Here is a 72,089-nt window from a genome sequence, read left to right as displayed (position 1 = left end):
TGCTATTCAAGCTGTAATGGGAGTTTTTATTAGTAAGGGATTATTCAGGACCATTATAATCCATGGTAATATACAATGCAACACAGCACAGGTAAAAACATCGTAATAGGGGCTTATGCGCGCGACTGTATGTATTTTGCGGTCCACAAAAACGGATCCGCAAAAAATAAGGATGACATCTGTGTGCGTTCCGTATTTTGTGGAACGGAACAGCTGGCCCCTAATAGAACAATCCAATCCGTGTCCGTAGTGCGGACAATAATAGGACATTTTCTATTTTTTGGGCGGAACAGACATACGGAAACAGAATTCGCACAGAGTAACTTCCTTTTTTTTTGCGAGCCCATTGAAATGAATGGTTCCACCTATGGTCCGCAAAAAAAATGGAACGGACATGTAATGAAAATACATTCATGTGCATGAGCCCTAAATACAATCACAAATGAGTTCTAATCTAGATATTGTGATGCCAGCAGTCCGTGCCCACTGCCATCTCCCCTCTCCCGGCCTCCAGACTACTCAAAGTTCACACTACTCTAGACTGCGTTCTGTTGCAGGCCGTCCCTCTGCTAGTTCCCATAGGACATGCACATGTGATGCACACTTGCACACGCATAGGCTAATCGCTCCCAAGTCAATGAAAGCATTCCCTGGGGTAGGTAGGATGCCTTTTCCTATGGGAAGGTACCTGGGTTTTAGCTTTCTAGCTTATCTAGCCCTTCAAGGGTGCACTATAATATTGTACTGACCCGACCTCGGCTTGTTTATCAGAGTGACCCACAATCACCAGGCCTTTTGTGGACACATCACCACTGAGGTCATTCATTGGCTGCAGCAGCGCACATGACCCTGTCTGGAATTATACATGCCATGGACCAGAAGATTCTGAAACTAATCCAGGGACCTCGAATGGAGCAGCAGGGAACAAGTGAATATGATTTTTTTACTAGGTATAACACGCAGCTGGGGACAAAACAAGCATAAGACTGGATAAAGCAATAATAATGGAGCGTCACAAATTGAAGCAATCTTCATTAATGTCTTACACAGAATGGATGAAGAAGTGACAGCATCCAATAGGTGAAATGAAACAACCTTTATTTCTCCGACACATAGGGGGTCCTTTACTAACCAGAAATATGCCTATATTAGGCGTATTTCTGGGGCAGATTGCGGCACAAAGGTCCTTTGCACCGCAATTTGCAACTATTTCCAGCTCATACCAGGTCTAAAAAAGTGGGCGTGATGTGGGAGGGGAAGGGTACGGGCCGGCAGATGTTTTATTTCACCCAATGGGTGCTGGCACTCCTACCACATTCTATGATAAAATAATGATGTGCAGAGAGCCCCTGAGGAGCCGGTGCAGAGGATGGAAGTGGCGCTGATGAGATGTTGTTTCACTAGGCACTCCCTCAGGCCATCGCTCCCTGGGGTTCAGTGCAGTGAAAAGGTGGATGGAAAGGATCAGGAAGACATTGAAGAGCAACAAACATTTTTCTATATTGTGTGCAAAGAATGATACAGTACATCCAGTTGTCGTTTATACGTAGTCCTACACTGTCTCCTGATTTCCTTTCACTAACAGCAATAAGCTGGCACATACAGTACAGACCAAAAGTTTGGACACACCTTCTCATTCAAAGAGTTTTCTTTATTTTCATGACTATGAAGGGCTCAAAACTATGAATTAACACATGTGGAATTATATACATAACAAACAAGTGTGAAACAACTGAAAATATGTCATATTATAGGTTCTTCAAAGTAGCCACCTTTTGCTTTGATTACTGCTTTGCACACTCTTGGCATTCTTTGAAAACTCTTTGAATGAGAAGGTGTGTCCAAAATTTTGGTCTGTACTGTATGTCTACTTGTAAAATGCAGGCTTTTGAGTGTGCCTGTCTTGAATTGTGGTGGTAGGTGTCTTAACTTGTTATCCCCTCCCCCGCAGTGGAATTTTTATAGTTGCAATCCTGATCACTTTGCTGACTTTGTACTTTGTAGCAAGTTCCATTCCTAATGCCAACCATACTTTATCATTGCTGAAGCATGCAGAAGATACATAAAACATTATATTAATGCAAAATATAACAAGCAATTGCAGTTACCCCCAGGTCTGGGCTACTGCAGATGTGGGCCAATTTTATCAATATGATCTTATTATAATAATTCAGATTGAGCCAGTTAGAATTTAAAAATAATGATGTTATGTGTTTTATTATAGAATTTTTATTAACACAAGAAAAAAAACTAAAGGAATCAGAATTAAATATGTATGTCATGTTCATCATTATTATACTGGATTTCATGCAGCGTGGCACTGTAGTCATTTGCATAGGTGAACATAGCGCACCCCAGCAGTGCAATAGTACAGAAAAAACCCTGTCACTACAATAAATGTTCATTTTCTCACTCCATATTAATCAAAACATGCAATGAATTGCTTTAATGGGAGGTTTCGGCCTGATTTATAGCTTTTAGCACTGCACATGTTTACCTCTCAGGATGCTGTCACTACATACAGTAAACCAGCAAGAGTCGGAAGGTCCCCTTACATCTTTGACATTCTCTTTCCAAAGGCTTTTATTTTAATACTATTCCTAATTGCCCTTCAGTATCAAAATTAATTGTATTTTCTGCTAAAAGGCCAAGGCGTTTTAAGGTTACTCCTGGGTCTGAGCAGCCTATGTATCTTCAATAAAAGGCTTGATTGCATTCAATGGAAAGGAGTGCTGGGAGAGATTTGCTTGACCGAGGCTATACATTACAGTCCAATTAGTGTGGAGATCACTGCAGAGTCTTTAACTTTATCTAGTAACTGTCCAGACCGTTAATGGAGACTCCAGAGAATCTGCTGGAAGGGAATTTCTGATCTCCTGGAGTGGCATTGAAGGATACCCCATTATAAACTCGCCTTTCTCAGAAAAGAGTCATGTAAAGAGAAAATTGCTAATGGAATTAAGTTATAATAATAGACTTTTTGACTGTCGGGCTAAATGTGTCCTTCAGTATCACTGTAGACGTTGTCTCCCTGTGCACTCTCTTTTATCATTCATTTCATGCTTTACTAGACACAGGCAATACATTCATATACCTGTCCTGACTGCATCACTGGGTAATATTGCAATCTTTTTGGTATAACATTTTATAAGGGTGCATTCACATCACCGTTTAGCTTTCTTTTCTTCTGATCCGTCAGAAGAAGAGAGAGAGAAAAAAAACAGGATCCAGTAAAAAAAAAAAACGGATCCTGTTGCATCAGTTGTCATCCGTTTAAGCCATTTCCGTCTGAGATCCGTTTTTTACACAGGAAAAAACTGCATGCAGTACTTTCGTTTCCATAAAAAAAAAAAACGGATCTCAGACAGGAATGGCTCAAACGGACGACAACTGATGAAACAGGATCCTTTTTTTACCGGATACTGTAAAAAAACGAATCCTATGCAGTCCTATGCATAACTGATGCAACAGGATAATTTTTTTTACAGGATCCATTTTTTTTTCTCTCTCTCTTCTATTGACAGATCAGAAGAACGGAAAGCTAAACAGTGATGTGAATGCACCCTAAGGGTCCATTCACACTTCTGTAACGTGTTTTGTGGATCCACGGATCCACAAAACATGGACATGGCAATGTGTGTTCCGCATTTTGCGGACCGCACATCGCCGGCACTAATAGAATATGCCTAATCTTGTCCGCAATTGCGGATAAGAATAGGAAATGTTCTATTTTTTTCAGGAACAGAATTGCGGACCCGGAAGTGCGGAACGAAATTGCGGACGTGTGAATGGACCCTAAGGGTCCAATTCACACGTCCGCATCTAATTTTGTGGAACGGGCGCAGATCCGCATTTGCAGATCCGCACTTCCGCATCCGTGCTTCCGTTTCCGTGAAAAAATAGAACATGTCCTATTCTAGTCCGCAAGATTAGGCATTTTCTATTATAATGCCGGCGTTGTGCGGTCCGCAAATTGCGGAAGGCACATTGCCAGTGTCCGTGTTTTGCGGATCCGCAATTTGCGGATCTGCAGAACACTTACAGACGTGTGAATGGACCCTAAGGCCTCCTGCACACGACTGTATGGCTTTTTCTGTGTTTTGCGGTCCGTTTTTTTCACGGATCCATTGTTCCATTTTTTATTTCTGTTGTGTTTCTGTTCCGTTTTTCCGGTCCATTTTTCCGTATGGCATATACAGTAAAAAATTTGGGCTGGGCATAACAATTTTAATAGATGGTTCCGCAAAAAACGGAACAGATACGGAAGACATTCGGATGCATTTCCGTATGTGTTCCGTTTTTTTTGCAGACCCATTGACTTGAATGGAGCGACGGAACGTGATTTGCGGGCAATAATAGGACATGTTCTATCTTTAAAACGGAATGGAAATACGGAAACGGAATTTATACGGAGTACATTCAGTTATTTTTTTTGCGGAACCATTGAAATGAATAGTTCCGTATACGGACTGTGGTGAAACCAACCTCGCCACTGGGTTTTGGAGGGGCCTGGTTGCCAGCCTGTTGCCCCAGGATTATGGCCCATACTAACTTTGAAGGCAAAGACAGGCCGGCCGCACAGCTTAAATCTGTGGAACTGTTTTGGGCAGGAAAGCCATGCTTGCGGTCGGCCAAATGTGACTTCCATGGAATTCGGGAACCCCTGCTCGGATCTGGTTGATTTTTGGATATGTTGTTCACCCAGATCAGAGCTATCCATGGATGTATACATTATGGGGATATGTGGGGTTTTGAGGTGTGTGACAGACATATCTGTCTTTGGAATTGTAGTGTATGTTATGTGAGGGTACCCAGATAGCCAATTTTATTGTATTCGTGTAGTCTGAGTGCCATTCACCTAATAATATGCACTCAGACTTGAGCTATCTGGGTTAAATGTCTGTGTTTACTGTAAGGGTTGTGACATTGTATGTTTAAACGGTGATTTTTGTCCTGTTGTCCCCACATGTGTATTGGCGATTTCCCTTTGTCCTGAGAGATAATTGAATTACTCCTCGGGTGTCTCCAGGGCAGAGAGGAGGAAACCATGATGCACTGCGGGGACGTATTGTGTCTGTGTATCCTGAATTACTGCATATCTGTCCTGTGTCACAGTCTCCCATCTGGTCCCCTAGGGGAGTGTCCACCAGATGGGGACCTGCATAAATACGGGCGGGTAGCCCTCAATAAAGAGCTCCTGTTTTACCCTTTATCATGTTGAGGCTGATGTTTGGGTAACTGATCGACGCTGGGGAGTGCTATACGCTGAAGATTTGCTATACTCCCCTGGCTATAACTACTAGCTCTTGTAAGAGCTTTTCCTGCTCTCTGGACTTAGGAGAGGTTGACCCCCTGGAGCCTGGAGCCTTGTCGTAGGTCCAGGGTGGGTAGGAGACGGCGGGACCTCAACCAAGCTTCGGCGGTTCGTGGGGTCTGCAGTGCTTACGATGTCAAGTGGAGTGCTTGGAGTCCTCGGGAAGCACTAGGAGCATCTATCGACGGAGCTACCCGGTCGGGGTGCTAGGAGATGCGTTACATTCGGACCGTATACGGGAACGCGCAAAACGGCCCGTAAAATGGAAAAAAAAAGAGGCCTAAGAAAGATTTTATTGGAATCACAACAGTAAATAAGTGCTGCAGTTTTTTTGACTGCAACTAAAGTAGTTCTCTCTAGGGAGGTAACTTTAAAGAATTGTTTGGTACTTTTGTATTGATGAGTCATCCTCAAGACAGGCCTTCAAAATCTGATTGGAGGGATACAACACCCAGCACGCCCACCTTTCAGCTGTTTGGGAGTAGCTCCTGTGCTGAAAGTAGGGAGCAGCCCTGCGGTGACCAGCTCCATTAACTACACAATGGACAGTGTGTAGCTCTGCTGCCTACTTCCAGCACTGCAGCTACCCCCAAACAGCTGATCAGCAGGGTGTTGGACCTCCACCAATCTGATATTGATGGTCAGTCCTGAAAATAGCCCATCAATATAAAAAGAATCCCCTGGACCTCAATGTAAAATCTGTATTATGAATTATGTACAATTTATAATACTAGTGTCAGTGGAGGGGTCAATGGGCACCAGAGCCTTTGTGCAACTGCTACCTCTACATCCACTATTGATATGCCTTTGGTTCCCATTCAGTATCACTTGCTACAGAAGATGAGAAGCAGTTATTCGTAAATGTCAAAACTCCCAATTATGCAAAATGCACACAATGTTTGCCGTCGAGTCGTGGTAACTAGTGTTGAGCGAATTGAAGTTGACGAAGTGGAATTCGAATTTCAGTAAAAAATTTATTTGTCACGACTCTGAATTTCATGGTAACAAATCAGATTTTTTTCTTAAATGGCTGCTGCACATCTTACAAAATAAAAGTAAGAAGCCCGGGAATGAGGGATCACCCATAATGCTGTGCAGCGAGCCAATTAGCAGAAAGCCAGCCCCTGTGATGTCACAGCCCTATAAAAAGCCTCATCCTGCCCGATCTCCACCATTTTCCAGTGAACTGAGCATAGGGAAAGAAGTGACAAGTACTAGGAAAAGTGATTAGGAAAGACTTTATTTAAAAAATATTAGTTTTCAACAGTTCGGGGACAGCACTGAGATAGTGTAGGGATATAATAGGGTGACTTTATCCACACTATAGTGAGAATGTAGGGGCCAATAGAACAGTGTAAAGCTTGGCTAATAGAGAAGCTATTCTATTACACCTTGCTGCACTAATTGATGTTATAAAGTGTTATAATAATACTGATTTCAGGTTGTTCACATTCTTTTATACATAAATAATTCTTTTAATCCCTCATTCTGTCATTTGTGTGAAATAGATATCTGATATTACAGATGTTTTTTGGGGGGATTCACCTTCTTTCATACATAAGTAATCCTTGATTAATACTTGATTCTGGGGTGAAATCATGGCCTGATAATACTCATTTTGGGGTGTTCACGTTCTTTTATACATAAGTAAATCTGTTAATTCTTGATTCTGTAATTAGGGTGAAATAGCGGTCTGATCCTACTGATTTTAGGGGTGAACAGGTTCTGTAGCAATCTACTTGGAATCAGCTGACAACGGTGTAAAAGGAGTGCGCTCTTTCACTCTATAGTAGAATCTTAGGCCTCTGCATGGTTCTTCATACCTGGCGCTAACATTGACCTGTAAGGCTGAGTTCACACTTCTTTTTTTTGGTCAGTTTTGGCCCTGTAACTTACCAAATAAGTGAAGTATGAACTGATTCTAAGAGTGACGCCTGTCACCTGCCTGTCATACTGACACACAGTAACAGTTTCACTTCCACAGCAGACTACCTATGCATGTTTCTGCGATGCACACAGATATTGAATTTTTGACAACTTTGCTACTCTCTAGAGGTGACTGCACCACAGTCACTGGTAATTGCCAAGCCACACCTGTACTTCTTTTCATTTTCAGTTGCAGAGTACAGATGTGGCCTGGCAATTAGTGGTAACCAGTACCGTTACCTGCAGCTCAACCTGCATCTGCTATAGTACCCAAATAAAAATACTGTAAGGCAATAAATTGTGGCATTATTCAAAAAATATATATGCATGTAAATGTATAACACCTATTCAATGCACCTGATTAGGGCAGTTTCTATTCATATTTCAAAGGCCTTATGTGCTTGATTCATTTTTAATGGAGACAGAATATGGCATCTATTCAAGTGTATGAGTCTTCAACTAAACAAGTTTCCTCCTTTAATACAAAGGCATACATAGATTGTTCTGTTGGTTTCCATACATATTCAGCTGAACAAATTATTTTGGCTTGCTCCATCAGAGTTGTGTGCTGAGGTATTCTCCTACAGAAGCATTCCTTCTACAAAAGCCTGTACAGCAGAAGAGAGGTTGACAGGAGATGTGCATCTCTGTATTAAGGCTCTGCCATGTTAGGCTACTTTCACACTACCGTTCAGAGCGGGTCCGTCTGATGTCTGCTCAGACGGATCCGCTTCTATAATGCAGACGTTTGTATCCGTTCAGAATGGATCCGTCTGCATTATACCTTAGAAAGATTTCTAAGTGTGAAAGTAGCCTGAACGGATCCGTCCAGACTTTACATTGAAAGTCAATGGGGGACGGATCCGTTTGAAAATTGAGCCATATTGTGTCAACTTCAAACGGATCCGTCCCCATTGACTTACATTGTAAGTCTGGACGGATCCGCTTGCCTCCGCACAGCCAGGCGGACACCCGAACGCTGCAAGCAGTGTTCAGGTGTCCGCCTGCTGAGCGGAGGCTGAACGCCGCCAGACTGATGCATTCTGAGCGGATCCGCCTCCACTCAGAATGCATTAGGGCTGGACGGTTGCGTTTGGGGCCGCTTGTGAGCCCCTTCAAATGGAGCTCACAAGCAGAGCCCCGAACGCTAGTGTGAAAGTAGCCTAAATGGGTCCTAAAAGTCAACATATTGGCTGATACTGAAGAATGTCATACCAGACAAAAAACTATGCGAAAGCAAGTTTGCAATTTAAAAATTTAGCAATTTTTGTATACTATTCATTCTATTTCAATTTATATTGATTTGCAATAAACACAGGCTTGTTTTATCCAAATATACATTGATTTTGCATGTCCAGGACTTTGTCTAATATTATGTGATCTGTTCAGCCTTTGGGGATTGAAGATGAATAATTATATTTTTGCTTTTTCTTTAACAACTTCATTACTAGAGATGACAGATATAATATTTAAAAAAACATATTGAAGTAGAAACTGTGAAATTTATGAAAGCTTGAATATTTTTCCAATCTTCCGAGTTTTTTTTTCTAAGGCAAAACATTTCTAAAGTCATTACTGTATGTTTGTACTGTGAAAAAGGATTAGACTGAAGCGCATTTTGAATGTTGGACCCCGGACCCGAACCAGAACTTTTCAGCAAAAGTTCGGGTTCAGTGTTCGGCGAGTTAATGGCTCTTTTTGAAACAAGCGTTTAACTCGTGTGCCCTTAGAAGCCATCACAGCCATGACTACTAATGGCATGGCTGTGATTGGCCAGTGCAGCATGTGACCCAGCCTCTATATAAGCTGGAGTCACGTAGCGCTGCACGTCACTCTGCTGTGCTTAGTGTAGGGATAGGATGCTGCTGCTGTGAGGGGGAGAATAAGAAAGAATCTTTTATCAGAAGTGCTTGTTTAACTCAACGATCTACAGCAATTTTGTTTTGTGGGTGCAGTGCACAATTTTTTTACCCTGTCCTGAGCCCAGTGACACAGAAAAATAACTTTTATCCGTCTGTTAGTTATGTGGGCGTCGGTGGCCATTTTATGCAAGTTCAGGGTACCAGCACAGCATATGTGCTTTTGTGACAGTCAAATACAAGCTTGAAATACTGCAATTATATTCTGGGTTTTAAAAAATCACCAATTTTTGGCAATACCCTACATCTGGGGCCTTTGCTGCATTTGTCAGTGTGAAATACAAGCTTGAAATACTGCCATAAATAATATTCTGTTATTAAAAAAAACACAATTTTGGGCAAAATACAAAATTTGCGGTCTTTGCTGCATCTGTCAGTGTGAAATACAAGCTTGAAATACTGCAATAATATCCTGGGTTTAAAAAAACACAAATTTTTGGCAATACCCTACATCTGGGGCCTTTGCTGCATTTGTCAGTGTGAAATACAAGAGTTAGATACTGCTGTTATATTCTATTACTAAAAAAACACCCATTTTGGGCAAGACCTAAATTTGCGGAGAATGAGGAGAGCATCAAATAAGGGACGTGGCCCCGTTCGTGGTGCTGCTGGTGGAGCTCCTGTTGCAGGGAGAGGACGTGGTCGATCTGTGCCAGCTACACGCACAAGTGAAACACCTTCCTCAGGTGTGAGTAGGCGACAGAACCTTCAGCGTTATTTGATCGGGCCTAATGCGGCTCTACGAATAGTGAGGCCAGAACAAGTACAGGCAGATATCCAATTGGATCGTGGACATGATGGGGACGTGCGACATGGTGGAGCAGTATGTGTGCACACGCCTACACGTACTGACTGATGGGTCAGCCCCCTTCAACTTCTGGGTCTCAAAATTGGGCACATGGCCTGAGCTTGCCCTTTACGCCTTGGAGGTGCTAGACTGCCCTGCAGCCAGTGTATTGTCTGAACGTTTGTTTAGCACGGCTGGAGGGGGTTATCACAGGTTATATTTCCCAATATTTTGGGGTGTACCCTAATTTAAACAAAAAAAATACAAATTAAAAATTAAAACCAAAAACCAGTGTTGGCTACCTCCTCCTCCTCCACCGCCGCTTCCACCTACACTGCCACATCCACCGCCTCCTCAACCACCTACTCCATATGGACCTCGTCCTCCTAGATCAAGATTCTTATTTTTTATTTTTGCGTATTTTATGTTATTTAAAGTCATTTCCCTATCCACATTTGTTTGCAGAGCACTTGCCATGCTCTTTACCACATTTTGATGCCATGTGCAGCCCTCTAGCGCTTTCCATGACATTTTCAGAGCCATTTTAGTACTCCAAAGTTCAGGTCTCCATTGACTTCAATAGGGTTTGGGGTCAAGTTCGGTTCAAGTTCGGGTCCCGAACTCAAACTTTTTTGTGAAGTTTGGCCGAACCCGAACACCTAGGTGTCCGCTCAACTATATATATATATATATATATATATATATATATATATGTATATATATAAAAAAAATATGTGTGCATGTTTGTATATTTTACACACACAAAGTCTGCTTTACTATTGCTAAAACGAATACATATATTTGTATTTAAGTTGTAAGGTTGTGTGTATGCGTGTGTACGTAGTTTTCTATACTATTACTAAAACTAATAAATATAGCTATAACCTTTTAAATTTTTTTATTTAACTTTTTATTTATTTTTTTACTTATTTTTTTATGGAAAAAACACAATTAATCCCTTCCTGTGACATTCATGACTTGGCTGGTCTCCGGGATCTTCACTGTGACCGCAGCTGTCTAATGATAGAGTGGTCACAGCTATCTGTAGCGCCACAGGACTTGGGCACAGGACTTGGGCAGATCATAATCTAACTCGCCGATTTATACAGTGGGTTACAGTTAACAGCTGTCAAGAATAAGAGAATTAAGAACAGGATCATTGACACAACTACAAAAAACTGTTAAATACAGTTGGTTGCCAGATTTTGTTACCTTACAACTGTTCAACAATGTAATAACATCAGAATCTTTTCTGTATGATGCAATAATTGCAATAATTGTGACACAGGCATATGACATTGGTGGCCATTACACAGGGACCGCATTGTTTTAAGCAATGCCAATATAGACTAATCTAAAGCAGAAATGAAAATACTAAAATTTTCCTCCTTCAGTCCCCACGATCTTGTATTAAACAGCTCCAGTGGACGCTAATGAGTCCTGAATATTCATGAGATTCTGATTTTCTCCGCCCTCTGCTGCTAATTCAGTTGGAAACAACACTGTCGATCAGTGGCAGAGGGGCAGAGAAAGCCAGAAATTCATGAATATCAGAATGAACCCTGGGAGTCAGTGTGCCTGATTTAGGATCCAGCTGATAGGTGCTCTTTAAATCCTATATACTGGTTCTACTGGCATCTTAATTAAACGAGGTATCCCATCAATTTAAAACTCTTTTTAAAGCAGTTTTACTCACTTATCTGGAGGACTTGCTTGCCTTTATGTGGCTGGGCAGCAGCTGATCAAGCACCTGAATCTCCCAGGATACATTACAATTATCTTTCCTAACTGCAGAGAGAATAATCCCTCACATATAGCCCCAGCAATACATGTCTAGTCTACAGAGAGATAAAGCTTTATATATCTATGAATTTAGAAGTAGATAACAGTACACTACTTCATCATCAGCACTGCGAGGAAGAAGGCAGTGGTGAAGCTACTGAGCATATTAGTCCACCTTTTAATCAAGGCGATGGACTGGAAAGATAAACAGCAGGGGGCGCTAACAGAGAGGAAAATGTAATGTACATAAAACACATAATATTTCATTAGAAATGTCCTATTTATTACATAGTTTCCTTGTGATAACCCCTTTAAGCCCTGTTCCAGCTAAATATTTGCAGTTTGCTATACAATTGATGGCCAGCCTGTATCAGAGCAGCGCTGACAGATTTGTTACATCCATTTCTTTATAAGGACTAAGAGAATCCAGTATGCTGCACAAACTGCAACTTGTGTCAAGGTTTACAGTCTCCTATGTGGGTATAAACCTTAGGAGAACAAGAATGGGAGAGAAGTTTCTGTGTGGTAGAAAGTGATAAATAGCGTTGACAATTGATGAATCCTAGGACTAAAGCAGACAGTAATGTGCAGGGGAGTGAAAGGTCAAAATTTACAACCCCCTGCTTTTCAAATCCAGTCAAAATGTTTTCCTTCTTTCAGCTCTGCATATTACTGAAATATTTTACGTGTGGGACTTATATCTCTGTCTTATCAGGTCATGATAAATGATCTGTGTTTTTTAAACTGCTGTTCGGGTAAGTCAGCTCAGTTTTTGAGATTCAGCCTTTTCATGGTGTCATGCAATACCCATACATCACTGCAAGTGATTCATCGAACTCGAGTTAGGGTTAACACACCTACTCAGCCATAGACCCCATGAAGTCAAAGGGAACTGTTACTGTAATGATCACATTCACCTTTCCCTGAGCTTTCTGAATCATTGTGTTACCGGCAATTGCTTTTTGCAAACTTTTTTTTTTTTTCTTTAAATAAAACCTTTCGTCTGTAGAGACCTGAAACGATAAGTGCTGCACAGTATCTTGTCTTAGTTCACATTTACTGCCATCTAGACATGATGGATGCTTTACCTTAAAGTGAATTATTCCTATAGAATTGAAACAATCTCATTATACATAAAATGACCTTCTAGAAGAGATATAGATGCTATTATTTTCATTTATGGGATCAGCATATTGATGGCCTATCCTCAGGATAGGCCATCAATATCAGATCAGTGACGATCTTACTCTCCATACTCCTTCCAAGCCAATGTTTTAAGGGGCCACGGGGCTCTTGTGAGCAGGTACAGTACATTGGCTGACGTAAACTGGGAAGTGGCCGCAGTGGTCGTAATGCAACCCCTTCAAACAGCCAACCAGTGGGGGTGCCGATAGTCAGACTATCCTAAGGATAGGCCATCAATATGCTGATCCTGGAGAACGCATTTAAACATCCATATATAAGCTTTATTAATAGATATAGGTCCGGTTGGGGTTCCACATTGATTTGGTTCACTAAAAATGGAGTCGTTTTATATACCACAGAGGTCTCTAATATTTGAAAGGCAAGCTGGACACATGGGGGGAGACTTATCAAAACTGGTGTAAAGGAAAACTGACTTAGTTGCCCATAGCAACCACTCAGATTCCAACTTTCATTTTCCAAAGGAGTTCTGAAAAATGAAAGGTAGAATCTGATTGGTTACTATGGGCACTAAGCCAGTTCTCCTTTACACCAGTCCCCCGAAAGAAGCAACTGTGAAACGGCGCTGGGGTCATAGTAGCCATTGTAGTTGGTAGTCTATGTGTTGTTTTGGTCTATGTGCATATGGTATCCTAATTCTCAGCTATTATTGTGGCATCTATAAAAGGTTGCTGTGTGCGATCATTGCCCTCTATTATTTCATATGTAGAGATTAGTGTTGATTGAGCACCAAAGTACTCAGGTGCTCGAGTAGAACACCTCGGGATGTAGAGCACCCGAGCACAATGGAAGTCAAAGGGAGAACCGAGCATTAAACCAGGCACCCCCTGCTCTGAAGAGGGGAGGATGTCTGGTTCACATGAAAAGGTCAGAAATTGATGGAAACTCCACTGAAATGGTTCAGTGACAGCATGAGGAGGATGTCTGGATGCATCTTGGACTCCTAGGTCACTGCTGGGAACGATGTTGTACGCCACTTTTACAGACTGACAATGATACGCACCAAACAGAAGATAAAATCGATTTTAGAGGAAACATTGTTAGGAAACATTCTTTCCTGTATATTTACTTGTATATAAAGTGCAAGTACTGCCAAAAATTAAAAGGAAGAGGCACTCCGAAACAACCTGTATATCACATTGTGGTGCAATTGTTCAGGTAGTGGGACTCCTACACTCATAAAGACTATGCACTAAGTGAAAGGGCTGCCAAAAATTACAAGGAACCGGGCACTCCATTATTACACATAAAGGAGGTCATCATACACACCCTTGAAAAATTATAATCTGGCCTGCTGGTGACCCTCTAAAACATTAGGAGCAGGGGCCTGTTGCTGATCTGACCATCGAACAAATTATGGTTGAGGACCTGCTGCTGAGCTGACCCTCTAAAGCATTAGGAGCGAGGGTGGCCTAATAAGCATGTTGATATGATGGAGGAGGAGGACAAGAAAAGGAAGATTGAACAATATACCCTTTTTTGTGGTGGAAGGGGTGCATGGGAATACAGTGTATTCAATACACCATAAAAGCCACATTTAAAGTGCCTTTATTCTCATCCGCTTTCCTCTGGTGGAGTAGAGAAGTCAGGGGCAATCCAGGCCTTGTTCATTTTGATAAGAGTCAACCTGTCAGCATTTTCAGTTGACAGGCAGATGCGCTTATCAGTTATTATGCTCCCAGCAGCACAAAATACCCGCTATGACAAAACGCTGGCGGCAGGGCAGGCCAACACCTCCAAGGTGTACAGCGCCAGTCCATGCCACATGTACAGCTTGGACACCCAATAGTTGTAAGGCACAGAAGGATCATTGAGGATGCTGACACGGTCTGCTACGTACTCCTTCACCATCTTCCAAAACTTTTCTCTCCTTGTGACACTAGGCCGGTTATCAGGGTGAGGTTGCTGGCGGGGTGTAACTGTCCCAGGACTTGGAGAGTGTTGACTTGCCTCTATTAGAACTGCTGTGTGTTCCCCTTGTCTCCCCTCCTCGGTTGCCCAAGGATCTACGTACTCTGCTGCCAGAGATGTCTGCTGGAAATGTTTGGAGCAATTTTTCCACAAGGACCTTGTGGTATTGCACCATTTCGCTAGTACTCTCCACCACAGGAATGAGAGATGAGAAGTTCTCTTTGTAGCGGGTCGTCGAGAAGGGTGAACAACCAGTAATCGGTGTTGGCCAAAATGCATATAACGCGACTGTCCTGGGAAAGGCAGATTAACATAAAGTCAGACATGTGTGCCAGAGTCCCAACAGACAAGACTTCGCTCTCCTCATCATGAGGATGACTCTCAATCTCCTAATCCTCTTCCTCCTCTTCAGCCCATTCACACTGAACAGATGGAATAAACCTGCTGTGGGTACTACCCTCTGTAGCAGAGGCAACCGTCGCCTGCTCCTCCTCCTCCTCCTTCTCCTCCTCCTCATCATCTAATTCACGCTGAAAAGACAAACAGAGGGTGGTATGGCTATCACCCTGTGTACTGTCTTCCCCCATTTCCCCCTCTTCCACATGCAAAGCGTCTTCCTTCATTGTGTGCAGCGAGCATTTCAGTAGACACAGTAGGCATCGCCGCCCACCATCTGTGTTGATTCCTCAAAGCTGCATAAATCCTAACAGAGGTCAGACATCCATGCCCACTCGTCGCTTTTGAAGAGCGGAAGCTGACTTGAAAGGCGAGGACCATGCTGCAGTTGGTATTCCACTACTGCCCTCTGCTGCTCACAAAGCCTGGCCAACATGTGGAACGTGGTGTTCACATCGCACAACAGTCTGTGAGCTGGCAATTGCAAGCACTGCTGAAGTGTTGCTAGACCGACGGCAGCTGTAGATGACTTTCGGAAATGGGCACACACGCGGCGCATATTCACCAGTAGCTCAGGCAAATTGGGGTAGGTTTTGAGAAACCGCTGAACCACTAAGTTGAACACGTGGGCTAGGCATGGAATGTGTGCGAGCTTTCCGAGCTCCAAAGCCGCCACCAAGTTACAGCCATTATCAGACACAACCATGCCTGGTTCTAGGTTGAGTGGCGAGAGACACAGCTCAGTCTAGTCCCTTATACCCTGTCACAGCTCTGTGGCGTTGTGCTCTTTGTCACCTAAACATATAAGTTTCAGCACGGCCTGTTTCCGCTTCTCCACTACAGTGCTACACTGCTTCCAGCTACTGACTGATGGCTGACTGGTGCTGCAAGATGAGAATTCAGAGGTGGAAGTGGAGGAGGAGGTGGAGGAGGAGAAGGGGGGGGGTTGCATCCACTATTCTAGGTGGTGGCGGAAATCCTGATGGAAGTAGGGCCAGCAATCCTTGGCGTCGGTAGCACCTGTGCCATCCCAGGGTACGACTCGCTCCTGGCCTCCACAACATTCACCCAGTGTGCCGTCAGGGAAATGTAGTGTCCCTGCCCACAACACTTGTCCATGTGTCATTCTTTAAGTGGACCTTCCCAATAACTGTGTTGGTCAGGGCACGGGTGATGTTACGGGACACATGCTGGTGTAAGGCGGGGACGGCACACCAGGAAAAATAGTGGCGGCTGGGGACTGAGTAACGAGGGCCTGCCGCCGTCCATCAGGCTGCGGAAAGCCTTAGTGTCCACAAGCCTAATTGGCAACATTTCCAGGGCCAGCAATTTAAAAAGGTGTGCATTTAGTACTATGGCCTGTGGGTGGGTGGCTGGGTATTTGCGCTTTCGTTCTAAAGCCTGGGGTTTGGACATCTGTACGTTGCGCTGAGACACAGAAGTGGATGTGATAGCTGATGGTGCTTGCGAAAGTCTAGGTGCAGGGTGGGAGGCATCCGACCCTATGTCTTGGACAGGGCATTGGCCAGCACGTGACACAGGGGAAGAGGAGGCAGTAGTGTGACCTGCAGACACTGATTGTGGACCCAGGCATTCGGCCCACCTATTAGGGTGCTTTGATGCCATGTGGCGGATCATGCTGGTGGTGGCGAGGTTGCTAGTGTTCACGCCCCTGCTCATTTTGGTATGGCACAGGTTGCAAATGACAATACTTTTATTGTCCACACTTTCCTCAAAAAAGCGCCAGACTGCGGAACACCTACCCCTTGGCAAGGGAGATTGCCGCAAGGGGGTGCTCCGGGGAACAGTTGCGGGACTGTTTGGTGTGGTCTGCCTTCTACCTTTTGCCACCCCACTGCCTCTTCCAGCCTGTTGTGGTGATGCAGAGCCCTCCCCCTCTGTACTGCCGTCCTCGCTTGGCCTGCCACCTTCCCAGGTTGGGTCAGTGATTTCATCGTCCACGACCTCCTCTTCCACTTCCTCACTCTGGTCATCCTCCTGACTTGTTGACCTAACAACAACCTCACTTATTGACAACTGTGTCTCATTCTCATCATCAACCTCTTGAGACACTAATTGCCATTGACTTATTGGCAACTGTGTCTCATCATCATCATCCACCTAATGAAACACTAATTGCCGTTCCCCACCGCCATCTTCTTGTGACTGTGGATGCTCCAGAGTTGGGCATCGGTGCACAAAATCTCCTCCTGTCCCTCCTCAAGCGGGCTTGTCGAGAGGCCCAAATCAAGGAATGGCGATGAAAAGAGCTCCTCGGAATATCCAAGTGTGGGATCACTTGTTTGGCAAGACTCTCCATGGTGGGCGGAAGCAGGATCAGGATGAGGATTCTGTTGACCAGACTCTTGGCTACTGAGACTGGACTTTGTGGAAGACAGGGTGGTGCATAACCGACTGGAAGCATTATCTGCTGCAATCCAACCGACCACCTGATCGCACTGGTCTGACTTCGAGAGTGGTGTCCTGCGCTGCCCTGCAAACTGGGACATGAAGCTAGGTATCGTGGATGAGTGTGTTTTTTGTGCTCTGGCAGTAGGCACAGTTTTACCTTCCCCAGGGCCACGGCCTCTGCGGGCACCATCAGCAGCACGGCCACTTTCCCATCCCTTACTGATAACCTTCTGCATATTAAATTTGTATATATACGCTTGCAAGTATGTCACACGTACACTAGCGCAGGTTTTGTAAATGTATGTGCAAATAAATTAAACTGAATGTCACTGATATTTAGGATGTGCAAACGTTATACAGGAGATGTAGCGCAGGTAATGTTGCTGCTGTCACCAGCGGCTAATAAAAAATTACAGGGAATGTCACAGCTATTTGGGATGTGCAAATGTTTTACAGGAGATGTAGCGCAGGTAATGTCACTGCTGTCACCAGCGGCTAATAAAAAATTACATGGACTATCACTGATATTTATGATGCGCAAACGTTACAGGAGCTGTAGCGCAGGTAATGTCACTGTCCACAGCGAACACTGTCTACGGAAAAAGTACACTGGATGTCAGATATTTTTAGGCTGCACACACATTACACAGGAGATGTAGCGCAGATAATGTCGCTGTCTGCAGCGGCCAAACAATTGCAAGCAATTTAGTTCAGGTTGCGCTAATAATAAATATTGCTGCCAGATACAATAGTCCTTAAAAGGACTTTTGGGTCTCTAATCGCACGCAATTTAGCGCAGGTTGCACTAAAAATATATATTGCTGCCAGATATAACAATAGTCCTTAAAAGGACTTTTAGGTCTCTAACACCAATCCTGCCTAACAAAAAAATAATAATTCAATTTCCCTACACTATCTGTCCCTTCTACAGCACAGCTCTCCCTGACTAAGACTGGCCGAACCACGTGAGACGTTCCGGCCAGCCTATCACTGTAATGCCAGTAACCAACATGGCTACGGCATTACAGTGAGTGGCAGTACTTACCTTCACGTTTATTGGCTGCGTAGCAGGGAGGAGACTCGAGCATCGAGCATGCTCGATCAACACTAGTAGAGATATCTTGACTTGGTCTCCTGTATTTGTGTAGGCATGGGACCAATTTTAACTTTTCTCTGTGATTTTTTATGTACTATAATAAAGATATTTAATATTTTAATCTTTCAAACTATTGTGTGGTGGTGTATTTTTGGAGGTTTTTACACCAGTTTTGATAACCCCCTCCCCCATGGTTGTTGAGCCATGTGTGATATTAAGAAGAAAATTCTGACAAAGATATGACCTACAGTCATGTGAAAAAATTAGGACACCCTTTGAAAGCATGTGGTTTTTTGTAACATTTTTAATAAATGGTTATTTCATCTCCGTTTCAACAATACAGAGAGATTAAAGTAATCCAACTAAACAAAGAAAACTGAAGAAAAGTCTTTTCAAGATCTTCTGTAAATGTCATTCTACAAAAATGCCTATTCTAACTGAGGAAAAAGATAGGACACCCTCACATGTATTCCCTCTTAAATTGGCTCAGATCTCACACAGGTATATCACACCAGGTGCACATAATTAGTAGATTGTTACTCTGCATGTTGAATGAGGCTTGCCCTATTTAAACCTCAGACATTTAGTTTGGTGTGCTCCTGACTGTTGAAGTGAGAGTGAGCACCATGGTGAGAGCAAAAGAGCTGTCAGAGGACTTCAGAAAAAAGATTGTAGCAGCCTATGAGTCTGGGAAGGGATTTAAAAAGATCTCAAAAGATTTTGAAATCAGCCATTCCACTGTCCGGAAGATAGTCTACAAGTGGAGGGCTTTCAAAACAACTGCCAACATGCCCAGGACTGGTCGCCCCAGCAAGTTCACCCCAAGAGCAGACCGCAAGATGCTAAAAGAGGTCTCCAAAAACCCTAAAGTGTCATCTCGAGAACTACAGCAGGCTCTGGCTACTGTTGATGTAGAAGTACATGCCTCTACAATCAGAAAGAGACTGTACAAGTTTAACTTGCATGGGAGGTGTGCAAGGAGGAAACCTTTGCTTTCCAAGAGAAACATCGAGGCCAGACTGTCATTTGCCAGAGATAAAGTTGACAAAGACCAGGACTTCTGGAATAATGTTCTTTGGACAGATGAGTCCAAAATTGAATTATTTGGACACAACAGCAGAGGACATGTTTGGCGTAAACCAAACACAGCATTCCAAGAAAAGAACCTCATACCAACTGTGAAGCATGGAGGTGGAAGTGTCATGGTTTGGGGCTGCTTTGCTGCAGCAGGACCTGGTCAGCTCACCATCATAGAATCCACGATGAATTCTACTGTGTATCAGAAAGTGCTTGAAGAACATGTGAGACCATCAGTTAGAAAATTAAAGCTGAAGCGGAACTGGACCATGCAACATGACAATGACCCAAAACATACTAGTAAATCAACCAAAGATTGGCTGAAAAAGAAGAAATGGAGAGTCCTGGAATGGCCAAGTCAAAGTCCAGATTTGAATCCCATTGAGATGCTGTGGGGTGACTTGAAAAGGGCTGTACGTGCAAGAAACCCCTCAAACATCTCACAGCTGAAAAAGTTCTGCATTGAGGAGTGGGGTAAAATTTCCTCAGACCGATGTCGAAGACTGGTAGATGGCTACAAGAACCGTCTCACTGCAGTTATTTCAGCCAAAGGAGGTAACACTCGCTATTAGGGGCAAGGGTGTCCTATCTTTTTCCTCAGTTAGAATAGGCATTTTTGTAGAATGACATTTACAGAAGATCTTGAAAAGACTTTTCTTCAGTTTTCTTTGTTTAGTCGGATTACTTTAATCTCTCTGTATTGTTGAAACGGAGATGAAATAACCATTTAATAAAAATGTTACAAAAAACCACATGCTTTCAAAGGGTGTCCTAATTTTTTCACATGACTGTAGTCATAAGATGCTTATCCTACTGATAATTGCCAGATACTGTATATGGTTTTGACCCTGGTGCTAAGTTTCAGGAATACTGTGACATCTCTGTTCCCGAGTATACAACAGAAAATAGAGTTGTTACTAGTTTACGGGCTACATGTAAGGAGCACAAGAGCCGTATGCGACTCTCAAGCCACTCATAAGGGAATATTGCTATAGCCAATTGCAAAGATCAAGCCCTACTTAAGGTGCTTTTATCACTAGCAAGGGACTGAGCACCAGACATTTTATGCACACATCACATCAACATTTGTCTTGTTTTTCAGATATTCAACCCTGGCTTCATGGCAGTACTGCATGTGATTGAATCTGTTTTCCGTAATCCCATAAGGACCATGCCAATTTTGGCCTTGAAGACAGAACAGTCCTTTTATTTTTCTGCTTTGCATTCTGACAGTTACAAAGCCGCTACTTTTTGTTCAGTATATTTATCTCTTTTTTTCTTTTCTTTTTTTAACAGCTTATACCCAATCATCATAAACAATGCTATAAATTTATAATATACGTTGTTACAGCAGTGAGGAAACAAAATTTGTGTACATTATTTAAAATGTTATTCCCAACTCAGATATTGATGGCATATCATATTCTCTGGGACCTGCTCGTATCTACAGAACAGAGCTCCAGAAGAGAAAGAGAGTGCACAGAGCATGTGCGTCTATTTTCGGAACTTCCATAGCTGTGAATGGAGGCTAGCCACACTTGCATAGTGTGGGAGACCCATACCACCCCCAGAGGTAGGAACCCATACCTACATATCTGACATTGATGATGTATACTAGCTATTACTCTTTCAATGTTTTGGGATATATAGTTTAAAGAGTTATTTATTTTTTAAGCGCATTTTTTATATTACTTTTTTAAATTAAATTAACTTTTTTTAGACCCCTAGGAAAATGTTTCCATTCAGTCTCTATTACAATTTCAGTTAGGACAGCCTACCAAAACATACCCTATAGTGTATTGAAATGAACATACATGGACAGTAAGGATTAAAGAGCTTCCAAAGCATTATCCCCTTCCCATACCACTCTTTATAATGCATTGTAGCATAACCTGTGAGCCATATACATGTGTCCAAACAATCCAGGTACTTACAACAGCCCTCATATTTCCTGAAAGGCCCAAGGCCACAAATACTCCTAGGAATGCAAGATCCCATTACTAGTTCGAGGTCTTTTTAAAGAGACCAACTGTATCTGGAGACGTGTTGGAAGTGCTATATCATATGGAGAGTTATAGGCAATGCTCTATGGGAAAATAATATGCAAAGAGATATCTCTCAAGGAAAGAAAACAATCTCTCTAGCGCCACCTTGTGGAGGTGGCTCCCTCTGAGTCAGAATCTGACTTTTTAATAAGCCTTGGGACATGACAACGGAACATAGCCAGGCCAGATATCCATCTGTAGGCAGCTGTTTTGGGGTGCTTGCCCTTGTTAGTACAGAGTAGGGTTCTGGCTGGCTGAGTGCGATTACTTTGAAGTGGCTTAGACTGGGTACTAGCTCTCCTTAAAGAGACCAGCCATGTATAGGGACTTGTTTGAAGTGCTCCATGGTATGGAGAGTTGAAGGCAATGTCCTATGGGAAAATAATATGCAAAGAGATATCTCCCAAGGAAAGAGAACCATCTCACTAACACCACCTTTCGGAAGTGGCTCCTTATGAGTCAATATCTGACTTTTTAACAAGCCTTGGGACATGACAAAGTAAAATAGTGAAGCCAGATATCCATCTGTAGACAGCTATTTTAGGGTGCTTGCCCCTCATCAGTACGAAGTAGGATACTAGCTGGCTGAGTGTGATGACTTGGAAGTGACTTAGACATGGTGCTAGCTCTCCTTAAATAAAGATTTGATGGAAGTGCTCCATGGTATGGAGATTTATTGACAATGTTTCATGGGAAAATAATATGCTCTTTAAGGAAACCTAGCCCACTGCCTAAATTGCGTCCAAGACATCACACTCCGCCAACCAGTGCTGATGAGGGGCAAATACTCCAAAACAACTGTCTACCAATAGATTTTTGGCTTGGCTATTTTACCATGTCATGTTCCAAGACCTGTTAAAAAGTTGGATTTCGACTCATAGGGTGCCACTTCCACCAAGTGGCACTAGTGGGCTGGTTCTCGTTCCTTGAGAGATACCTTTTTGCAAAGAGTTTGTGGGTGATTTAGAAGATGGAGGACATTTTCTCCTCAGAGTATAGATTCTTTATATTTGCAATTTTAGCTTTAGCAATCCAGTGCACTGTCAGGGCAAGGGGTGATTTCTGTGAGAAAAATGAACAAAATAATACTTTATAATATATATTTTCTAATATTTTACAGTATAATAATATATACATATATATGTTTTCCAAGTATGGATGTCAAACATCAGTGACAGGCAAGCACTGGATGCGGTCATGTGATTGATTAGATATAAAGAGAGACACTTCATATTGCGTTTTATGGGGTTAATACTTTGCCTGATTAAAATAATGATACATTCTATATTTTCGATCATATAGAAGACTTAGACTATAATAGCTTACTTGTCCCTTTTATGCTTCTATAGCCACTATCCTTTGAAAAAGCCATTTGTCTGCCCCATAAAAGGTAGCACACCCTACAAAGAATTAATTTGTCCAAGGGACCACTATAGTTTTCTTGAAGTCATTACTCACCTACAGAAACAGGGATAGCAAACAAGCCGTAAAAATCAATGGAAGGTCATTCCTTAGTAACACAAAGATAGCGGCTTTACATTTTTTATGTCTTTGCCCTTCAGACGGCATGTTCACCCGCGCACCCCACACCTTCTCCATTGGATACCAAATTTGATCTAATTCGCAGTTTACGTAAACCAGTAAACTGGAAGTAAATTCCCGGTCGTGATTTTCAGATGACTTTAAGAAAATGCTGTAAATAAACAGTGCCCTTCACTCTGTTTAGTGCTGATAAGGTTTGGCAAGACTTGGAAGCTATTGATTTATACAACTGTTACAGTTAATAGTTCTATAGTAAAAACATTTTAAACGTAATCATTTGATGTATGGTCCTGTAGAAACACGAGTCCTGCAGAAACACTGCCCTGTTAAAAGAGCTGGGATACAAAAGGTCAACCCAATTTTTTTCATGAGTAATGGTGCCATTAACAAAACCTCCACATAATACAGTGCATTTAAGGCCTATTATAAGAAAAAATGTTGCAATTTGTTTCCCCATGTCGTTAAAAGGAGACGTTCGCAGCAAGTTAAGAACCACAAGAAAATGAGGATTTAAAAAAATAAATGCAATGATCTCGGCAAAATTCAGCGTGGCCAAACAGTTGGATGTTTTAATTTTTCTCTTTGCGTCCCTCGTATTGTAATGATTGTGCTGAAAACCATGGACAAAAACATGCATCTTGTGTACCGATTGGAATTCAATGAATGCGTAAATCATCTTTTTTTTATCATTCTAAGGGTCCATTTACACGACCGTATAATTTTATCCGCATCCGATCCGCATTTTGCGGAAATAGATGCGGATCCATTCATTTCTATGGGTGAATAAAATTTGCGGACAACGTTCAGTATGTTGTCCGCATCCGTGTTTCCGCACTTCTAGTCCACAAAAATATGAAGCTTGTCCTACTTTTGTCCGCACAGATCTGTCCGCAGCCCCATTCAAGTCAATGGATTTGCAAATTGAGGATGACATACGGAATGGTTTCCGTATGTCATCCATTTTTTGCGGATCTGTTTCCGTATTTTTGAAGGCCTTAATAATTCCTTTTTTTTTTTTCCTCTCTATCTTTTTCTTCCATTTTTTTGCGGACCGTAAAAAACGGAAGACATACGGAACACAAAAGAAAGTTATTTGTCCACAAAATGCGGACACACGGTTCCGTTATTTGCGGACCGCAAAACGGAAAGGATTACACACGGTCATGTGAATGTACCGTAACAGTAATAATGGATAACAACAGACAGATGAAGTTAACCATTCTCGCTTTATTCATGTTTTCCTTCACCCACTAAAAGAGAACCTACGTTTATTTTAATCTAGTCTAGCCTAATGTACAGGGAGTGCAGAATTATTAGGCAAGTTGTATTTTTGAGGATTAATTTTATTATTGAACAACAACCATGTTCTCAATGAACCCAAAAAACTCATTAATATCAAAACTGAATATTTTTGGAAGTAGTTTTTAGTTTGTTTTTAGTTTTAGCTATTTTAGGGGGATATCTGTGTGTGCAGGTGACTATTACTGTGCATAATTATTAGGCAACTTAACAAAAAACAAATATATACCCATTTCAATTATTTATTTTTACCAGTGAAACCAATATAACATCTCAACATTCACAAATATACATTTCTGACATTCAAAAACAAAACAAAAACAAATCAGTGACCAATATAGCCACCTTTCTTTGCAAGGACACTCAAAAGCCTGCCATCCATGGATTATGTCAGTGTTTTGATCTGTTCACCATCAACATTGCGTGCAGCAGCAACCACAGCCTCCCAGACACTGTTCAGAGAGGTGTACTGTTTTCCCTCCTTGTAAATCTCACATTTGATGATGGACCACAGGTTCTCAATGGGGTTCAAATCAGGTGAACAAGGAGGCCATGTCATTAGATTTTCTTCTTTTATACCCTTTCTTGCCAGCCACGCTGTGGAGTACTTGGACGTGTGTGATGGAGCATTGTCCTGCATGAAAATCATGTTTTTCTTGAAGGATGCAGACTTCTTCCTGTACCACTGCTTGAAGAAGGTGTCTTCCAGAAACTGGCAGTAGGACTGGGAGTTGAGCTTGACTCCATCCTCAACCCGAAAAGGCCCCACAAGCTCATCTTTGATGATACCAGCCCAAACCAGTACTCCACCTCCACCTTGCTGGCGTCTGAGTCGGACTGGAGCTCTCTGCCCTTTACCAATCCAGCCGCGGGCCCATCCATCTGGCCCATCAAGACTCACTCTCATTTCATCAGTCCATAAAACCTTAGAAAAATCAGTCTTGAGATATTTCTTGGCCCAGTCTTGACGTTTCAGCTTGTGTGTCTTGTTCAGTGGTGGTCGTCTTTCAGCCTTTCTTACCTTGGCCATGTCTCTGAGTATTGCACACCTTGTGCTTTTGGGCACTCCAGTGATGTTGCAGCTCTGAAATATGGCCAAACTGGTGGCAAGTGGCATCTTGGCAGCTGCACGCTTGACTTTTCTCAGTTCATGGGCAGTTATTTTGCGCCTTGGTTTTTCCACACGCTTCTTGCGACCCTGTTGACTATTTTGAATGAAACGCTTGATTGTTTGATGATCACGCTTCAGAAGCTTTGCAATTTTAAGAGTGCTGCATCCCTCTGCAAGATATCTCACTATTTTTGACTTTTCTCAGCCTGTCAAGTCCTTCTTTTGACCCATTTTGCCAAAGGAAAGGAAGTTGCCTAATAATTATGCACACCTGATATAGGGTGTTGATGTCATTAGACCACACCCCTTCTCATTACAGAGATGCACATCACCTAATATGCTTAATTTGTAGTAGGCTTTCGAGCCTATACAGCTTGGAGTAAGACAACATGCATAAAGAGGATGATGTGGTCAAAATACTAATTTGCCTAATAATTCTGCACGCAGTGTACAATATACTGTATGCTAAAGGGATATTCTCGGGGTAAATTATTGATGAACTATCCTCATGCTGGCACCCTACCAATCAACTGTTTGAAGAGTCCCGTCATGTTATGTTCATTGGAGACATGGTCTATGTGCAGCTTAGTCCCATTCAAGTGAATTGGCCTGGGCTGCAGTACCAAGCACAGCCACTATACCATGTACATCCCAGCTCTTGGTATGCTATGAGTAGGCCAAGCACTGCGAGCCTTTCAAACAGCTAATATGTACTGGGAGGGGTGGGACTCAGACCCCCAATGTTCAGATATTGATGACTTATCCTAACGATATGTCACAAGTATTTACTTCTGGAAAAGCCCTTTAAAAATTACAAGACATATTACACATAGCAGTGTAACATACACTTGGACTTCAGCTAAATTAAAACACTAAAATGATTATCAGTATTTTACACCTGTGCAGCCCCCATCATATACTATTGGGGGCCTGGTTGCATCCTACAGTGTACTGGTGTTTAACCTTGTAACAATAAATATGGCCTTTTTTTTGTGATATGTTATATTTGATGTCTTTTTCAGTTAACTTTAGTGTATAGAGTAGCTGAGGACCCATGACGCTTGACCCAAGTTTGAGTACTTTGGCCAAAATATCAAATAATACCTTATGTGCATCATCTTTTTTGCAGAATTCACCCATGCTTTGTTATACTGTAGAAGAAGGGGGTGTCAGCACTTGTGAGGTCTATTTGCAGAGATGCTGGTTAGCCTAATCAAATAGTATCGGCATGATGAAGAGGCTGTTACCCAGCATACTGCACCGCATGTGACCATAGGACTGGCACCTTTTAGAAGTCATAGGCTACTTTCACACTTGCGTTGTTCTTTTCCGGCATAGAGTTCCGTCACAGGGGCTCTATACCGGAAAAGAACTGATCAGGTATGTCCCCATGCATTCTGAATGGAGAGTAATCCGTTCAGTTTGCATCAGGACGTCTTCAGTTCAGTCGTTTTGACTGATCAGGCAAAAGAGAAAACCGTAGCATGCTACGGTTTTATCTCCGGCTAAAAAAACTGAAGACTTGCCTGAATGCCGGATCAGGCATTTTTTCCCATAGGAATGTATTAGTGCCGGATCCGGCATTCAGAATACCGGAATGCCGGATCCGTCCTTCCGGTATGCGCATGCGCAGACTGAAAAAAAGGTGAAAAAATAAATGCCGGATCCGTTTTTGCCGGATGACACCGGAAAGACGGATCCGGCATTTCAATGCATTTTTTCGACTGATCAGGCATTTTTAAGACTGATCAGGATCCTGATCAGTCTTACTAATGCCATCAGTTAGCATACATTTTGCCTGATCCGGCAGGCAGTTCCGGCGACGGAACTGCTTGCCGGATCTCTCTGCCGCAAGTGTGAAAGTAGCCATAGACGTGTGCATTCAGAATACCAAGCATCCGCCATATCATGGATAGGCATGTGGATGTTTATTAGTTTTTTCCATCATCTGCCATTGGGGCCTCTAAGCATCCTACTATGAACTACTATAGATTTTTAACCTTCTATCATGGACACATTAGAAAACCATAATGAATCATATATATTGTGAGTAGAGACGAGCAAATTTCTTAAAATTTGCTACAGGTCCGATTCATCCGAATCAACCTTGTGATTTGATTAGGGTACGAATCGATTCTACCTGAATGGACAGATGGTTGGCAAGCCTGTTCTCACTGCATTTGGTATTTACTTTTGGAGGACCTGTTTGAAACCATCACATCAAATGTAAGGCAAGATATATATGACTGCACGGCTAACAATTTGCAGAGGTCTACCATCAACTACCTTTGTAAAAACAGCTACTGTATATTGAAAAGTGGTGGGGCTGTGGGATCCCGGCAGATAGGGGCTGAATAAGGTAGGCCGAAAGGACACCCCTTTAACCATTAAAGTCTAGGGACACATTGTGTATACATTGGGACATTTTGCCAGAATAAATACCCACAGCACACCCAAAGAAGTTGTGAATTTAGCTATAGTGTGAGGTAAACTTCATATAAATTCAATTAAATAGTGGTTCACTAACAAGTAGAAAATCACTTGAATAGCAGTTCCATTCTGATTGCTGAAATTGCTGTGTTTCGCTTTTGAATTGCATTGTGCCCACCACAGAGGTCTACAAAATCAAAACTGAAGTTGAAAAGAGGATGGCTTCTACAAATGTATAATGATCCTAAACACTCCTCAAAAGGCACAAGCTGAAGGTTTTACCATGGCCCTCACAATCCCCTGATCTCAACATCATTGAAAATCTGTGGATGGACCTCAAAAGAGCAGTGCATGCAAGACGGCATAATGAATGGATGAAAAGACCCTGGGCTGGCTACAAAAAGCATACACAAGCCTAATGGGGGGGCTACTAACCATACAGGATGCCCAAAGTTTTGCTTCAGGCCCTTTTCCTTTTTTGTTATTTAGAAAATTTAAAATATGAAAATAAAAAAACTATGTTTTTGCTTACAAAACATAGGGACTGTGTCACCTTTAACGTCATGCCTTTTGGAGATCATTTAATCTTCAGCTGTAATAGTAATTATTGACCAGGGGTGGCCAATTTTTGACCAGTTTTGCATGCCACTGTATAATTGTAGTCATTGACCTGATGGAGAATACATTTTAACTATTAATTTAACAATTCAATTTTTTTATGCTTTGCAGCATTTTTTCTATGCCTCTCTAACAATATATATATATATATATATATATATATATATATATATATATATATATTCGGCTTACTGCATACATTTTGATTTGTTTGTGCTTTTCTTACAGTTGCCATTTGTCACTGCTCACAAAGCATGTACTTATTTGATCACCTTATTACACAGATAGATGCCATGCGGTTTTTGGATCTTGTCTGTAAGTATACTAATCTTATTTTTATATTATGTTTCATCCACAGAAGTCACATTGTGATTTCTTTTTTTCTCCTATCACAATTGAGAAAGAACCACACTGAGTGACAAACTGGCAGGTGTCATAATGTGCCAGTTAGCATGTCCAATACAAGACAATCATTTAAGTGTCTCTCGGGATTAAAAGACAGAAACATAACAAAGAAACTGGATCAATAATGCTTGGTGAAATAAGACAGAGAAGGTTATTTACTCTGCATTGATCCGTTGCTGCAGTGCCATAAACTTGGCCTGTTTTTTCTTTCCTTAACCTCCTGCTTTAAGAATACTTGCAAGCAACCAGGGAGCAGACTAACAGGTGTAGATTAAGGATCGAAGGAGGTCATTGTACCTCTGTCACCACAAGGCACCCATGTAACAACATCCCCGAAGAAATTTAAACATCAATAGCCATAATAGGAGCAAATTTATCAAGCTTGGCCTATTTTTTTTCCCCTGAATGTGTCCTTCTAGTTTTTTTCCACTGAGAGCTGAATGCACTGGGGCATTATTTCAGAGGACTTGATTATCTGACACAGCAGATTTGTAAGGAGGCATGTTCGGTTTGCTTCATCTTCCCAAGCTCCAGCTTGCCGTTGTTTATTTTCTTATAATAGATAAAGATGAAGGAATCATTGTTGTGTCAATTTAGGTCTCGCAACTCTGTGTGCTGCAGCCAGGGAGACATTATCTGTGCACCTGAAACTGCAGATCTGGATAATGCTATCGAACGATGTTCGGTCCAGCGTGTCATACGTACCTGGCGTGATAACAGGAGTTTTGTGAATGTTCATTAAAGCAGAAATAATATATATCATAAATTGACTGAACTGAAAGCTATTGTTCCGCCAGTAAAAACTCTTTACATATGGTCTGTTAGGGCCACATATAGATCCTTTACCTTTTCACCACCCCCATCTATTGCATATACAGTGCTCTAAAAGTTTTAGGCAGGTGTGTAAAAAATGCTGCAAAGTAAAAATGCTTTCAAAAATAGAAGTGTTAATTGTTTAAATTTACATTTATTCTGCAGTAGGACAATGACCCCAAACATACAGCCAATGTCATTAAGGACTATCTTCACCTTCAATTAGAACAAGGAGTCCTGGAAGTGATGATATGGCCCACACAAAGCCCAGATCTCAACATCATTGAGTCTAACTAGGATTACATGAAGAGACAGAAAGTATGTCCAATTAATCCCGCTCCAAGGGTCTTAGGGACCAGCTGTTTACCCAGTTCTTCTGTGAGATCACCACTGTAGAGAGATTGACAGAGTCACAATGGCTTTTCTGAAAAGCTACAGTGTTATATTGTCAGCAGAAAAAACTGAAATCCACAGATTCACAGAACCTACTGCAGGTGAGGGACTATGGCTGAGACACCCATCATCCAAATTACATGAAGGCCAGACCAACATATTTGGCCACTTCCAGAAGGTGGCGCTAGCAAGATGCTTCTTTTTCCATGGCAGATATGTAACACCCCAGAGTGGTGTTACCACTTCTGCACCCTTCAACTGTCTTTATTGGTCTAACCTCATGTCATCTTATGCATTTATTCTAGGTCCTCCACACTGTGCATTTCTAATGTTATGTAACTATTCATGTAATGTGCCTGGTTCACCAGAAAGTGGCAGCAAATATGGCATAGCTATAATTAGAGAGAGTTCAACTTACCATTCCATTCTAACCCCCCTCTGGAGAGAAGTAGGCTAGTCCTACTTCCTGCAGGAAGAGTGGGGACCAGTTTGAGCCAGTCTTGGCATTCCCTAGACAGGGAAGTGTGTGCAGGGGCACATCTCTGCTGGACGTGCTTACACCAGCCAGAGCACTTTAAGCTCTGCTGGCCATGGAGGCCAAAGCTTGAAGCCTCAGGAGCCAGGAGGAAAGTTCCCAGGCATAACCTAGAGTCAGACTACAAAGTTAAGTGCAGCATACAGAAGGAGCTGAGTTATACAGCCAGCCTGTCAGTACAGCAGAGTCAGAGAGAAACAGATATAGCAGAGTGGAGTTTGCCAGCCAGTTTCATGCTAAAGCCTGCTGGAACCAAGACAAAGCATGTAATCCGTTTTGGAGAATGTTTATGCAAAGTAAAGCTGCCATTGAACTTCATCTCAAGGTCTGAACTCCAGTTATTTTTTTATCCCTCAATTGTTCCCCCTATTTATTGCTTCAGAGCCTGGGGTCCAGCGGTATCAAGGTAGGAGCACCGTGACACACAATAAGAGACAATATAAGAAGACTCCTTTATTCCACTTGAATTTTAGTGCAAAGCTTTTATTTAGTGCGGTTCCAGTCAGAACGTTTTCGGCTGTGAAGCCTTCTTCAGTGCAACTGGAGAGGCATACAAAGTGTCACAAATCAATATACAATAGTCATATGATGATTACAATAGATATGGGATCAACTGTATAGTACATAAATTGTCACAAATAGGTGCGTAGATAACAGGTATTATATCGAATATATTATATATACAAGGAGAGGACGTGTCGATATGGCACGTGAGGAGAGCGTTAAGCCGTCATCTGGGGATCCAGCAGGATCTTCATCTGAGTGGTTTGTGGTCAGCAGGTGGTTCGAGGTGGTACTGGTGGTGCTACATCGGTTTTAGTCAATAGGTGGCAGTAGGTGGAGTTAAAGAACACAATTGCAGAATGGGACAGAGAAAATGCTAAACACTGTTATGTGGACCGCACAATAGGAATCAAGATTAGCGTGGTATATGTTAACAGAGCTTATTAGACATACATTGTAGAACACAGGTTAACATATCGACGGGGGGACCAGACAATCTAGTTCGCTGTGGAGTCAGTTCAACTAGAGCTTTCACAGTATTAAGGTAGACCAGGTATGCATTTCAGAACACATTCAGAGAGAGGGGCAATTAACTCAATATAGATTACATATGGCGGTGTAGTTTAGCAATCGCTATATGCCATAGTGAGTTGTTAGGTCTTACCCGGATTGTGTCCGCAATAGGTCCAAGGGAAGCTTTGGATAGGGCAATTCCTCGGTGGTCAGCAGGAACGCTGCTGTCTGCATGGGCTCTGTGTCCCTTTCTGGCGTGCGGTCCGGGAGGCTGAGGCCTGTAATCCGGAATGCCATACCGCCGGTGGTGTCTCCGTTCCCCTTATGTGGGGTCCGGCCGCGTGGCGTGGTTAGAGGGGCGGGTCTGGGCTGACGTGCTTCCGGGTAAAACAAGGATGGCGTCCGGAGCTTAACAGATGCCATTGCGCATGCGCGCGCTGTGTCCGTGCGGCTGTTGGAGAGGTCTGCTATAGCCAGCCGCTGCGTGCAAAAGCGCATGCGCCGGGATACGATGCTGCTGTCTGTTGGTAGCTGGGATAGCGGGGAAGCGCTGGGACTATGTACTATCGTGGTAGAGTTGGTATAAGGTCATATTTACCTGTGGGGGTCCATAAGGGGGGTATCTATCATAGTTACCTCTAGTTGGTGAGCCAATGGAATCGTTTACCTGTGGATGTTATATTTACCTATGGATGTCCATCAGAGGGATATCTGCTATAATTACCTCTAGGAGATAACCAGTTGAAAAAGGATATGATCTATTCCGTTTTCAAATACGCATTTAGATGAAGCTCAATATCTGCTCTAAAATAAGAATAGAGGTATTGTTAGAGCTAAATATTACAAGCAAAGGTCAATGTCTGCAATGTATTTTTATATTCCCTGTGGTTCATGGGGTAGTTCATGCAATTTGTTCGCACTTAAGTACATGCTATGTGTTGTGTATAATGGATGCTCATTGTTTTGTACTTGGTTGCCCATTGGCTATGTTGATGCTGCTGCTATGGGTTCAGGTAATTGTACTGTAGGGATTATATAAATCTTCCTATGTCATAGTCCCGATTTAAACCCTTGGGTTCGAGTGTTTGCAGGCGGTGTATCCACATGGCTTCCCTTTTCATGAGGAGGCGTGATAAAACAACCACCTGCCCATTCCCGCACACTTCGCAGCCAAACGCCACACTATCGCCCAACTACGGTTCCAGGTAGTGGAACAAGTAATAGTCCCCAGAAGGGGCGGAGACTTATCACGCCTCCTCATGAAAAGGGAAGCCATGTGGATACACCGCCTGCAAACACTCGAACCCAAGGGTTTAAATCGGGACTATGACATAGGAAGCTTTATATAATCCCTACAGTACAATTACCTGAACCCATAGCAGCAGCATCAACATAGCCAATGGGCAACCAAGTACAAAACAATGAGCATCCATTATACACAACACATAGCATGTACTTAAGTGCGAACAAATTGCATGAACTACCCCATGAACCACAGGGAATATAAAAATACATTGCAGACATTGACCTTTGCTTGCAATATTTAGCTCTAACAATACCTCTATTCTTATTTTAGAGCAGATATTGAGCTTCATCTAAATGCGTATTTGAAAACGGAATAGATCATATCCTTTTTCAACTGGTTATCTCCTAGAGGTAATTATAGCAGATATCCCTCTGATGGACATCCATAGGTAAATATAACATCCACAGGTAAACGATTCCATTGGCTCATTAACTAGAGGTAACTATGATAGATACCCCCCTTATGGACCCCCACAGGTAAATATGACCTTATACCAACTCTACCACGATAGTACATAGTCCCAGCGCTTCCCCGCTATCCCAGCTACCAACAGACAGCAGCATCGTATCCCGGCGCATGCGCTTTTGCACGCAGCGGCTGGCTATAGCAGACCTCTCCAACAGCCGCACGGACACAGCGCGCGCATGCGCAATGGCATCTGTTAAGCTCCGGACGCCATCTTTGTTTTACCCGGAAGCACGTCAGCCCAGACCCGCCCCTCTAACCACGCCACGCGGCCGGACCCCACATAAGGGGAACGGAGACACCACCGGCGGTATGGCATTCCGGATTACAGGCCTCAGCCTCCCGGACCGCACGCCAGAAAGGGACACAGAGCCCATGCAGACAGCAGCGTTCCTGCTGACCACCGAGGAATTGCCCTATCCAAAGCTTCCCTTGGACCTATTGCGGACACAATCCGGGTAAGACCTAACAACTCACTATGGCATATAGCGATTGCTAAACTACACCGCCATATGTAATCTATATTGAGTTAATTGCCCCTCTCTCTGAATGTGTTCTGAAATGCATACCTGGTCTACCTTAATACTATGAAAGCTCTAGTTGAACTGACTCCACAGCGAACTAGATTGTCTGGTCCCCCCGTCGATATGTTAACCTGTGTTCTACAATGTACGTCTAATAAGCTCTGTTAACATATACCACGCTAATCTTGATTCCTATTGTGTGGTCCACATAACAGTGTTTAGCATTTTCTCTGTCCCACTCTGCAATTGTGTTCTTTAACTCCACCTACTGCCACCTATTGACTAAAACCGATGTAGCACCACCAGTACCACCTCGAACCACCTGCTGACCACAAACCACTCAGATGAAGATCCTGCTGGATCCCCAGATGACGGCTTAACGCTCTCCTCACGTGCCATATCGACACGTCCTCTCCTTGTATATATAATATATTCGATATAATACCTGTTATCTACGCACCTATTTGTGACAATTTATGTACTATACAGTTGATCCCATATCTATTGTAATCATCATATGACTATTGTATATTGATTTGTGACACTTTGTATGCCTCTCCAGTTGCACTGAAGAAGGCTTCACAGCCGAAAACGTTCTGACTGGAACCGCACTAAATAAAAGCTTTGCACTAAAATTCAAGTGGAATACAGGAGTCTTCTTATATTGCATATATCTGGTTTGGGAACCATCTCCTGATACCCACGCCATACAATTGGAGAACCATCCAACCTTTTATCATCTACACAATAAGAGACATTTTAGGCCGCAACATACCACTCAGCATTTCCTAAACCTGGGACGCCCAATATATAGAGGGCCCTGGGGGTAGGCCATCCATTGCAGATACTTGTTTGCATATTTCTTTTCTCATTGAGCATTGCCAATAAGTCTCCATACACAGCTGGTGTTTTTAAAGAGAGACAGTACCCAGCCTTAGCCAATATAATTAGTTTTTTTTAAGCTGTGGTCATTTTTAAAAACATGAAAACAAGAATTGCAGCCACACTGGTTGTGACTTTTAAATACAATCTCAGCAACTGATGGTAAAGTTGTTATAACATGCCAATATCAACATAAGCAAATAAGCTATAATAACCAAAGTTTGGCTACTGCTCTAAAAACCGATTTTGAGTGGAAATTCTCTTTCACAAAGAATATCCCATAGAATAATGCCATTCTAAGGGTACTTTCACATTAGCGGCAGGGGACTCTGACAGGCTGTTCCGGTGGGTGAACAGCCTGTTGGATCCATCCTGCCTCTAGTTCACGTGTTCCCCAGAACTGCCGCTCCGTCCCCATTGACTATAATGAGGGTGGAGTTCCGGCGGCGGCACGGCAGTACTTTTAGTCCGGCTGCCTCTTACCGTGCGGTGCCGGAACTCCGCCCCCGCCCCCATTATAGTCAATAGGGACGGAGCGGCAGTCCGGGGGAACATGTGAAGTAGGGGCAGGATGGATATCACAGGCTGTTCACCTGCCGGAACAGCCTGCCGGAGTCCCCTGCCGCTAGTGTGAAACTAGCCTGAATATTAAAATAATTAAATAGATAGATTTTGTGTGGAATTATTCTTTGTAAAAGAACAAAATTATCTCAAAATAGAGAGAAAACTCAACTGGAAGCTGTTAAAAGCTTATGCCTTATTGAGATGTCACATGGTCTCAGCAGATTGAAGACATAGTTTACTGGTTGGAAAGGACATATCAAAGCATAACTTAGAGCATAATAGGTCTCTGTGTATTGGCAGTGCACATATGAACAGACCATTTACTTCAATATATTCCCTAAAATCAGAAATCAATGATCCATGTATTGCACTTACAAGCTCCACCGTCTACAAGAGAGTAGAATGAAGTACCCATGCTTATGTATATTTAACACTTTACACTATTCCTTATGTTAACAATTAAAACAATTAAGCCCAGTTGCTTAGAGGAAAACTGATTACTAGATAACTGATGCCTAATCGATAGTCTTCTACTCAGATGAAGGATATAACATTCTTACCTGAAGAAACACATATAGTCATGTCCATAAATATTGGGACATCAACACAATTCTAAAATTGTTGGCTCTATACTCCACCACAATGGATTTGAAATAAAACAAACAAGATGTGCTTTAACTGCAGACTGTCAGCTTTAATTTGAGGGTATTTATATCCAAATCAGGTGAACGGTGTAGGAATTACAACAGGTTGCATATGTGCCTCCCACTTGTTAAGGGTCAAAAGTAATGGGACATAATAATAATCATAAATCAAACTTTCACTCTTTAATACTTGGTTGCAAATACTTTGCAGTCAATTTCAGCCTGAAGTCTGGAACGCATAGACATCATCAGAAACTGGGTTTCATCCCTGGTGGTGCTCTGCCAGGCCTCTACTGCAACTGTCTTCAGTTCCTATTTGTCCTTGGGGCATTTTCCCTTCAGTTTTGTCTTCAGCAAGTGAAATGCATCCTCAATCGGATTCAAGTCAGGTGATTGACTTGGCCATTGCATAACATTCCACTTCTTTCCCTTTTCCATCTGCACTGTGAAGCGCTTGTCCAATGATTTCTGAAGCATTTGGCTGAATATGAGCAGATAATATTGCCCGAAACACTTCAGAATTCATCCTGCTGCTTTTGTCAGCATTCACATCATCAATAAATACAAGAGAACCAGTTCCATTGGCAGCCATACATGCCCACGCCATGACACTACCACCACCATGCTTCACTGAAGAGGTGGTAGGCTTAGGATCATGAGCAGTTCCTTTCATTCTCCATACTCTTCTCTTTCCATCACTCTGGTACAAGTTGATCTTGGTCTCATCTGTCCATAGGATGTTGTTCCAGAACTGTGAAGGCTTTTTTAGATGTTGTTTGGCAAAATCTAATCTGGCCTTCCTGTTTTTGAGGCTCACCAATGGTTTACATCTTGTGGTGAACCCTCTGTATTCACTCTGGTGAAGTCTTCTCTTGATTGTTGACTTTGACACACATACACCTACCTCCTGGAGAGTGTTCTTGATCTGGCCAACTGTTGTGAAGGGTGTTTTCTTCACCAGGGAAAGAATTCTTCGGTCATCCACCACAGTTGTTTTCCTTGGTCTTTAGGGTCTTTTGGTGTTGCTGAGCTCACTGGTGCGTTCCTTCTTTTTAAGAATGTTCCAAACAGTTGTTTTGGCCACGCCTAATGTTTTTGCTATCTCTCTGATGGGTTTGTTTTGTTTTTTCAGCCTAATGATGGCTTGCTTCACTGATATTGACAGCTTTTTGGATCTCATCTTGAGAGTTGACAGCAACAGATTCCAAATGCAAATAGCACACTTGAAATTAACTCTGGACCTTTTATCTGCTGATTGTAATTGGCATAATGAGAGAATAACACACCTGGCCATTGAACAACTGAGAAGCCAATTGTCCCATTACTTTTGGTCCCTTAACAAGTGGGAGGCACATATGCAAACTGTTGTAATTCCTACACCGTTCACCTGTTTTGGATGTAAATAGCCTCAAATTAAAGCTGACAGTCTGCAGTTAAAGCATGTCTTGTTCGCTTCATTTCAAATCCATTGTGGTGGTGTATAGAGCCAAAAATGTTAGAATTGTGTAGATGTCCCAATATTTATGGACCTGACTGTATGATGTAAACCAGGCAGCAACTCTGAACAATCATGAATTAAAGAAGAACTGCAGCCATTTATTTTTAGATAAAATGCAAATTCACCAACTGTATTCTAGCAGTGTAATCTGTTTCACCCCTGTTTATTTGCATCCATACATTTGAACCCTTTCATCATGGACAGCCCGGTCATGTGATCCCCAATCTGACCACCAATGAGGAGCTTGATTATCTGTGAATACATGATTACATTATCATATGCCAAATACCTCCTGACTTCTCTTTCACTCCCCGCACCCACCAGCCTCCCCCTCCGTGTTCTTCTGTAAGTTCCTTTAGTGCTACTTATATAGTTTCTGGTGGACAACGAGAGCAGTGATGAAGTAGATACGTCCATACAGCGAATACAGTAGCTGCAGAATTATAAAACTGATTCACACTTCCTTTCTATAATATCTGTGTACAGAATTGCCAGTGTGAAGCCTCACACTGCTCTCCCTGTCTTTTCATTGCCAGTGCTAACTTTGGAGAAGCAGGAAGTAGGAATCAGGGAGAAGGGCTGAAGGTGCATCACAAAGGATGCACTGAGACTCTAAAGTGTGAGTTTGAGGACACCAGGTCTATGTTGCTGATTTATCACTTTGGTAAAGACTAGAGTGTATAGGATTAGGTCCCATCATGTGATAGGTAGCATGATCCTGAGACAGGCAGTAATAAGTAACTTTTAGGCAATTTTGAGGGCTTTCTTAATAAGGTTCCATGTCTTGTTTGTGTTAGAGTTCAGTTTAGGGTGAGGGTTGCTAGTAAGGTGAACATGGTTAGTGCGTATCATTTGGGATTGGGGCTGAATTCTCCTAGGAGTTTATAGATTCGAGTCACAACTAGAGTTTTTCGGCATCCGGGCCCGAACCCGAACATTTACGTAAAAGTTTGGGTTCGGTGTTCGGCGCTTTCTTGGCGCTTTTTGAAAGGCTGCACAGCAGCCAATCAACAAGCGTCATAGTACTTGCCCCAAAAGGCCATCACAGCCATGCCTACTATTGGCATGGCTGTAATTGGCCAACTGCAGCATGTGACCCAGCCTCTATTTAAGCTGGAGACATGTAGTGCCGCCCGTCACTCTGCTCGGATTAGTGTAGGGTGAAGCTGCAGCTGCTGTGAGGGAGAGATCAGGGAGAAATCTTATCAAGAACTTCTTTTTTTACTCAGCGATCTACAGCAAATGTGTTTTGTGGGTGCAGTGCACAATTTTTTTAAGCCTGCCCTGAGCCAACTACTGCTGAAAACGAACTTTTTTTTACTTCAGTTTTTCAATATCAATACATAATCGTCAGCCATTTTATGCAACGATAGTGCACCAGCACAGGCAATCTGCATGTCTGCAAGTCCAGAAATAAAGCTTTTTGCTTACTGGGTTAAAAAAAAAAATTTTTTTCATATAGTGCACATCTAGGATTAGACACGCATAAGTGAGTGTCACATTTAGGCCAGAAATACATCTTTTTGCTTACTGTGATGAAAAAACCCTCTAATATACTGCACATCCGGGATTAGATGTGCATAAGCGAGCGTAACATTTAGGCCAGAAATATATCTTTTTGTTTACTGGGGTTTAAAAAAACCTCAAATATACTACACATCTGGGATTAGACGTGCATAAGTGACTCTCACATTTAGGCAAGAAATACATCTTTTTTCTTACTGGGGTGAAAAAACCCTCTAATATACTGCACATCTGGGATTAGACATGCATAAGTGACTGTCACATTTAGGCCAGAAATACAGCTTTTTGCTTACTGGGGTGAAAAAACCCTCTGATATACTGCACATCTGGGATTAGTTGGGCATAAGTTACTGGGAAATTTAGGCCACAAATACCGCTGTCATATAGAGTTAAAAAAATAATAATTGAGTGCAATACCCTACATCAGGATTTTTATTGGCGGTTAATTATTTTTAACAGACTTAACCAGTTTTTACTTTGCTTTTGAACGCTAACTATGAGGCAAACATCTAATAAGGGACACAGTCGTGGTGGTGGTGTTGGTGGAGCCTCTGGAGCATGGAGAGGACGTGGCCGTTCTGCCACAGCTACACGTCCTACTGAACCTACTACCTCAGGTCCCAGTAGCTGCCAGAATCTACAGCGATATATGGTTGGGCCTAATGCCGTTCTAAGGATGGTAAGGCCTGAGCAAGTACAGGCGCTAGTCAATTGGGTGTCTGACAGTGGATCCAGCACGTTCACATTAATTTCCACCCAGTCTTCTGCAGAAAGCGAACAGGTGGCGCCTGAAACCCATGCCCATCAGTCTGTCACATCACCCCCGTGCATATCGGGGAACCTGTCTGAGCCTCAAGTCATGCAGCAGTCTCTTATGCTGTTTGAAGACTCTGCTGGCATGGTTTCCCAAGGGCATCCACCTAGCCCTTCCCCAGGGGTGGAAGACATAGAATGCACTTATGTTTCCTGATGAGGACATGGGAATACCACCTCAGCACATCTCTGATGATGACGAAACACAGGTGCCAACTGCTGCATCTTTCGGCAGTGTGCAGACCGAAAAGGAGGTCAGGGGGGAAGACTGGGTGGAAGACGATGCAGGGGACGATGAGGTCCTAGACCCCACATGTAATGAAGGTCGTGCCACTGACTTTCAGAGTTCGGAGGAAGAGGCAGTGGTGAGACCGAGCCATCAGCGTAGGAAAAGCGGGAGCATGGTGCAAAAGCAGAGCAGCCGTCGCCAAAACAGTTCGCCTGCTACTGGCCACCGTCACCAGGGACCGAGCACACCAAAGGTAGCTTCAAGGAGTTCCCTGGCATGGCACTACTTCACACAATGTGCTGACGACAAGACCCGAGTGGTTTGCACGCTGTGCCATCAGAGCCTGAAGCGAGGCATTATCGTTCTGAACCTTAGCACAACCTGCATGACCAGGCATCTACATGCGAGACATGGGCTGCAGCGGAGTAAGCACCTTCAAAACCAAGAAAGGGCTCACCATGTCACACGGAAGCGTTCAGCTCTCCATCTCACAAACCTCTGAGAGAAAGCGTAAATTCCCACCTAGCCACCTTCGATCCCTGGCCCTGAATGCCAGCATTTCTAAACTATTGGCCTTTGAAATGCTGTCATTCAGGCTGGTGGAGACAGATAGCTTCAAACAGCTCATGTCGCTTGCTGTCCCACAGTACGTCGTTCCCAGCCGCCACTACTTCTCCAGGAGAGCCGTGCCCTCCCTGCACAACCAAGTATCGGATAAAATCAAGTGTGCACTGCGCAACGCCATCTGTGGCAAGTTCCACCTAACCACAGATACGTGGACCAGTAAGCGCGGCCATGGACGCTATATCTCCCTAACTGCACACTGGGTAAATGTAGTGGCGGCTGGGCCCCAGGCGGAGAGCTGTTTGGCGCACGTCCTTCCGCCGCCAAGGATCACAGGGCATCATTCTTTGCCTTCTGTTGCCTCCTCCTCCTACTCGGCTTCCTCCTCCTCTTCTACCACCTCCTCATCCGGTCAGCGACAGACCTTCACCACCAACTTTAGCACAGGCAGGGGTAAACGTCAGCAGGCCGTTCTGAAACTGATGTGTTTGGGGGACAGGCCCCACACCGCGCAGGAGTTGTGGCGGGGTATAGAACAACAGACCGACGAGTGGTTGCTGCCGGTGAGCCTCAAGCCCGGCCTGGTGGTGTGCGATAATGGGCGAAATCACGTTGCAGCTCTGGGACTAGCCGGTTTGACGCACATCCCTTGCCTGGCGCATGTGCTGAATTTGGTGGTTCAGAAATTCATTCACAACTACCCCGACATGTCAGAGCTGCTGCGTAAAGTGCGGGCCGTCTGTGCGCGCTTCCGGCGTTCTCATCCTGCCGCTGCTCGCCTGTCTGCGCTACAGCGTAACTTCGGCCTTCCCGCTCACCGCCTCATATTCGATGTGCCCACCAGGTGGAACTCCACCTTGCACATGCTGGAGAGACTGTGCGAGCAGCAGCAGGCCATAGTGGAGTTTCAGCTGCAGCACGGACAGGTGAGTCGCACTGCGGAACAGCACCACTTCACCACCAATGACTTGGCCTCCATGCAAGACCTGTGTGCCCTGTTGCGCTGTTTTGAGTACTCCACCAACATGGCCAGTGGCGATGACGCCGTTATCAGCGTTACAATACCACTTCTATGTTTCTTTGAGAAAACACTTAGGGCAATGATGGAAGAGGATGTGACCCAGGACGAGGAGGAGGAAGAGGGGTCATCTCTAACACTTTCAGGCCAGTCTTTTAGAAGTGGCTCAGAAAGAGGATTTTTGCAACAGCTGAGGCCAGGTCCAAATTTGGCCAGCCAGGGCCCACTACTGGAGGACGAGGAGGATGATGAGGAGGAGGAGGATGGGGATGAACCATGTTCACAGCGGGGTGGCATCCAACGCAGCTCGGGCCCATCACTGGTGCGTGGCTGGGGGGATACGGAGGACGCAGACGATACGCCTCCCACAGAGGACAGCTTGTCCTTACCTCTGTGAAGCCTGGCACACATGAGCGACTACATGCTGCAGTGCCTGCGCAACGACAGCAGAGTTGCCCACATTTTAACATGTGCTGACTACTGGGTGGCCACCCTGCTGGATCCCCGTTACAAAGACAATGTGGCGTCCTTAATTCCCTCACTGCAGCGTGATCGGAAGATGCGCGACTACAGGCGCACGCTGATAGACGCGCTCCTGAGAGCATTCCCGACTGATGCCGGGGGACAAGTGGAAGCACAAGGCAAAGGCAGGGGAGGAGGAAGAGGTCGCCAACGCAGCTGTGTCAGCGCCAGCACCTCAGAAGGCAGGGTTAGTATGGCTGACATGTGGAAAAGCTTTGTCACCTCGCTGCAACAACCGTCCCCAACTGCTGATATGGAGCGTGTTAGCAGGAGGCAGCATTTGAACAACATGGTGGAACGGTACCTGTGCACACGCCTACACGTACTGACTGATGGTTCTGCCCCATTCAACTTCTGGGTCTCTAAATTGTCCACATGGCCAGAGCTTGCCCTGTGTGCCTTGGAGGTGGTGGCCTGCCCTGCAGCCAGTGTACTCTCTGAAGGTGTATTTAGCACGGCAGGAGGCGTCATTACAGACAGACGCAGCCGCCTGTCCACAGCCAACGTGGACAAGCTCACGTTCATTAAAATGAACCAGGCTTGGATCCCTCAGGACTAGTCTGTACCTTGTGCAGAATAGACAGTTCTAACAGCCTCAACTATCCATCCTTGTACTCAAGTGCACTTATTCCTTTTTTTTTATTTTTTATGTCCAAATATTTTGGGGGATACCCCTATGTAAAAATGCTAAATAACACACATCTGTGTTGGCTACCTATTCCTCCTTCGCCGCCGCTTCCACCTAGACCGCCACGTGAGCCTACACGGCCACATCCACCCATTCACCGCCTCCTCAACCTCTTCCTCCTACATCATTCCAAATTTTTTTTTTTAAGGTCTTTTATGTTTTTTTTATTCATTTCCCTATCCACATTTGTTTGCAGAGCATTTGCCATGCTCTTAAGCATATTTTGCTGCCTTTTGCAGCCCTCTAGCTCTTTCCATGACATTTTTACAGCCATTTTAGTGCTCAAAAGTTCGGGTCCCCATTGACTTCAATGGGGTTCGGATTCAGGGTCAAGTTCAGGAAAAGTTCGGGTCCCGAACCCGATTTTGCCGAACCCGAACATCCAGGTGTCCGCTCAACTCTAGTCACAACCCTATCAGTTGAGGCATAATGGAAAATGAAGGTTGCATAAGGGGAACCATATCAGAGGGAAGATGGAACCAAGATTTGGATGACAAATGTATGGTAACTGAAGCAGGGATAAATAAGGCATAAATAATAGTATGCATGTTATTTTTTAATAATAGCCTCTAAATCACAATATAGGCAAACACGTTGTTGGAGTACTTCTTTTGGATTTGTGTGATTTGTTTGATTGGTGAAGGAAAATGGAGAGAAAATTAAGGAAACATCTCTGCTCTGTTGATAATTAATGAGGGTCATTAATAGATGTTACTGGTGCACAGACATCTACGCAATACAAGACTGAACTATGGGGCACATTTTTTAGACTGGAGTTTTAGACGCCAATCTTATTAAAGGCCCATAGCTGGTGGTAGATCTGCCGAAGTTATGAAGAGGCGCATTCAGCACATGGACCATGTGATCTGATGTCACCACAGGTCCTTTAGCCGGCAGCTCATGATTAAAGAAGTAAGAAGAGACCGGCAGCTACGCGATCAAGAGGAGAAGGTGAGTTAGTTATTTTTTAACCCTCAATTGACCACCTACTAAGCATTCTGTATTCAGAATGCTATTATTTTCCCTTATAACCGTGTTATAAGGGAAAATAATAACATCTACACAACACCGATCCCAAACCTGAACTTCTGTGAAGAAGTTCGGGTCTGGGTACCACAGTCAGTTTTTTATCACGCGCGTGCAAAACGCATTGCACCCGCGCGATAAAAACTGAACAATGGAACGCAATCGCAGTCAAAACTGACTGCAATTGGGTACCTACTCGTGCGGGTTTGCCGCAACGCATCCGGACCTTATCTGGACACGCTTGTGTGAACTCAGCCTAAATGTCTGTGCACCAATGAAGTCTTTTAACTTTATTCATCATCTCAATCCCCTCAACACTGCTGCAATGCTATTTCCTTCATTTTCCCCGCATCTTTCAGTGTACTGCACTAGGGTTCCAATCCGTTCAAGGTTTTCAAATTTATCAGTGCAGAATGTGGTCCTATTTTAAATGGTTTTCTATCATAGAAAGTGATGATGATAATAATCAGTGGCGTAGGGATCGCCATAGCAACCATAGCAGTGGCTATGGGGCCCTTCGCCACTGGGGGCCCGTCCGTGCCGCCTTCTGTTGATTTTTTATTTTTTTTAAATTTACACACACACCAACCACACACAGGCAGCCAAGCCCGAGCCGCGGACCGCCCGCCCACCACACTAGTGTAGTGGGCGGGACGCGGGCGGTCCGAGGCTCGGGCCTGGCTGGGGAGGAGTCAGGACTGGAGCAGGGCGCACGCAGTGGCTGCGGAGGCTCCAGCCAGGCCACTGAGTAACTCAGAAGATCCGATGGTATATTCTAACCCCCAGGCGTTCCCATGGTGACGGGGACGCTTGCCTGGGGGTTAGAATATACCATCGGATCTGAGTTTTACGAGCTCAGTGAGATCGTAAAAACTCAAATCCGATGGTATATTCTAACCCCCAGGCATTCCCATGGTGACAGGGACGCTTGCCTGGGGGTTAGAATATACAGGGCCACGCCGCTCACAGCAGTATATTTATAAACTAATCAGTAACTACTTTAACTTTAATCATTGCTCATTGCTGAGCTCTTTACTTGGAATATTTGGATATCTTACTTTGTCTTAGCTCCGGTAATAGCAGGCAGTGCGGGGGGCGGCGCTCACTCACTGACGTCACGCGCCTGCTCCTCCCACTAGGCGGCGCAGGCGCGTGACGTCAGTGAGTGAGCGCCGCCCCCCCGCACTGCCTGCTATTACTCAGCAATGAGCAATGATTAAAGTTAAAGTAGTTACTGATTAGTTTATAAATATACTGCTGTGAGCATCGGGGAGGGGGATCTGTGGATGGCACTGTAGGGGGATCTGTGGATGGCAGTGCCATCCACAGATCCCCCCTCCCCTAAACAGTGCCATCCACAGATCCCCCCTAAACAGTGGCATCCACAGATCCCCCCTCCCCTAAACAATGCCGGTCATGTTGAATGTACAGCTCCATACCATCACCGATCTGGTGGGCTACCCATTACTATATGGACACCATACTGAGTACTGACACCACATCATATCAGGGGGAATCCTACAAAAATAATAAATGAGGTATTTGTTGATAATTTGGTTAAAATACAGAGTCCTCCAAGCCACATGAAGGATTCTTCAACTGTCAGATTGAATTTCTGCGCTGTTGGCATTGCATAGGTATAAAATATAAGATTTATATTAATTGCAAAAATATGTTACCTCATATGAATAAAAAAAAAAATAGTGAAATGTATAATGATGCTGGAAAATGTCATGGATTATAATCATCATCGTGATCCACGACTGAGGATGTAAAATGAGCCAGGACAGAGGGTTTCATGCACGATTTTAATGAATTCCATTACTTTTTATTGTTATATTTTTATGTGTGACACCGAGGGCTTGGCCAGGTTGACCTGTTTGTTTGTATTGGCTGATTGCTGATTTGGCTCTTCTCCAAACAGTCACGGCCATGTAAATATGCCATCTATCACTCCTATCGTCAGGGAGATGGCACTTACCTGATGGGATAGGCCGAGGCTGCCTCTCAAGCCATATGCTGAAGATTGTCAACGACCGTTCCATGCCAGGGCATTTTCTTTTCTATGCCAAACAAACCTGCCTCCTGTGCAGTCTGCCAGTTGGAATATGACATGCCGTTAAATACATTTCCCTGTGCTTAATATTAAATGGCACTGCTTATGAGCACAAATGTTTTCAGGTTCAGCATTTACAATTGATCAAAATAACTGGTAGGCATTTATTTTTACTATGATGGTTCTTTGCTGGTTATTTTTGCTTTCAACATTGCTTTAGTTTCTCCAGGATAGAACATTTTAACACATCAACCTGACTTCTCTATAAATGTGAAATTTATGGGGGTCTGGAAGTTCGGACAGCTACAAAGCTTGAGAAAGTTTCCATTCAAGGATGGCAGCATAATCTGAGGCTTATTCCAAAACTTTGGTGCAAATGGATTATTGAAAGCTAATGGAGAAGTCTATTCAGGCCCACAGGGGAACAGTTGAATCCCCTGAGCACGGGTGGGTCTCCAGTCCCCCACCCGTTACATACAGTATATGACACATGGCACAGTACTGTAGATTGATAGCATTACATACAAATAGGCAAGTTACAAAACTTCAACCAGTCTACAGAAGAACAAGATCACTCAACATGCTGAAGGAGAAAAGCTGGAACCCGCTCTTACCACACCGACAGAGGATCACAGCAGACCCATAGCAAGCATCCTGCACACAGCTTTCCTGGAGACAGAAGAAATACTGATCTCCCAGGTAGACTGCCCACAGGTCTAAATAGCTGAGTAATTAGGACAATTGACCACCAGCAGTTTTGGTGGCTCAGGTGCGGACCCATTCACTTCAATGGGGCTGCAAAAGATGCGGACAGCACTCCGCGGACAGCCCCGCAAAAAAATATAACATGTCCTATTCTTGTCCGTTTTGGGGACAAGAATAGGCATTTCTACAATGGGCCGCCTGTTCCGTTCCGCAAATAGCGGGTGGCACACGGGCGCCTTCCGGGTTTTGTGGATCCGCAATTTGCGGAATGCAAAAAACAGAACGGTTGTGTGCATGAGGGTTTATTCACACAGTCAGTGTTCGGTCAGTGATTTCCATCAGTGATTTTGAGCCAAAACCAGTTGCGGCTCTACAGGGAGTGCAGAATTATTAAGCAAGTTGTATTTTTGAGGATTAATTTTATTATTGAACAACAACCATGTTCTCAATGAACCCAAAAAACTCAAAATTAATATCAAAGCTGCATATTTTTGGAAGTCGTTTTTAGTTTGTTTTTAGTTTTAGCTATTTTAGGGGGATATCTGTGTGTGCAGGTGACTATTACTGTGCATAATTATTAGGCAACTTAACAAAAAACAAATATATACCCATTTCAATTATTTATTTTTACCAGTGAAACCAATATAACATCTCAACATTCACAAATATACATTTCTGACATTCAAAAACAAAACAAAAACAAATCAGTGACCAATATAGCCACCTTTCTTTGCAAGGACACTCAAAAACCTGCCATCCATGGATTCTGTCAGTGTTTTGATCTGTTCACCATCAACATTGCGTGCAGCAGCAACCACAGCCTCCCAGACACTGTTCAGAGAGGTGTACTGTTTTCCCTCCTTGTAAATCTCACATTTGATGATGGACCACAGGTTCTCAATAGGGTTCAGATCAGGTGAACAAGGAGGCCATGTCATTAGATTTTCTTCTTTTATACCCTTTCTTGCCAGCCACGCTGTGGAGTACTTGGACGTGTGTGATGGAGCATTGTCCTGCATGAAAATCATGTTTTTCTTGAAGGATGCAGACTTATTCCTGTACCACTGCTTGAAGAAGGTGTCTTCCAGAAACTGGCAGTAGGACTGGGAGTTGAGCTTGACTCCATCCTCAACCCGAAAAGGCCCCACAAGCTCATCTTTGATGATACCAGCCCAAACCAGTACTCCACCTCCACCTTGCTGGCGTCTGAGTCGGACTGGAGCTCTCTGCCCTTTACCAATCCAGCCACGGGCCCATCCATCTGGCCCATCAAGACTCACTCTCATTTCATCAGTCCATAAAACTTTAGAAAAATCAGTCTTGAGATATTTCTTGGCCCAGTCTTGACGTTTCAGCTTGTGTGTCTTGTTCAGTGGTGGTCGTCTTTCAGCCTTTCTTACCTTGGCCATGTCTCTGAGTATTGCACACCTTGTGCTTTTGGGCACTCCAGTGATGTTGCAGCTCTGAAATATGGCCAAACTGGTGGCAAGTGGCATCTTGGCAGCTGCACGCTTGACTTTTCTCAGTTCATGGGCAGTTATTTTGCGCCTTGGTTTTTCCACACGCTTCTTGCGACCCTGTTGACTATTTTGAATGAAACGCTTGATTGTTCGATGATCACGCTTCAGAAGCTTTGCAATTTTAAGAGTGCTGCATCCCTCTGCAAGATATCTCACTATTTTTGACTTTTCTCAGCCTGTCAAGTCCTTCTTTTGACCCATTTTGCCAAAGGAAAGGAAGTTGCCTAATAATTATGCACACCTAATATAGGGTGTTGATGTCATTAGACCACACCCCTTCTCATTACAGAGATGCACATCACCTAATATGCTTAATTGGTAGTAGGCTTTCGAGCCTATACAGCTTGGAGTAAGACAACATGCATAAAGAGGATGATGTGGTCAAAATACTCATTTGCCTAATAATTCTGCACGCAGTGTATACACAGATCAGGTGCAGATCTTTCCATTATACCTTTTGTCTGTGTAGGCTCCAATCCTGGTTTTGGCTCCAAACACTGATGTGTGAATGAGGCTTTACACTGGGATAATACAAATCACAGGAAGCAGTTCAGTACACCCGAATAAGTCTGCAGCCAGCACAAAAACTAGCAGCCATTCTACAGAACACGGTATCACAATGAACAGCACTGTGACAGACATATAGCAATACCTCTTTAAATAGGTATTAAAGGGAACCTGTCACCATTTCCATGTTTAATAAAATACCTTATCTCCTGCAGTGGTCTTCTTTCTTCTCTTCATGGTTTCATTTTGTTAAAAAAGCGATCTTTGTATTATGCAAATGAGCCCTGAAGGTGCCCAGAGGGGCGTTATTCTTCACCCTCTGAGCCCAGTAACGCCCCCCTGCAGTGCCTAGCCCGCCTTAGTTTAGAGCCCAAGCACGCCTCCTCGTTATGTAGTAACGTCCCACACCCTAGTTTACCGGCGCTGCCACCTCTGCTACGTCAACTAATTAATTCAAGCTAAGCTGTAATCTTCATTTCGTCCGCCGGAAATCTCGCGTAGGCGAAGTACCACCTACTGCCTGCGCCTGTGCAATCCAATAGCTCCTGAGGGCAACAGCCTCAAAAGTGTCACTGGGCTCGGCGCATGCCCAGGAAGCACATAGTGTCACATATTTTGAAGAGTTCCCATTTTAATCAATTTTTTCTGTAACATAGTGAGGGTTAACAGAAAAACAAATTATAATAGTTATTACTAGTGTTGGGCGCGAATATTCAAATTGTGAATATCGGCACTTCGAGAATTCGCGAATATTTAGAATATAGTGATATATATTGGTATTTTCAAATATTCTAGATTTTTTTTTTCATCTGAACCCATGATCCCTCCCTGCTTCTTGCTTGTGGGCCAATGAGAAGGCTGCAATATTTTTGTCTGAGCTTAGCAACATCCCTAGGAACCAATAGGAAAGTTGCCTACCCCTTACTATATAAGAACCTCCCCAGCAGCCTTTCTACAGTTTTTTTAAAAGTTCTGAGAGAGAAAGCAGTGTCATTGCTGTGCTCTGTGCGTTACTGTGTCATTACATTAGATAGATAGCTTATTTATATAATACAGATAGTTAGTGGGAGATAGTCAGTGTAGGTTAGATAGTGATATAGTGTAGCTGGTAGGTTCCAGTGCAGAGTGTTAGGTAGTGTGATAGGTTCTGCTGTCCATACATACATGTACAGATATAGTGCTGTGATGTCACAACAATACATAGTGCACCAATCAGTTATATGTAGTCAGACCTGCTAAAATGTGAAGTTTCACGTATTGCACCAAAATATTTAGTGCCGATTAGCGCAATTGCGAATATATTGGAGCACTCTATCTGCATATAAAGCTATTGTAATGTTCTGCCATGCCAACCATTTTCTCCAGTCTCAGGAAACTTGGAAAATTTAGCAAAAGTGTCCCACGCCTGTATTGCGTGCGTATTATGCGAATATTACATTGCCGATTTTCGCAATAAAGAAAATAGTTGCAAATTCTCAAATTCACAATTATATGACAAATATTTTGAAGAATATTCATCATATATTCGCGAATTCAAATATTGCGCCTGCCGCTCATCACTAGTTATTACCTTAATTCTGCATTTTACAGACACACCCCATATATGGTCATAAACTGCCATATGGTTACACTGTACGGCTCAGAAAGGAAGCAGCGCCACATGGTTTTTGAAGGGCAGATTTTGTTGCAATGATTTCGGGCACCATATTATATTTGAAGAGATCCTGAGGTATCTATACAGTGGAAACCCCCACAAACTATTTTTCATTTCCATGAAGAGGTAACAGAAGAAAGAGCACTCCACAATTTTTTATCCATTTGCTTCTGAATACAGCAATATATGTGGTCATAAATTGCTGTATGGGAACACTGCAGGATTTAGAAGGGAAGGAGTGTCATTTGGTTTATGGAGTATAGATTTTTCTGGAATGTTTTTCAGGTGCTACAGTCCCTGAAGTACCCAGATTGTGGAAATAGTAGAATAGATCATGTGATATATGGGCAGACTAGATGCGCCAAATGGTTCTTATCTGCCGACACATTCTATGTTTCTATGATATTTTTATAGAGAAGGTCATTATAAATGAAGCAATACTCAGCCTGTCTATTTTATTAATTTTTTTCAGTTTTATACAATAAAGGCATTTTTGAAAAAATGTGTTTGTGTTGTCAATTTCAGAGAGCCATATATATATATTTTTTTCTGGTGATGGTCTTGTGTGAGTGCTCGTTTTTCGCGGGATGAGGTGACATTTTCATTGGTACCATTTTGTGGTTAGTGATGAGCGGCAGGGGCTATATTCGAATTTGTGATATTTCACTAGTGATGAGCGGGAGGTGCCATATTCGATTTTGCAATATTTCGCGAATATTCGATTGAATATTCGTCATTATTCTATTTATCGCAAATAATATACGATTTAATTATTTGCGTATTGCGATTTTTCTTTTGACAGTATAAGGCAACATTCCTATGACTAGGCTAATATGTGTATTTTACTAATATTCTATATATAGCTATAACTTCGTCTTTTAGAATATTACGAATATTATTTTTTTTTTGTTTAATTTTTTTTGCCTCTTCTGAACTTCAGTTTTGGAAAATATGTACACTATTAAAAAATTACTATAGTACTATATTAGCTAAATTACAGTCTATATGTGTATTTTACGAATATTCGTTATATTGCTATAACTTCGTCTTTTAGAATATTACGAATATTCTAAAAGACGAAGTTAGAGCTATATTACGAATATTCGTAAAATACACATATAGATTGTAATTTAGCTAATATAGTGCTATAATCATTTTATTTTTAGAATATTCGTAATATTCTAAAAGACGAAGTTATAGCAATAGAGCGAATAAATTCGTCTTTTTTTTAGAATATTTGTCTTTTTGTTTTTCCAATGTGTACTATTATTCCACTTTGGCATACTGCTCTCCGACAAGCGTCCCCATAACCATGGGAACGCCTGTGGGTTAGAATATACCATCGGATCTGGTATTTTCTAACCCACAGGCGTTCCCATAGTGACGGGGACGCTTGTCGGGGAGGAGTATGTGAATGACTGTACAGATAGGAAAAAAATATTGCTATGTATTAGTTTTTTAGAATATTGGTCATTTTATTTTCCATATGAAAACATGATTCCCCCCTGCTTAAGTATATATATTTAAAAAAAATTGTTTTCACATTTTTTCAATAGTAAATGAGGGGAAAGGGTACATGAGGTTTATGAGGGGAAAGGGTACACTTTTTTACTTGAAACTTTTTATTTTTTGCCCCAGTAGGAGACTTTAACTTTTGAGGGTCTGATGGCTGGTTCAATGCAGTGTACTGCACTGAACCTGTTTGTTTTCACACTAATAGTTGCCTAGAAGACTTAGTTAGATCAGGAAGTCTTTGTAATGCTTCCCATAGAAACCATCAGTGCCCTGTGATTGCATTATGGGGAGCCAACAGGGAGTCAGAGAGAGAGAGACGCCTCCATCTGTAAACTCCTTAGATGCAAGGCTTAATCCGCTGGCATCAGCGTACATCCCCAATGTACTGTACATGCACGTGAGAGGGAAGTGGTTAAGAGACTACACAGTTTACTACTGTAGATGCATCGTGTCACAGAGAAGACTTCTAGGCAGACTTCAGAGGCACAATGGCCAGTATCCTTCTTGAATTTGCTGCAGAGGCCTGCTAATTAATCATCTTGAGTGTCTTGCTGCAGCCTGCAACTGTGTGAGTGGGTAGTATTTGCATGTAGCTATACATTGGGCCCCCCAGTAGGAATTTTACTGGTGGGCACTAGGTACCCCAGTATGACACTAAGTTTATTCTGGGGAAATACACCTTGGGCCTGATATACTTTCATGTGTCTTTCCTATAGACTTATCCCAGTTCATCAAGCTGCACTGTGTGAACCTTCCTATGAAGTGGCATGGTGGATACAGATGGATGGGGAGTGAGATGAAATAATAACAATAGTCAGAGACAGAGCCTATGGCACACACAAGGGAGAGTAACCTATCCCTGCTACTGACCCACTTTATAATTGGACCATTCCCTTCTGTCATTTGGCTCCAAGATGCGGTACTACTTTTTGTACACTGGTTGTGTTCTGCACTTCTGAACATAGCCGCCTGTATAAAGTGGATTTAGCTAACCACAGTCCACAGTGGCCATTTCATTATTCATGGTATTTAGTAAGCCTGTCACAAGAAAATATTAAGTGATCGTAAATGATATCAATCATGAGTCATGCAGTAATAGGAAACTAAACAGTGCTGAGCATGAACCCTAAAAACATAAATTTTTTTAGATTGAAATTAAAAAATATTACATAGGTGATAATACTCAAAGTAAAATCAAAAACAAAACAAAAAACTAAAATATGTAAAAAATGATGAAGCCACTTGGTGCATAGATAATTAGAGGTGTAGGATAGCAGAGGGAGATACAGGTAGGGAGAGTCTTTCCCTATTAAACCCTATATATCTCTCAGCCTAGAGATGTTCCCAAATGGTAGGGACTCTCTGTCCTCGTGCCTATCCTAGCAGAACCAAAAACTGGGTTCCTCAGGGAGTTAATGTAGGTAAGGTAGATCATGCAGCCATTGTGTACCAGCCGAGGAGTTCTTTAATCACAGCGTCCACCCCATGTATTGCCCTGTGGTTACACAGTGGCATTTATTCACCTGCATGGGTTGGATAATCGTATCCTTGATGTATGGGCCTTTATATATCTATAGATCATTCCTCTTTATCTGTGTACTCATAATTTTTACTATCTCTTTTTGACCACCCTACCATATGATTTCAGGATGATCTACCTTCCCTACATTAACCCCCTGAGGAATCCAGTTTTGGGGGAAAGGCATCGGGGTGTGGGGTGTAATAATATTTGGGACTTTATAGGGTCGTAGGGTGTATGGTGTAATAATATTTGGGACTTTATAGGTTTAAATAGGGTTCTGATAGGATAGGCACGAGTCCCTACCATTTGGGGATGTCTCTGGGCTGAGGGATATATAGGGTTTAATAAGGAAAGACTTTCCCTACCTGTATATCCCTCTGCTATCCTACACCCCTAATTATCTATGCACCAAGTGGCTTCATAATTTTTTACATATTTTTGTTTTTTGTTTTGTTTTTGATTTGACTTTGAGTATTATCACTGTGACAGAGTGTCTGGAGAAGTAGTGGACGGGGTCTATGTGTGCCCAAGATTCCTCACTTATGTCATTTAAAAGCAACCAGGGAAATGTTTAGGAGAGGTCTCTGCAATTCGGGTTTGCATAAAACCTGTTTTTAGGGCCTGTGTTGTTGGAGTGGGGAGAGAAGGGTGGGCCACACTCCATCCGGACAGTCCGGGTTTTGGGCTGTCAGGTAATTACTCCTCAGGTGTGCTAGCTTGATATAAGGCTGAGAATGCAGACACAGCTCTCTCTGCTTGGGAACAGGTTACCTGCATGGAGCCTGTGAGAGCACTTCAAAAGGTACGGACTTTGCTATTGTGTTTGGGTGCTTGGTATTAGGACAGCACTTGGTCAGGGAGGTTTCATGCTGTATAGTTAGAGCCGGACAGGCTTAGGATTTTTGTTTGTTATATTTTATGTTCTGTACCTCAACCTGACAATAAAACTGGCTGAGGTCAGTTAAACGAAGCTCCTGCCGTGTGGACTGTAACTGCTTCGGTGTGCCTGCTAAACTGTGCCTGTCTACCCAGGAGACGACAGCCCCGCTACCTAATCCCTTACATCACCTATGTAATTTTTTTTTATTGCAATCTAAATAAAGGTATACGTTTTTAAGGGTTCATGCTCAGCACTGTTTATTTAGCAAGCTTATTTTATCATTGAGCTCTATTTTAATTGATTATACAAAGTTTTATCTAATTTAAGTTTACTTTGGTTGAGTCTATTGCTCAAGTTATGCTTAAAGTTTTCTGGGGAACAATTTCATACTTGGATGTGACCACCATTTACTGTGGTTGTGTTTCTGTTGAGACTAAATTATACCAACATACAACATGAGGGACAGCTATTTAGAGGACTTCGAAGCAGATCATCACTGTAATTTTTAACTGATATCTCTGCTATGTGAGCCACTGACACCAATGTCACCTCCTGAAGTCCACTTCTGTTTAAATCCTAATATACCATAAACACTAAAGAACTACAGGGAGGGAGGAGGACTAATGATAAACATATTTTCAAGTTCAGTAAAGATGCTACCCAGGCAGCACCCTCTTCTCCTGACACCCTAGGCACCAGACCATGAAGACTTCTATAAAAAAAAAAAAAATAGACAGGCACTGTGTCAGGACGACCCTGACACAGGGTACTAAATTTAAGCTTGGCAACTAGTCACTCCTGGGAAATCATCATTAATCGAGAGAATTTGCTGTGACTTGTAATTGCTTACATAATGTGAACCATCACATACTTCAAATTCTGCAGCATTTACTTTGTTTATGTCACACAAGTGCTAAAAATTACTACATATCATTATATGATACTGTATACGCCTATTCTACACTGACGTAATTATCCTGTATTGAACATTATACACTGATGAGCAAAAGGGTAACAATGTTTTGAACTTTTGACTTTCAGGCTCCTTATCTCACCATCCACTACAGCTTTGAACGTAAGATCTAAATTGCCGGTCTTAATAAATGACCCCCTTAGTTTTTGTTTAAAAAAAAAGCAATGATCAGGTTTGTTGTAAGGGGTAGGTTGGAGGAGTAGGTGTTCATCTAGGGTGCATTTGAGGATGAAGCACAATAGATGGATTTTGAAAAAAAAGAAACGCTCTGCATTTAAATGTTATACCAATCGGTGTTTCACTGTGCACGGGGGATATTCCCAAATTATATATTTATGTCTAATTGATGTAGGTCGTACCTCTGGGATCTGCACTGTGTGGACAAAAAAAGTCCCCAAACTTGCTTCACTACCTGACCCAGGAATGGAGAGGTGGTCGCAAAGGTTAATGACTGTCTTTCCATTCACAGTAATTGGAAATATGGAAAGTTGAGTAAGTGTACTAGATTGCCTTCATACCGCTCATAGCAAAGGTGGCCAAGCACAAGCTCCATTTATTCTCCACTTGGATATGGCCACCTCAGCAGGTTGGTCAAGGGCCTTGAGACCCCCAATTCTCCACAAAAGAGCAGTGGGAGCCACAGCTACAGAATCAAACATTCAAGGAATATCATGGGACTATGTCATAAATGTCTAAAATGATTGTGCATCCACCAACTGTCATTCTGAATACGAGTGACTGAGGTTGAGAGAATGCACACATTCTTAAATCACCACCTTAGGCACCATCAGAGAATATCTTGGTTGCTACGTGCAATCATTGCAGTTATTGTCTGCATTACTTTTCATACATAAGGCCTATGCATGAAAACTGCTTAAAAAACAAAACCTGCCATTAATGTATTTTAAAAGCCCATTAATGAATGGGTTAAATACACTGACAAGGAGTTAGAATTTTAGAGAACTTACACATAAGGGAATTTGTCATTTTTAGATACATTTCAGCATTTTTTTTGTAAAAGGCTTTTCCCTTGTATAAAGTGTTTATTAAGCCTGGTATATAAATCCAGAGTCTTTTCGTAAAATGAGAGAAAAGCATAAATTCTGCAAAACAGCCTATATTTTTTAGCTAAAGTGATCTCAAGGTCAGTTTCAGGGTCCTTAGGTTTCTATATTCAATTCAACCACATCTCATCTCATTGCTGTGCTTGCTTAACTTAGTAGAAAACTTGGGCACAATTGTGCTTGCGTTGGCAGTTTTTAGGTATGGATTCATGCAGGCTATTTACAAGATGCCAAAGAATGTCAAATCTTGAACATGTGTTTTGGTCCTGCAGTTACTCGCTGACAGCAGAAACCTTCTGCATCGTATCAGGTCCATTTGCTGATACTTGAAGTAATTTTTTTTTCAAGAATGGATTTTGTTGAGTTGAATTTTAATGGCTTTGGATGCTAGATGTTGCACATGAACAAACTCAGAAAAAGGCCACAGACAGTTAAAGGTAAATCATGCTTTATTATATGTAAAAGGAAAGTATGAGTCGTGTTAAGATACATTCTGACGCATGATGGAGTTTTATTTCTGTTTTTTTACTTATGAATCCTTTTTACACATAACTAGTCAATAGATATTTCTATAATAGTTATATAGCCTCTTTCTTTTACATGACCACTAGAAATCATTGTAACAAAAATAAATGAACAAATTTTTAGACATTGCGGATGATTTTGCTGAAATATTAATTTAATGTAATGTAATTTAAATAATTTGGTTCAAATACAGATGAATAAATCATTTTGCATTAATTTCCCAAATCCCCCAATTTGCAGATTAACCAGTTTGTAGAACAAAAAGAGAATTTTTTTTTAAAATTATCAAATTCTAATTTCAATCCCTGCAAATGTATTCACCCAATGCATCCTAACGGTGTACATTCATGATGCAGCCAAGTCACAGTAGCTGCATGCAGATTACCACTAATTGCAGTGGTTTTGCTACATATACCGGTGAGGCAGACCACATGCTTCACCTGTACCAGCAAATATACAGAAATAACACCCGTGTAAGGGTGACGTGTCCTGTGGAGGACTCTTGATTTTCATCTCATGTCAACTGTACTTGTAGTGAAACTGTTCCAATTAGAGGTTGTCTGCATGTGATTATAGCAGTTCTGTCGCACTGTGTAGGGACTCCTATGAGAGACAGTGAGAGTCCTGAATATCCTGCCCACAATCCTGATTACCCAGCCACACACAGAATGGTGGACAGCTTTCCCTGTTTTAGTATGTGAGAAGACTTTCAATCATCCCATGTGGGCATTGCAATCAGGACTCTCACTCTCTGCTAGTCCTGTCAGGATTTACTCTGCTTTTTACTCAGAAATTCTGCTCCAAATCATACAAAACATATTTCATAGAGCTCAGCTTCTCTTCCTCTATCTTATCTTGGTAGGGCAGTAAAAATCACCTGACTAGTCCAGTTCCGATATTTGGGAACAAGACTGTTACTGTGGGAAGTGGGGGGAAATCCCCCAACCGCACAATGTCTAGACCATGCCACTAGGCCTAGAAGCTAGGATAAGAGAGCAGGTCACCACCAATGCATCCATAAATACAATCCCTGACCTCCTGACTGTATGATCCAACCCTGATGGTGGGAGGGCTCATACCCGGAACCTAGGACCCTAATAACCCTAGAGATCCCTGGTAATAATGTCTGGGCTAGGATACAACCTGTTTATCCATGACACGGTGGAACAGGAGTCTCCAGCAGGCCTAGCAACAAGGAAAGGGACAGAGAGCAAGCATAAGCTCGAAACGGCATGTAAGAGCCCAGCGCAAACGACACACATTGGAAAAACCACCACTTACCTGCCACAACGACTGGTTGGAACATAGATGATCTATCCTTAGGGATCTGAAAACACTTGGGGTATGGTGTTATACTATTACCCTCAGGTAAATACAATTCTGATCATGGACAGTCAGAGAAAGAACAAACAGCAATTACAAAAAGCTATGATGTACTTCTGCATGGACAGTCAGAGAAAGAACAAACAGCAATTACAAAAAGCTATGATGTACTTCTGCAAAGTTTGCCACCCAGGTAATTTGGCTTTTCACTTTAAAAAAACATACCACTCATATCAGCCTCACAGGGCTCCCACATGATGGTCACAATACTATTCATGGAAGACACTCAACGCCACTTTTCCCACATAACAATCACTGTGTCCTCTATGACAGTAGCAATGTCCTCCATAGCCATGATAGATCAGAATAAGTCATCTACAGTAACAAATTGTATGGAATGAACCCAAATACTAGAGGTTACCATTAGAGATGAGCGAATCGAAGCTGACAAAGTGGAATTTAATCTGAATTTCAGGAATTATTAGATTTGCACCGAATCCGAATTTCCTCACGCTTCGTGGTAACGAATCACATTGTTTCCTAAAATGGCTGCTGCACATGTTAGGACATGGAGCAAGTAACTCTGGGAACCAGGGATCACCCACAATTCCATGCATGCAGCCAATCAGCAGCCAGCCAGCCCTGTGATGTCACAGCCCTATAAATAGCCTCAGCCGTCTTGGATTCATCCATTTTCCAGTGTACTCAGTGCAGGGAGAGAAGTTAGCAGGCACTAGGGACAGTGCTAGGAAAGACTTGAAAACTTATATTTTGCTCAATAGAAGTTCAGGGAAAGAGCATTAGAAATGTAGGGAAAGGATAGGGAGGAAGTATTCCACAGTATTAAAGCAGAACAGGGTTCAATAGGGATGTTTACAGCCTGGGTAATAGGAACAATCCTATTACACCTTGCTGCACTGACTGCGGATCCAAATTGCCATTATACTGCTGCTCATTTCAGGTTTGCAATACTTTGTAATTCCAGCAAACAGTTCTTGTTATTGGGGTCTTATTAGCCCTTGTGCAGTGCAGATATATATATATATATATATATATATATATATATGTTCTAAAACCTTTTTTTGTTGTGTATTAGTCGAGGAAATAAAGGGGCTTATTACCCACAATGCACAATGCGTTGACGTGAGAAAATTGAAGTCCTTTTTGGCGTGTATTAGTGGCAAATTTTTTTTATTTTTTTTCCGTTCATGGCCGCAGTTATATGTTATAAAGCCCTTTTTGGCGTGTGTTAGTGGGGGGAAAGAAAAAGGGCTTATTAGCCGTTGTGTGATTAAGTGAGAAAATTACAGCCCTTTTGGCATGTATTAGTGGCAAAAAAATATATATTATTTGCCGTTCAGTGGTGAAGTTCTATTGTACTACAGCCATTTACGGGGTGTATTAATTGGATAGATACGTACGTCCTATTAGCCGTTCTGCAGTGAATTGTAATTGTTATATTATTATTTTTTGGGTGTACTAATAGGAAAAAGAATACGTCTTATTAGGCGGTCTGCAGTGAACCAACATTGTTGTACAGCCATTGTTGCGTGTATTAATGGGAAAAATAAGTATTGTTATTAGCCATTCTGCGGTGAATGTACATTGTCATACAGACATTGTTGTGCTGTATTAATAGCAAAAATAAGTATGTGTTATTAGCCGTTCTGCTGTGAATTTACATTATCATACAGCCATTGTTGGTGTTTGTTAATAGAAAAAATAAGTACTTCTTATTAGCCGTTTTGCTGTGAATTTACATTGTCATTCAGTGGTGACATTTTTTTGCGATACAGCCTTTTTTGGGAAAATTGGTCGGTGAATGCAGACTTTGTTCTGTAGGGACTAAGTAATTGTGTCAATTAGCCATTCAGTGGTGAAATTTGTTTGTGATACAGCCTTTTTTAGGAAAATTGGTCGGTAGCTGTAACTACGGTCAAGGACAATATATGTCCTTTACGACCCACTGGGTAAATATGGTTCCTTCCCAGCAACACCAGCAACTTGGCCAGGTGACGCGCTTCCACCTCCGCGTTCTCACACCGTTGGTCCTGCCACAGTGTCCGCCTCTGCCTCTTCATCCTCCACTGTGTCCTCAGCCTCCACTGCAGGGAAAATTTACAGTACTCCACCAGCATGACACGGCGGTGTCATGCTGTTCTACACCTCGCTTGCCTGGGGGCGAACGGAGTTACACAGGGGAGGAACTTCTCTGTGTCCTTCATCAAGAAATCTAATCCTGGCTTTCTCCGCGACAACTCAAAATCGGAACCATGGTGACCAACAACGGAAAGAATATGGTGTCGGTGCTGCGTCAAGGAGGGCTGAGCCATGCGCCCTGCATGGCCCATGTGTTCAATATGGTTGTAATGTGGTCCCTGAAGTCTTCCAGCCATCTGCAAGACATCCTAAAAATGGCCAGGAAACTTTGCATGCACTTCAGCCACTTGTACACCGCCAAGCACACCCTCCTTGAGCTGCAGCGGCAGAACAGCGTCCCCCAACATAGGCTGATATGCAACTTTTCCACTCGTTGGAATTCCACCTTCCATATGTTGGACTGACTATATGAACAGAGAATGGCCATAAACGATTTCTTGATGATCCAAGCGGACAAAGGTACTCCCCTGTGTAACTTCGATATTAGCCAGTGGCAGCTCATGTGTGACACCTACCGTTTGCTCGCGCCCTTTGAGGAGGCCACTTTATTTGTCAGTCGCCAGGACGAACAACGTCATTCCACTGATTCATATCCTGGAAAAGATGCTGGTAAGTCTGGCTGGTCAGGGGACTGGAGACGTGGCGCCTACATCTCACGGCCACATCAGCCCTGTGGGGGCTGAACTGGAGGAGGAGGAGCAGGACATTGGATCACAGGCAATGTGTAGTGAAATAGGTGGTTTTTCCACACTGGTGACATAAGAGGAGGAGCAGCCGGAGGAGCAAGAGGGAGATGAGGAAGATGAGGCAGATGACCCAAGCACACCGTGGCAGTATGCAGTGGAGATGGAGGCAGGGAATCCCTCCGAGTCGCTTGTGCAAATGGCCCGATGCATGCTCACTTGCTTGCTTAGTGACAGCCGAATTGTCACCATTCGCCAGAGGGATGACTACTGGCTCTCCACCATGTTAGATTCTCACTACCGGTCCAAAATGGGAGCCTTATTTACACCAGCTGAGAGGGAGGACAAACTAAACTACTATAGAGACATCCTATGTAGTCAGTTGGCCACTGCCTATCTGCGCCATTGTCCATCCTCTCGCAGGTCTGACTGGGGTGGGGGGCCCTCTGCGTTTATGTTTTACTGCCATGGCTGCTGGGGGGGGTGGCAGGGGCAGTACCAGCTCCATTAGCAGCAGCCTGAGTCTAGAGTCTAGCTCCTAACCAGCAGCTAGACATAGAGCAGAACCTGAACCAGCAGGTGGTGGCATACTTGGAGTGCACCTTGCCACTCGTCATCAAAGATCCACTGGACTACTGGGCAGCCAAACTGGATTTGTGGTCGCAACTGGCCGAGTTTGTCCTGGTAAAGCTGTCCTGCCCAGCCAGTAGTGACCCAATGTGGACTATGTCACCCAAAATGTGAAGAGACTGACCTTTGTCAAGAAGAATTAGGCGTGGATTAGCCAGGATTTCCACCCACCAATGCCTGATATATCAGATTAGATCAGCCATGCTGCCTCACCCAAACATTGAAAAAAGAGACCGGTTTCTTCTGGCTACCTGCCTCAGCCACTATTCTGATGCTGCCACCCGCCTGATGCCACACATCTGATGCCAAGTGCTCCTTCTTACACCCACCATCGTCAGCGGGTACTGTTATTGCCACTTACCTCCCCACTCTGTCACTGGGTCACTCTGGGGTCTCCTCATGCTGCTGCTGCTTCCACCGCCACAATATGTCACCTTGCCACTCTGTGGTCTCCGCATGCTGCTGCCACCTCCACACTATGTCACCTTGCCACTTTGTTGCCTCCTCATGCTGCTGCTGCCACCTCGACACTCTGTCATTGTACCACTCCATGGCCTCCTCATGCTGCTGCTGCTATCTCAACACTATGTCACCTTGCCACTCTGTGGCCTCCTCATGCTGTTGCTGCTGTTATCTCAACACTATGTCACCTTGCCACTCTGTGGCCTCCTCGTGCTGCTGCCTCCACACTCTGTCATTGTGCCACTCTGTGGCCTCCTCTTGCTGCTGCTACCTCAACACTATGTCACTAGGCCACTCTGTGGGCTTCCTCATGCTGCTGCTGCCACATCCACACTCTGTAATTGTGCCACTCTGTGGCCTCCTCATGCTGCTGCCACCTCACCACTATGTCATTGGGTCACTCTGTGTACTTCTCAAGCTGATATCCCACCCTCCACACTCCATGACTGGGCCACTATTTTGCCTTTTTGGCCTGGATGGCATCACCATTTATTTGACCCTTTGTCGGGATTCGAACCCGTGACCAGCCACATCCCAGGCGGTAGCCCTGCTTACTAGGCTACCGTCCTCTCTGGACATTCCTCCCTGAAGCCTATTAGTTAACCTCAGTCTTGCCTAGCCTTGCTCATTACCCTTGATTCCCCACACCTGGTACTTCCCTATATAGTCCAGCCCCTTGCACTCCAGTTTGCTGATTATTGAGCTCCTGAGCCTTGATCAAGCTTCTCCTCATCTGTTGCTCCTGCTACTGCTGGAAGTCCACTGCTGACCAGGAATTGCCTACCGACTACTCTTCTGCCTTATCCCTACCTACTGAACTGCTACCACCGTTGCCATCCGGATTGTCTGACCACGCTTACTGCCGCCTGCCCTGACTCACCGCCTGCCTACCGACTACTCTTCTGCCTTATCCCTACCTACTGAACTGCTACCACCGTTGCCATCCGGATTGTCTGACCACGCTTACTACCTGCCTGCGGTCCTTGCCACTGGGCTCCACTCCTACCTCCAGCCATCGGTCCTCTGACTCAGGTGAGCCTGTAGGACTGTTACAGAATAATCAGCCACACTATGGAGTCCGCAATGGCCACTCTGCGTAAGCAGGTCTCCGAACTTCAAGAATTTGGTACTACATATCAGGAGAAATTTGCCCAGCTCCAAGGCGTAGTCCAAAGCCAGCAAAGGGAGATTATTGAACTACAGAGGCAACACCTGGACGTCCGCGGCGCGGCCGCAGACACCCGCATGCCACTCCCATCAAGATTCGGCGGCGACAGACGCCAGTATCGGGGGTTTCTAAACCAATGCCGCATCTATTTTCAGATGTACCCGGCCCCCTTCACCACCGAGAAAAAGAAGGTGCTATTCATGGTCAATGTCCTGACGGAAGAAGCATTAGCATGGGCATCACCTTACGTGGAGACTAACAGTCAGCTCCTGGACGACCTAAACAACTTCATCACCGCCATGAGCCAAGTCTTCGACGACCCCAACCGCTGTGCGACAGCTGAGGCGCGACTACATGGTCTGCGGCAAGGGAGACGCTCCGTCGCCGAATACACCGCCGAGTTTCGCCGTTGGGTCACGGACACCACCTGGAACCCAGCGGCACAGAGGAGCCAATTCCGGCGAGGCCTGTCAGAATTAATAAAGGACGAACTCGCCAGAGTTGAGGCCCCGGACGATCTGGATGACTTCATTCAGTTATGCATCCGGATAGATCAAAGACTCTCCGAGAGGAAGAGAGAAAGACTCTGGTCCTCGGACCACAGACCCACTTACTCCTTCTCTTCCAACGCCCAGCGCGACCCCCAATCAGCAACTGAACCTATGCAGGTAGACGCTCTACGTAGGTCTCTATCTACAGCTGAGAAGGAGAGACGGCTGGCCGAAAACCTCTGCCTCTACTGTGGGGAGCCGGGTCATTTTGCCATCAAATGTCCTCATAAGATCCGAAAGACTATTGCCGTCACGGAACTAAAGGAGCAACCACAGACTCCAACCCCGTCAGCAGCCCCGGAAAATAACAATACGGCGGCTCATGGATCCCATTTCGTCATTCCCATCCTCATCGACATTGAGGGGCGACAACTCCCCTGTTCAGCGATGTTAGACTCCGGGGCGGGAGGCAACTTCATGGACTTAACCTTCGCCCGCGAAAAGAACATTCCACTGACAATCAAGGCAGCCCCCGTTGACCTGGAAACCGTCGACGGATCCCCACTCTCCTCGGGGCCGGCCACTCACGAGACCACCGAACTACAACTCCTCATAGAACCCGATCACCGCGAAAAGATCCACTTCTCGCTGATCGCTTCCCCGAAGTTCCCGGTGATCTTGGGCATCCCTTGGTTGGCCACCCACAACCCCTCGGTAGACTGGGAAACCCGCTGCATACGATTCCCGTCCGAGTTCTGCTCGCTAAATTGCTCCCACAGACCCGTCCTTCCACCCGAAGACACCACCATCTCAAAGCTATCCGTCAAGGATCTGCTACCCCCTCAATACAGCGAGTTCCAGGATGTCTGCGACAAGAAAAACGCAGACAAGCTGCCCTATAGAACTGTTGCCCGGGGCCGAAATACCCTTTGGCAGTATCTACTCCCTCTCAGAGCCTGAACTCAAGGCTCTGAAAGAGTACCTGGACGAGGACCTGAGGAAGGGGTTCATCCGGCCCTCCACCTCCCCCGCGGGAGCCCCCTTTTTCTTCGTAGAGAAAAAAGACTCCTCCCTGCGTCCCTGCATAGACTACAGAAAGCTTAATGACATAACCGTAAAAAACCGGTACCCGCTCCCACTGATTTCCGAACTCCTTGAGAGACTCCGGGAAGCGAAGATCTTCACCAAACTCGACCTTCGAGGGGCCTACAACCTCGTCCGAATCCGCCCTGGGGACGAATGGAAGACCGCCTTCCGGACACGTTATGGTCATTTCGAGTACCTGGTCATGCCTTTCGGACTCTGCAATGCTCCCGCCACCTTCCAGCACTTCATTAACGACGTCCTCAGGGACATGCTGGATCTGTTTGTAGTCGTTTACCTGGACGACATCTTGATCTTCTCTGAAGACCTCGAGCAGCACCGCGAACACGTCCGCAGGGTACTGCAGAGGCTCAGACAGAACTCTCTCTATATTAAGCTAGAGAAATGCGAGTTTGAGCGAACCACCACTCAGTTCCTCGGATACATCATCTCCCCAGCGGGCCTAAGTATGGACCCGGGGAAGGTCTAAGCTGTGATGAACTGGCCCGTTCCGAAAAATGAGAAGGAGATACAAAGATTCATTGGCTTCGCCAACTTCTATCGGAAGTTTATCCGGAACTTCTCCAAGGTCATAGCACCAATCACCCAACTCACCAAGAAGGCAGTCCCCTTCTCCTGGACACCCGAGGCCCAGGAGGCCTTCACCAAGTTGAAACTCCTCTTCACTTCTGCCCCAATCCTAATCCACCCGAACCCCGAGCTCCCATTTACAGTCGAAGTGGATGCATCAGACTCTGCGGTGGGGGCAGTTTTGTCACAACGGACAGGGGAGAGGATGCTATTACACCCGTGCGCATATTTCTCCCGCCAGATGTCCCCCTCCGAGAAGAACTATGACATCGGGAACAAAGAACTACTGGCGATCAAGGATGCCCTCTCCGAGTGGAGACACCTGCTGGAGGGAGCCACCAACCCCATAATCGTACTAACTGACCACAAGAACCTCGAGTTCATCCGCAGCGCTAAGAGACTCTCAGCCAGACAGGCCAGATGGAGCCTATTCTTTTCCCGCTTCAACTATCTCATCACCTATCGCCCTGGATCAAAAAACGGCAAGGCTGACGCCCTCTCCAGAATGTTTTCCGAGCCCTCACAGAGTAACAAGGGCCAAAATAACATCTTACCCGAGAGAAGGGTCGTAGGGGCCACCTACTCTAAAGAACTCCTGGGCACAATCAAAGAAGGATATGAAAATGACCCCTTCCTCTCCCACCCCACAGGCAATGTCAGCCTTACGTTTAAGAACGGTCATTGGTTTCATCAGGACCTACAACTATATGTACCAGAAATCGCACGGCTCGAAGTGCTCAAACTCAACCATGACTCCAAGGTGGCCGGCCATTTTGGCACAAGAAAGACCCAGGAGCTTCTCTCCCGCTCCTTCTGGTGGCCAACATACAAGGAGGACATCAAGAGGTACATCTCCTCGTGCACGGTCTGTGCCCGCAATAAGACTCCTCGTTCCTCTCCAGTGGGTCTGTTACAACCCCTCCCGATTCCCTCCCGCCCCTGGGGCTCGATCTCCATGGACTTTGTGGTAGACCTTCCTCCTTCAAAAGGGATGAACACCATCATGGTCGTGGTCGACCGTCTCACCAAGATGGCCCATTTCATCCCCTACAAAGGCCTACCCACAGCCAAACAGACGGCCGATCTTATTCTCAGAGAGGTCTTCAGGCTGCATGGGATCCCGGACGACGTGGTCTCCGACCGAGGCGTACAATTTGCCTCAAAGTTCTGGAAGAACTTCTGCCTGGCGCTCGGGGTTAAAGTGAACCTGTCCTCTGCTTTCCACCCTCAGTCAAACGGGCAGACGGAGAGAACTAATCAGACCCTAGAGCAATACCTACGCTGTTTCAGCTCCCACCTGCAGGATGACTGGCTTGATCATCTCCCCACGGCCGAGTTCGCCTACAACAATGCTGAGCACAGCTCAACCAAGCACAGCCCCTTCTTTGCTAACACAGGCTCGCACCCGGTGTTCATTCCCCACCTACCCGTTGCCTCCACCCTCCCAGCAGTGGCCGAACGCCTAACAACCCTACAGGAGGCACAAGAGAACATTATAGACAACCTCCAGCTTGCCCAGAGGCGCTTTAAACAGGGAGCAGACAGACGTCGCAAACCCACCCCGGGCTTCCATGTGGGAGACAAGGTGTGGCTGTCCACCAGGAACCTCAGATTGAAGGTCCCCTCCAAAAAATTTGCCCAAAGATACATGGGTCCGTTCCGGATCACCGCACAAATCAACGAGGTCACGTTCCGGCTCGACCTCCCGGACTCCATTAGGGTGCACCCTGTCTTCCATTGCTCTGTCCTCAAGCCATACGTGGAGAACACCTTCACAGGCCGCCACTCGCCCCCTCCACCACCTGTGAGGGTACAGGGTGAAGAAGAATACGTTGTCGCAAAGATTCTCGACTCCAGGATCCACCGAGGAAGACTACAATACCTAATTGGGTGGGAGGGTTACCCTCCCGAGGATAACTCCTGGGAGCGAGAAGAAAATGTCCACGCCCCCAGACTGGTAAAAGAGTTCCACCAACGGCACCCCGGTAAGCCGGTAAGCCTGCCCCTGCGGTGCCCGGAGGTCACCTTGGAAGGGGGGGGAGTACTGTCTGGATTCGAACCCGTGACCAGCCACATCCCAGGCGGTAGCCCTGCTTACTAGGCTACCGTCCTCTCTGGACATTCCTCCCTGAAGCCTATTAGTTAACCTCAGTCTTGCCTAGCCTTGCTCATTACCCTTGATTCCCCACACCTGGTACTTCCCTATATAGTCCAGCCCCTTGCACTCCAGTTTGCTGATTATTGAGCTCCTGAGCCTTGATCAAGCTTCTCCTCATCTGTTGCTCCTGCTACTGCTGGAAGTCCACTGCTGACCAGGAATTGCCTACCGACTACTCTTCTGCCTTATCCCTACCTACTGAACTGCTACCACCGTTGCCATCCGGATTGTCTGACCACGCTTACTACCTGCCTGCGGTCCTTGCCACTGGGCTCCACTCCTACCTCCAGCCAGCGGTCCTCTGACTCAGGTGAGCCTGTAGGACTGTTACACCCTTCCTCTGATCTGTCAGAAGGAAGGAAAAATGAGACTCACAACGGATCCTGTCTGTGTAGCAGCTATAAGGCCTGTATGGTCCCGTCAGAATTGGCATATGATTTGGTAGCCAAAAGCAGGAGTGGGTACAAAACACAGAAGACATGCAAATATTCCATTCACGTGTCATCTCTGTTTTGGATCAACTCCTGTTTTTTTTTGTTGTTTTGCATTAGCAATACTGATGGATTACTGACCAAATGCTGACCGAGTGAAGGCGGATGTTCAACAGACAGGATACGTTTTTTTAGGGGGTTATTGTTCTGACAGATCAGAGGGAGAGCAAAATAATCAGTGACGTCAACACAAACTTACTGCTGACACCCTCTCCACTCTGTCGGGGGGCTCTACTTGTATAAGAGTTTAATAGAACAGGTTCTGTAGACATCTATGTGGAATCAACTGACGACGGTGTAAAAGGAGTGCGCTTCTTCTTGACGCTAACATCGACCTGTAAGGCTGAGTTCATACTTGAGGTATTTGGTCAGTTCTGGCCCCATAACTGCCCAAATAAGTGAAGTGTGCAGTGATTCTAAGTGTGACGCCTGTCATCTGCATGTCATACAGACTCACAGTATTATTTCATTACCAAAGCAGACTCCTTATGCATGTTACTACAAGGCACAGTGTTCTATACCACTATACATGCTCTCTGCAGCCAGGAAATAGCAGTTTTTTAATGCAATTCGCTGCGAATAAATTCGGATCGAATTGTTTCGGAAAATTTGGTGAACCAGCCGAATCAAAGTTTAAAAACATTTGCTTATCTCTAGTTACCATGCTGGATCTACACACACTTGTTGAGCATCATGGTCACCTTCTTTAACATGACTTAAACCTCTGAAGCTTTACCATCTTTACCACCTATTGGATTTTTTTTTAACATTACTGTGTAGATGAGAATAAGAGCAGGACTATCAGGAGAGACTGTGTTCCTATGACAGAGGTAGATAGATACAGATAGATATAGACAGTGTAAGGGATCGCCTCTTATTCGGGGGTCATTCTCACAAGGATCTTCATAACCACTGGGTTTCAGGTCCAAACAGTGCAATTTATTTTACACTCTTCATACACAACATGGCATAAAACAAAAGCCTGCCCGTCTGGGCTCTACCTAAATATAATAAACATCGTATCCCTAACTCGGCTATACGATAGTGTTCACACATGGAACCAGGTGCGGCTTACCCCAGACATACAGTCCACCAGCCCTCAGGCTGTAACAAATGCAGTACCTTTGGAGGGGGTTGTGGTCTAGCAGTCCTCCTGACTCTGACCTTTCAATGCTTGTTCCTGGGTGTCGCTGAGTCCCCCAAAGTCAAGGCTATTGCATAGCCTCGTGGCCCCTCAGCCTTGCCTAGCTGAGACCACACTGACAGAGCCTCACCAGGCCTCTGTCTGCACACTCTCCAGAGTGAGACACACCCAGGATCCATTAGCAGGATTAAATAGGATCCCTGGACATGAGCATGCCCTAAGTCCCGGACTGGAACCTGGGGAAACAACACCTCAATGTTCACATTGCCACATATCCCCCCCCCTCTGTTCAAACCTGTGGGGGTGAACACATGTACCAACTGGATGCTCGTGACAGGGCATCCGCATTTTCTTGCCATCGCCTGGCTCAACCTTCCCCCTGGAAGATGTGGTCAGGGTCAGAAGCTTCCCTTTATTTTGCCAGACCCATGCCATCAGTGCTTGGTTTGTTACCCACACTGACATCTTGCCCAAGAGACATTGTCTACAATGTTCCCATGTCCATGTGACAGGCAGACCCTCTCTTTTTATTTTTTTATCTTTCTCGCTCTTTGACTTACACAGCTGCTTCAGCCGAGCACGCTTCTTATGACTCGCCTCTTTTTGTCTCTTTATTTTAACAGTAGATCGTACATTTCTTTTTCCTTTACTCTTAGAATTTCGATCTCGGCTTCTGGAACTCCCTTCAGAATATATTTTTATGCAAACGACAGACTCTCTGTTTGACTTCGCTGGCTCTTGCAGACGCTTAGGCCTTTTCTTCTTGTCTTTGCGAAGCTCCGTCAGCAGAGCTGGCTTGCCCCCGCTCGCTTCTTTTCCAGCAGTGGTTTCCTCAGATGGTGCCTCAGTTTCAGGGTCTTCTGCCTCTTCACTGCCTCTCCCCACTTCGGCTTTACCCTTGATCTCTGGAACATCCAAGGATTTCTCCCACTTCAAGAGCTCGGCCTTAGCTTCCTTGGCCTTGGTCTCTTTGGTGTCCTCCTTTACTTTATTAGCCTTCTTACCATTCAGGGACATGGCATCATATCCTTGCTTTCTTAATTCCTCCTTCCCTTTCGCATCAAGGTTGGAGGCACTGGGGTCTTCAGCATACTCCTTGTCTTCTGGCGTTTTCTCCAGAGGCTCACCCAAGACACTGGACTCCTTTTGGGGAGGAGTCAGGAGAGACAGCCCATCGTAATAGCCCGGATCTGCAAACTGGTCGTCCATCTCCTCATATCTCTTCCCCAGCAGGCTGCTGGCTACTTGGAAGACCTTGTAGGCAGAGGGGACGTCTTTTGCGACCTGGTCCTGGTTACACACTGTCATGAGACTCTTGGCCTCTGCATGCACATCAGCCCCATCAACTGGTTCAGCCGATACCTTTTCCACCTTCTCTGCCTTGGCCAGCACCCCGGCACCACCATCTTCAGACCCACTTTTACCAGGCTCTGACTTCTTGGCACCTTCCAGAGGATCTTCCTCTTCCAGTTTCTCATTTTCTTCCACCTGCTGTGCAGCAGCACGCTTAGGCTTCTCCAACTCATAGATGGCATCTTTTGAGCTCATGAGAGCTTCCATCTCTGCTCTGAGTTGCTTGTTCAGCCTCTCTAATTCATTTCGCTCCTCAAGCACTTCTTCAAGGGCTCTAGCCAAGGAGAGGGCCTTGGTCGCCTTCTCTCGAGCATCAGTCTCTGCTTGGTCACGTTCTTCGGCATATCTGGCCGAGGTGGTTTTCTCTTCAGCCAGGAGCTTGCCCAACATCTTATGTTTCTTCTCCAATTTAGACACAATTTGTTTCTGGTGGTCCAGGTCTACCATCCGAACACGCAACTCTTGATCAAGTTGAGCCATCCTGGCTTCCAAATGACTTTTCTCCTCCAAGAGAGCAGATTTTTCTGAGGCGCTGTTTAGAACCTCATCAGCCAGCTCATCTCTTTCCTGCTCTGCATGAAGTCTTGATCGCTCAGAAGCTGCAAGTTCCTCTTGAAGTTGGAGAATTTCCGCTTCTATTAGTGACTCTAGTTCCTTCAGTTCATTCATCTCTTTCTGTGACTCCTCTGGAGACTCCTGCAGTTGCTCTGCGAGAACCGCTAGCCCCATTTCTAGTGTATCTAGCGACTGTGCGGAGCGAGAGAAAACATCTTCAAGTTTGTAGCTGTACTGTCCTGTCAGGTCATCTACAACTGTCAGGATATGAGCTTCAGACACTAGGCTGTCACCCGACTGAACTCTCGTCTCGTCAGATATAACTGTCATCTGGTCGCTAGACTCGCTACTAGTAACCACTTTAGTTTTGCTGGGTCTTGACATGGTAGCCTCACTCTCAAAGTTGCTAACTGTCACGGCACATACGCCACTTATACTGTTTGTGTCATTATTAACCCTGACCTCTAGGGGCACCCATGAGTCAATCCCCACCTGGGACATTTTATTAATCATAGAAACCTGTGGAGACTGCACATCCACCTCTGGTACGTGTGGTACACCCTCTAGCCCCGCCACAT

Source organism: Bufo bufo, chromosome 1 (assembly GCF_905171765.1).
Source record: "Bufo bufo chromosome 1, aBufBuf1.1, whole genome shotgun sequence".
Taxonomy (NCBI): Eukaryota; Metazoa; Chordata; class Amphibia; order Anura; family Bufonidae; genus Bufo; species Bufo bufo.
This window is presented reverse-complemented; position numbering follows the sequence as displayed.